We start from the raw sequence: 72089 nt of genomic DNA on the forward strand, positions 1-72089 counted from the left end.
AATACACAAAGACCCAAAGGAGGAATCCTGTTGTGGAGCGTTGGAGCAATGGGGAACCAAGTCAACATCACACCAATGGAGGCTTGGGGAAATATTTTCTTTCCTATTGCTTTTAAATTCAGTATGCTAGGCTAAATTTTTCTGTAGTTAGGGGTAGATGGAACCCAATTGAATCCTTATGTTTATGAATTAAATTGTCTCTGAATTCTTCTCTTTTTATATTTGAATAAATTTATCTGTCTTTAATGCTTTCTATAAGTTTGCTCCTTATAGAATGATTTAGGGGAATTGTATGACAATAGGGATGTTGGTGCATGAACCCTGACTTGGTAAATTTATCATAATCCTTGTGATCTAGGGATAGACATAAGGAAATTGTGCAATCTTTAAATTCTTGATCTTAATGCATGTTTTCTTAGGAAATAATCGGGGAACTAGAGTTCTTTCAAGATCGCATAGATTTAGGTTAACAAGGAATTGAGTCCTAATTAACTTAGAAAGAATTGATAGGCATTATATTAAGAGCAGATTCTTGACAGTTTAATTCATAGCATATAGAGGAGATTGAGGGAAGTCGAAACCCTAACTAAGCTTGTTTTAAATCTTTAATCAATCATCTTTTCAATTTCTTTCTAATTTTGAATTTTAATTTGCATTTATTAATTTTTTTTAATTTCACTTCTCTTCATCTCAATCTTTGTTGTCCAACTAAATCGTTGTTAGCGAACTAGTGCTTGAAAACCAATCCTCGTGGCAACGATCTCGTACTCAATACACTTTTATTACTTTCACGATCGGTGCACTTGCCCAAGTCGCAACACTCCCTACGGAGGCCTCTCCAATGGAAGTCCCCTACGACATACTTCAACTGTAACATCCCTTAATATTAACTCTTATAAGGAATATTACATGATTTCTTTAAATTTTAATATTAACGATAAGAAATTAAAAAGGAAACTTAAACAAACATCTACTAACGTCACTTTATACATATCATAGAGTCAAGTACATGCTGGAAATATTTTACACTGGTCCTACATCCTACTATATATTACATCACTTTATTTGTATCTTACATCCTTACATCACATAATTATACAATACATGAGTCTTATCCTAATCTAGTCTATAGGTGTAGGTCTCCACACTTTCAGTGTAGAATATTGCAGCAGCTCCTTGACTTCCTACTACAATATAGAATTCCATGCGATCATCGTAAGAGTAAAGATTGATACTCCATCCTTCACCTGACAAGCTTAGGCTAGGCATTATGATTTTCTGGAAAGGTTAGCAACATAAATAAAACATGAGAAAATTTCTCAGTAATATTGAGGTTCTTTTTCTTTTTTAACTATAACCATTTCCAGCTGTAGTAACAGAAAATATCATTCTCTCAATTAATAGAAAAATAAAATAGCAATAGAATAATAATAAACACTACACTGTATAATCTTTAACTGGAACTATTTAAATACCCAATTTATGTGGGTTTCCTGCATATGAAAAGTTCTCTATGGCGGAGCTCAAACCATGATAAGGCGTCCCTTACCCTTTAACTGTCTGATCCCAAAACTTTATGGGTCAGTTCACAGCAGTATATTACATTTAAAAATTACACATTCTTTTAATATTTATTTGGTACCAAATAACCCTTCAACCAAAAATTAACTATTAAAAAAATAAGATTCTAGGACTAATTAATAATAAAACTAAATATATGAATAAAATCAAGTAGAGAAGAAATTTAAGAAAGAAATTTGGAAGAATAACAGTACCGTTAAAATTTTCAAAAGAATAGTGAAAAGAAGAAAAACGAGAGAAAGTTTTTATCTCTAAATATTACCTTTCTTCCCTTTTTCTTTTTCTTTTTCTTCTCTTGGTCTCTCTCTTTCGCTACTGTCTCTTTCTTTCTGATACTCTATATTTTTTTTTCTTCTTTAGTTAACAACTTCACTTTCATATATATAGGCACTCAAATTGACTACTTTTTGACTTGGCCATCATTACATATATTTAGATTCTAATCAAATTAACTAAGTTTCTTTCAAATCTAACTATCCTTTAACAGAAGCAATCATTAAGAATCTTATTTCATCTACCTCATCTTTCACGTTGCCTCTTCTAGATTAGTCCTTATTGTTATTTTTATTATTATTATTATTATTATTTGGTGTATATAAGGATAACTATCATATTACTAATAAAATAATATTTGTATTATATACCACGTAATCTTTCACTGCATATAATATATAGCTTATATATACAATTTTATAATTTCTTTTGTTATTTACTTTTTAGTTAAATTACAAATAACAATATTAATTATTGAATACCTATAATATTTACTTATATATACATATTTTTAATATTTATTTTCTACTATGTTATTTTATTTTGTTTTTATTATATTGTTAATATTTAATTAATTATTTCTTTATTATTACTATTTATTTATTTATTATTATTACTATTATTATTACTATTATTATTATTATTATTATTATTATTATTTTATTTAAACATATATATATATATGTACGTATGCTAATCAGCGCTTTGCGCTTACTTTCATTTTTTTTATTATTAAAAGGTTCACGCTGCAAGCGCAGCCTTGTGCGCTGTAGGCGTGGACGTTATAATTTTTTTTTAATTTTAATTTTTTTTTTGAGTATTACAGCAACTATCTACTGGCCAGAGATATAGTACAACTCTATGTACCCAACCATAAACTCATGCATGATCATGTTATAATTATACTATTTCATCAAACAACTTCTAACCACTACCCCAATGGGCATGGTGGAGCACACACATGGATTAACCCCAGTACCAAGAAATTATCTATTTGAAGCTCCCGAGCTAACCTAGCTTCAAACACAAGTTACCCCGTAACTTTCTTCAACCAAGAAATGCCTACACAAAAGGTCATTTCCACAACATTTTTAGTACCAAATTGACAACCCAAATGGTCATCCAATCAATTATGCATAAAGTGATCCAATCACTTACCAGTATCCTTTTGGTCAAGGTCCAAAGACAATCCACAATGCTTCAAGCTTCAATCTTCAAGAATCATGTCCGTGGGAGGCAACTTATAATGATCACAACATAGGATCATCAATCCACTCGCCATACAAGTCATTTTTCAAGACAACACACCTCTCCCCAACATACATACATTTCAGCCATCAAGGCATTTTTTACATAATTTATGTTGTTAATTTCGTTTCATTATTCTTATGGCTTCCTTAGCTAATCCCAACACCATAACCATCCAAGACTTCCACCAAACCATTACTTAGCATAATTTTTCATTAAATGACCCTATATGGCTGAATTGGTGCACAAAGGGAACCAAGAGATTTTTCTCTCAATTCATATGCATCTATCACTTATACAACCTATTTAAACTTGATTCAAATACACACAAACTCAACTACCCAATTTTTGCATCATTTTTCCCTAAATACCTCTTTATGACCGAATTATACCTAGCCATGTACCAAAGGATTTCCAATTCATTTTCACACATCAAACACACCATACACCTTGTAATCAACTACTACAACTAATTCACAACTCAATTTCTCAACCATACCACAATCCAATTTCGCAAAATCTCAAGATCATCATCAAAAAGCCACTAAGTTATCAACTTTTTTCTCAATAATTTTTATGAGTTCAATCATCATAAATCATCATTCTAAGGCATATTTATCTAATGCATAAATTCAATTTGAGGTTCCCAACTACATCAATTCAACAACACATGCTTTACATCTTGAAATTCAATCTCACAAATTAACCAATAATAAGTGGTGAAACTTACCAAGAATCAAGGGCCAAGACTCCTAAGAATAATACCCAAGCAATGGCACAAGCAACAAGCTCTAATGGTGGCCAAGATTCCAAAATTATGTGGGAATGGGTAGGGTTTTTCTCCAAATTTAGGGGGTTTCAAGCGCAATGGAGATGTGGGTTGGATTCATTGGGTCATTTACTTAAAATTTCATGTAGTGGATGAGTGGTTTTGGTGAGGAATTGATGAAGAACCATTCAAGCCCCTTTGGAGGTGAGGAACTCGGCCTTGAAGAGAGAGAAGAGTGAAGATGATGAATAGTGGCTCATTGGTGGGTTGCTTAAGTCACTTAAGAAGATGGGTCCCACTTGACACTTCACTCAATTCAAATTATTTCAAATCATCCATTTAAACCACTAATCTCCAATTAATTCACAAACTATTTATAACATCAAAAATTTAACATTCATCAAAGTCTTTTAATTGTCTTTGAACAGATGAATCTGGAGTTTTTCGGTCATTCGGTGAAATCACTGTTTTAGCCTGATATGTGCAATGTTGGCATGTTTCCCCAAAAATCTAAATTTCATCAAATTTCATAAACAATTATATTTCTTAGTCCTAAGTACCTTTTCCAACTTATATTCAAACCTAGAGCTCAAATTTCACTCTGCACGTTTTTTGGTGCAACTGTACCGCTGTATTTTCATACGATAAAAATATATCAAATTTCCAGAAACCTGCCTAACCACTCAATTTTTCGTTTTGAATCCATTTCTAGGGTTAGTTTTTCCATTTAAGACCTTCTACTAACATTTTACTGTTTAATGTTACATGTTTGTCAATTTACCATTTTACCCCTTCTTACGTATTTTGACCCAGAACTCAGGATTTTCACTAATCCTATCCCTTAATTCTCTTTTTAAGTATAATTATAGTTTTAAATCTACGATTAGTTATATTACTAACATTTCAACAGTTCCTTTAGGTAGCACGTTCTCTCTAGAAAAACCAAGTAAATCTGTACAACCAGGGATTATGTGCTTCTCTAGAATATTCATTGCGCTAAAAGCTTCCCAGGAAATAATATTAGCAGAACTACCATTATCAATTAAAATTATTTTTATCGAGAGATAAGCCATGCGAGCGGAGATGACCAAAGGATCATCATGGCCTGGAATGATGTCTCCATAATCATCGTCGTTAAAATTAATTGACTCACGACCTTTAATGTACAAAGAATCTTGTGCATGGTTGCTGACTGTCATGACTGCTTTTAAGTGTCGCTTTCTCTGGGAACTCGTCTCACCTCCACCTGTAGTTCCACCAGCAATAGTGGCTAAAACTCCCGCAACATTATTAGGCAATTATGGGAATCTGTGGTCCCTTACCTGTTGATCATGCTGTCTTCGGCGTGGTGACTCTCCCTTTTCTCTATCATTGCGCTTATATTGCGCATTTGTTTCCCTATGAGATCTGGTCCAGTTGTAATCTTTCCTCTCCTGAACCCTTCATATGTCAGGATTTTTATCATTGTCAAGGCTTCTATCACACCTTCTTTGCGTCTTGTAATCTCTGCATGTGGCAATAAATTCCCTAAGTTTTCCTGCTCTAATTAGCGCCTCAATGGTGTTTTTCAGGTCATGGAACTTTTCAGTCGTATGGTCGACATCATCATAAAATTTGCAAAATTTGGATTCATCCCGCCTTCCATTTTTCTTCATTGGTGGAGGTTTAGGGATATTAACAAAACCAGCTTGAAAAACCTCCTTCAAAATGCGCCTTCCGGAAGCATTCAAAGGAGAATAATTTTCAAACTTTTCCCATAAGTTTGCCTTTGCAAATCTTTTTGAAAATCTTTTTCAAAATTAGATGTAAAGAAACTAGAGGATCTAAATACTTCACCAAAAGAGCTTCATCAAAGAATTTGTTGAGATAATCGTGCAAAGTTTCGTTCGCACTTTGCCTAACTATTTTCAAGGCATGAGTTGATTTATATTGCGCTTTGCTGGTAGCAAACCGTATAAGGAATTGGTTTGCGAGATCTTCCCAATTATGAATTGAATTTGACAGCAAGGCAAAATACCATCTAAGGGCTATCTCCTTCAACGTTGTTGGAAATAGCCGACAAGCAACTGAATCAGAAACATCTTGTGCCATCATATTGGTTTGAAACTGCTCCAAATGTTCCTTCATTTCCCATTGTATTTTTCTATAGTAATCTTAACATCTCTTGGAATTGGTAAGTTCATATTGGTTTGAAGGGATGCCAAGAAGACATTCATCGTTTAGTGAGAATGAAGAGTTGGGCCCAAGATAGGCTCAATATATGCAGAATATAGTCCATCACCAAACAAAATATTATCATTACAATACAATATTTCACACAATGTTACATAAAAAATTGTATAATCTTCAAATTTTTATCGGACCTTACAATAATAATTCTCATATTACCAGCCTTTATCCTTTCACGTGTATCACATGAACCCTAAATATACGAAAGATATTGTATTTTTCTTAATTATTGTGGACAAAGTCATTTCATATGTGTTGTTTATAGATCGTGTTTTGCAAAGTTGTGGTTTTAATATTAATCGTGTCTTTTGCTTTGTTTGATCAGTTCTATATATAAGTTATTTTTGAAATACAATATTTTTGAAGTTGAAATCAATTTAATTTTTTTCAAGAGAAAATTAAAATTTTTCTTAGTGTGAATTACAATAAATTGTGAGGATTAACTTTGTTAAAATTAGACTTAAGTATATAAATTTAGACAATAATGAAAAGCCCGACACATTTAATGATCCATTTATTGTGAACAGTGTGCAAACCTTAAGTTGGATTAATGTTGATAGGCTGCAACAATATAAGCTCATCAGAAGAGTTGGATTTTAATATCGTAACAGTAACTTGTGATAGTGGAACTGGAACAAGTTAAGGTATGTGCTATCTCTTCAACCGTGTGTATTGTTGACAACCACTTGTTACGAGAGAAAATAGAACCTAACCCAAGGTGTTCAGTTAATAAACATCTGGTTGCTATCTGCACGTCCACATTTATAATATTTTAAATCTTACGTCACGTAATTTATATAAACATTCATTTTATTTGTTTTTGGATACATATAACATTTATTATTATGTTCTGGATAGTTTTTAATTACAAGCACTAATTCCAAGTTTAATATATGAATGAGCATTGCCCACATATAAAATGGTAGGTAGTATATGATACTTGAGTGTTAAACTTTTCTTCCACTTAACTAAGAACATGATTGAACCAGAAAAGTAATAAAAATTGGTTATCTAATTTTATATAATTAACGACTTGGATATATTTAGTCTTTTATTTAAGGGAAAAATGTTTATCCTTTTAAAATATATATATAATTTTGTGTCATTTTAAATCCTAATAGTTGATTTTCGTCAATTAACAATTAGGATTTATTGGGTCAAAATTATTAATTAATTAGTAATTCGCATTAAAATCCAACAAATTTTAACCATTGATTGTTAGGATCTAAAATGGCACAAAATTATATCCTAAGAGTATAGGATCTTATGATTTTTCAACGGAAGTATATATATGATTTTCCTTTATTTACTTGGAGAATTAATCAGTCTCAAAAATACAATTAAAATATGGAAACCAGGGCTTCCATTTATTCAAGCTTAAAAACAAAAGAAAGAAAGAAATATAGTGATGAAAAATATCATATATATTGAAATTTCTTAAGATTTTTATCTCTTATTCATATTTCATACGATACCTAGATATCTCTTATTTTTTTAAAGGGGAGTTTCTATAAGTTTTGATAACCAACAAAGACATACTTTACTCAAAATTGTAGGCATTAATTTAAATTCAAATTCAAACCCTATCAAGGACAACGACTAGATAACCTAACATAAGCCACTTCAGATTTTGACTATTGTATAAACTAGATGTTTCTTAACCTCTTGGTGTAAATAATTGATTCGGTAGAAGGTCACATCCTTGCTTTCATTATCAATTAATTAGTAATAGATAGTGTTATGGACCAACTCAAGGCCCATATTCTAGAAGTCTAGGGCAAAATAAATAAGAGAAAAATAAGGTAAGAAATTTCATAAAGATATCAATCTTATCATATTTTTAGCGGATCAGGTATTAATTTGATCCTCAATATTTATAAAATGTCCATAATTTCACTATATACAGGTATAAACTCTTATAAATAGGAGGTTAAACCTATATGTGTGCATTTTTTGAATTCTCTTCCTCTTAGTTGTCACTCTACACGCATATTTTATGTCTTGATTACTCCGTTCCACCATAATGCAAGTGATCCACTAGTGTCTAAGATATCTCGCTCATGTATATCTGAAAAAGGGTGCAGAGATGTTGTATTGACATACCAATCATCTCAATAAACAAGATCGAATAGATAGTGATATATTATACTTTTTGTTGTTAAATTGATCCTATCCACCGATATTAACTAGCTAGTCACGATTGTACCTGGTTTTCTGTTCAAAAGGTGCCCATTAATTCACCAATCAGTAATCAATTATCAAGAGGCACATTATACATGCATATAGTAACCAGTCAAACTTAATAATTCAAAGGATCACGTATTAGTGACCACCTTTCTCGTAATTCAAAAAACAATGACTAATTTTTGTTTTTTTATTGGTAGAAGAGCAATTAAGAAGATCCCCTCCTCCACATCATAACATACACAAAAAAACACCTGCATTAGTTCAAACGACCCAACAGAAGCATATGCTTAAAGCTGTCTTATACAATCCAAAGACAAATTAAACTCAAAAGTCCTCTACTTACATGGATAAGGGCAAACAGTACTCAAGCCATGAATTTTTGTAACAGAGAGAGAATTAATAAAATAAAATTCAATTAACTTTGGCAAGGTAATATGGTAATGGGTCAATATATATGTAACAAAATTTAAAAAACTCAATAAATTTTTTTACATATATGAGAAAAATAAGAATGAAAGCTCGAAGACTGAAGTTGAAGGGGAATACACTTATTCCACATTACTTTTTATCCCAAGTTTGCATATGGCATAAAATAAAGATTTGCATAAACTTGAGCCTCTTATATATGCTTAAAATTGTCTTATACGATCGAAAGACAAATTAATTAAGTTGAAAGTCTTCTAATGAATGACATGTATAAGGGAAAACATTGGTACACAAAGACTCCTTGATTTGAGAGATAAGAGTGAGGGTCAATTATATGTAATTTTATGCTTGTAATTTTACAAAAAGACTGTCTCGGACTCAAGCCCTTCAACTTCTCATCACAAGAAACAATTTTACCTATTACAAGACTCACCCTAGCTAATTAATGACATGTATGTAACAACAAAAAGTGTGCCCTACTATTTTGATTCCTGATTGTAATTAATGACCAGAAAACTCATCTGAGAAAATGAGCACAGGTCATGGGGTTTCGAGAAATTAAAGGAGAAATTTTCAAAATTTCAACTGCTCAAAAGGCCAAGCCAACCACTCAAACATGTCTTGTATGGACAATATGGCTGCTTCTCTTAAATAGAGACAAACAGAGATGCATGAGCATAGGATCCTTTTTCTCTGAATCTTTGCAATATTGAATACTAACAAGAATGTAAATAAGTTAAAGCTGGTGCCGTAGCCGCTGGAACACTATCCTCTTTGTTTGGGATGGGGAGGTAATACCAAACACCCCCTCCCCCATTTTTGTACTTATTATCCTTGTGCCTGCAAGCAATATGTGTCATGGGAAAACCACCCACATAGGTGAAATAAAAAAAAAGATTTGGTCAATCATCAAAAGTTATGGGACAAAGGGTCATGTCCTTATTAACTTTATGGCGTATAGGGATTACCAAATTGAGGAAAAAAGTAAGTTTCAATTAGAAGGGAAGAAGTTGTTGATTTTGATTATGTTTACTTTCTATTTCTTATTAAGAAGAAATTATTTATTAATTGAAAGTTTGAACCAATTTTTCAACAAACTTGGGGTCTGTTATCTATTCCTGTAAGTCTTGAATTTTTTCAAAAGTTCTATTTTACTCTCGCTATCTAGTTGAGAGTGTATGTGTAGATCCTCCTCAAAAAAAGATAGCATTAAAGCGTTATTGGTAAAGAATCAAAGCTATAGACAGGGCAATTTTTTATGGGTTTGTTTGTGCCGATTTTCAAGTATCTGTGCAATTATTTAACTGTACATCCCTATCCCTATAATTATTTTGCCCTGCAGCAAAGAAAAATGGCTATGAGCATCGTTTTATTTATTTTTTTATTATTTTTAACTTTGACCATATATAGAAAGTCAGAAAACATCATCTTCTTTTATTTCAGGGAGGGTGAAGCTACTTTGCCTGATTATTTCTAGTTTTCTACGCTTGCATGCGCATGGAAACTATAAAACAACAAATCCTGGACCGAAACATCTGCTGTTTTTCTCAATTTTAGAAAACAAGCAAACTGTTATAGACATATTCTTAGAAATTTTGGACTTTATTCATTATAAGGTAAATTTTTCTATAAATAAAAAGTTAAATCTCACCAAAAAAAAATTCTTGAAACCTTAACTTCTCCTATGTCATTGTACCTACATGGATCTGGATCCTCTCATGTGAAAAAAAAATGACATGGTCAAATGAAAAATTATAACCATACAAAAATGGATCAATAGTAATAAAGAAAGAGAAAAAAATATATTAAAATAGGTAGTTATAAAATCATAACCGTTAATTCATCTTTATATGGTCGTAATCTTCCTACATGACTTTATCATTTTCCTATTTTCGTGCGTACACACACTTTCCTATTAGCTTTAAGCCTCCTCTTTGCATTAATTTAGTGATCTTATATTAATTAGGATTTTCTTGGATCGAACACAAGCATTATCATTAAAGTCAGACTCTTGCAACACCTCTAAATGAGATTGACTTTTTGAGAGCTACCTATTCAAATTCTCAATGCACATGGAGTGATAGAGCTGAATTAATTTGTTAAATTGTATTTTAATAACATTTGATTCAGCATTAACGGGGCAGATATAGGGGAGATCATTTTTTTTTCCAATACTTGTAATCAAAATTGGCTATTAAAATAGGTATGATGTGATACCTTGGATTGAAACTTGAAAGCAAGGAATTGACCATGCTCTATACTACAAATAATTATTATCTACCTATATGCGTGGGGCCCGTGGTTGTTAAAAAATTTAATTTATTTAATTTATTTTGTTTATCATCTAATAGATGGATACATTCATGTAAAAGTGAATGAAGGAGATCGAATCATTAATAATGTTTGGTTGGTGAACCGAAGCTAGGAAACCTAAGGAATTATTAAGTGAAAAGTTAAAAACTATTCCGAAATTATAACTATATAAATTAATTTATGATCATTAACTACCTTTTCTTCTGTTGCGGTGTGATTTGGCAAACAAATGTTAACCACTTTCCTTAATTAACAAGTTGGAAAATATGATATATGATATTGGTTGGTGGACTAATCCTTGGATGATCCTCCAAATTACCTTTAATTAATAATTGGCTTACACTAAGCTCAACTCTAAAATATAAAATTCTTCTTCTTTTCTTATGTAGTGATTTCATATATATATATATATATATATATATATATATATATATATATATTATGCATGTGCCAGTATTTACCACTTACTCCAATCAAGAAACTTACACGTGTACAAGAATGCCATTTCGTAAAGGGAAATAATTAATTAAGCCTTTTGTAGGGAATGGTATAATTAATTTTCCGTTTATATTGATGCAATTTAATTGGTTGTGTCTTTCACAAACGTAACTATTTCTTTGACTTTGCACCATTCATATTCATCAACCTCTTCGGTTTTTACTATGGCGATAAGGTCTAGCATTTCTTGTCCCTCATGTTTGGGGAACTCCTCCAACCCAATGTCTTATATGTCAAGGAATCAAAAAGGCTTTGCCCAATAAAGATCACAAGAAATGCAACCCCACTTCTCGCTGTGCTTCCTCCATATATATTAGGACCACAATTAAGAGGGGTATTAAAGTATATTGCAATATAGAAATTTATACAATATAACAACATATATAAGCTAGCTGGGGCTTAAGGAAGGCTGAAACTAAATATACCTAAACCTAGCTACACCATATAGCATACGAGCTAAGCTAGGTAGCTTAGTTAATTACATTTTCTGGAAATCCAATATTTTAATTTGTTTGATTGAAAAGCAAGTCAATATATGAAATTTAATATATGCATATGCATGCGCCGACCATTAGTTTGACCAAATAATGATAGATATTCAAGGATTATGTATGGATTATATAGTTTTTACGGTTTTTTTTATTATTTGAGTCAACTATAAGACCAGCCAGCTAAAGTTGATAGCTCTGACACATGCTTCCAAATTAATGATCGATCCTCTCCAAAGCAAAAAATAAAATAAAAATCTCAGCATATATAGTTATATACAACAAAAGATGTAGTGGGGCAGGGACACAACCTCAATTCTTCTTGAAATCAAATCTTTTAGTAATAAATCACTTCTCGTCAAATCCCGATTAATAGTCTTACCTTTACTTATTTATGAAGATATTATTTTTCAAATTTAAATATGTAACGTTTAAATTATAGAGTTAGCCTCTAGTAATATTATTATTATTATATATATATATATATATATATATATATATATATATATATATATATATATATATTCTAAATGTTGCATGAGAATTCAATTCTCATGTTGTGACCCTTCATTTTGTGTGTAAAGTGTTTCTTTTCTTTCTCTCTTTTTAATAAACGTGGGATCCACCACTAGTTGAGCCACAACATGAGAATTCAATTTTCATACAACATGAGAAAATCAAACCTGATATATATATATATATATATATATATATATATATATATATATATATATATATATATATATATATATATATATATATATATATATATATATATATATATATATATATATATATATATATATATATATATATATATATATATATATATATATATATATATATATATATATATATATATATATATATATATATATATATATATATATATATATATATATATATATATATATATATATATATATATATATATATATATATATATATATATATATATATATATATATATGAGGTAGGATCATTTGACACCGGTGTCAAATTTGAAGTTTGACACCTCATCTAAGAGTCGTTAGATCAAAAAAGATCAACGGTGTCACATGTTTACAAATCAGAGTCGTTGATCTTTTTTTATCTAACGGCTCTCAGATTCAGTGTCAAACTTCAAATTTGACACCGGTGTCAAATGATCCTACCTCATATATATATATATATATATATATATATATATATATATATATATATATAAGACTTTTAAATCTTACTCTGGAGTCAAAAGAACCCTCCCATATATATATATATATATATATATATATTATTGATTATTGAATTAGTCTAGCTCAACAACCATCGAATTCATTATAGGGGTGACTTTTCCAAAATCATTTTCTCCATTGTCAGGACTCGAATCAAAACATCTAGTTAAAAGGAACAAATTTCTAAACCAATGGTTGTTTACCAGTAATATTTTTTAAAAACACATAGATAACAACCGTTTTAAACTGGAATTGTGAGTGACTGAATTGAGAACGAGAGAAATAGAGAGAGGGACAAAAAGAGTAATGCATAGTATGGGTCCATGGGTGATGCATTTATGATGTTGCTTTCTGAGTTCTCAACGGCTATCTGATCAAGTTTCAATTAGCCTTGTAGGACCATCTCTCTCTCTCTCTATGACTCTATCTCAATCTCTCTTCATTACAATACAAACACATAACAAAGAGAGAGAGAGAGAGAGCGAGAAGATAGAAAGGTCCACACTCCACAGGGATGACCCAACTTGCAGACTGTTGGTGTGTATAGTAATATAACAATAGAGAAAGTCCAAGTACACACCCAACTAGTAACTTAAGAATTGAGACATTGAGATTCTCATCACTCAGTTCTTCTGTGTAGTTAATTAATATCTTTATTCAGAGATATATATATATATATATATATATATATATATATATATATATATATATAACCTTTCTTATATATAACTTCACCCTACCCAGTACCCACCACTCCCCACTTATTTCTCTCACAGACATCACATAGTAATAGAAAAGAAAGCTCTTGAGATCGCCTTTGTGTTATTTATGATCATATATATAAAGGGTGCAATGATGGCATTCCAAACCAAGTTGCATATATTATTATTGTGCTTTATAATCTTTTCATTTTCATGCATTGTTGCTGTGCCAAAGGAACAAGAGTTAGATCGAATCTCTTCTCTGCCGGGGCAGCCATCATCAGTGACATTTTCTCAATTCTCTGGTTATGTCACTGTCAACGAGCAACATGGCAGAGCACTCTTCTACTGGTTCACTGAAGCCACCACTTCCCCAGATAATAAACCTCTTGTTCTCTGGCTCAATGGAGGTTAGTTAATTTCATTTCTTATTTTTGCTTATATATATAGCTTTAATTCCTCACCTTCCCACCTTCATTTCTATTAGCTTTGTGTGTTTCATTTATTTTCCTCTCTCTTTTGGGTTATGTTTTTTTTTTTTTCCTTTAATTTGCCGAATGATTGAAGTATATATATGCAATCCATGAAAAAATTTAATTAGTTGTATTCAAGTGCTTTGAAAATTATGTTCCTTCCTCAAAACACTTAATTTGCAACTTTACAGGAATGAAATATCTAATTAATTCCATGCACACTAGTAGATGAAAAATTTGTCCAAAGAGCATGAGGGTAGGGTACTCCTCTTCTCACCACAAACGAGAGGAAAAGGAAGGAGATTGAATTCTATGTTAGATTCATGAAAAAAAATAGAAGAGATAGAACTAACAAATATTCATGACTATTTCTTTTTGCTCTCCCTTAGTTCATTAATTTTTTAATTAATTAGATTCGAGTACTGCAAGACTCGTATAAAGAACAACTTGCCACTTGAGACCTCTGATTAAGAGGTTCTAGCCACTTAAACCATGAATATTTGTATGAAATATAGAAAACAAAGGAACACTTTCTTCTAAAAATTGTTTCTTACTTGGATGAGATTAGAGGAAATATAATAAGCATTTTGAATTCTTAACTTTGGTATAAGACGGCTTACCAACTAGGAGCAACAATAGAAAAAAAAGAACATTTAATATATATATATATAGTTATAACTTTTATAGCGAATTATTAATTACTCATTAAAACGATAATTACTTCATTTGCTAAAATACCTTGTATTGTAGTATTAAAATAAAACTATATGTATCATACGAAAACAAAGCAACATTAGTAAATCTAACTATGAAGTGGCTAATCAGTGTCATTATTGAAACATTACGTACAAGCGAACAACTATATTTGATCTTCACAATATGACCAAAGAAAAATGATGCAATTTTGTTCCCCGTTCGTCCTTACATATCATGAAAAGTGATCACCACCACACATGCAAGTGAGGAACTACCATACGTATCCCATAAATGTGATGTAAATTTATTATCATTATTTTTTATTTTTTTGTGGGGTAAATAAATGTGAAGTAAAGTGGTTATAAATATCATTTCTGCTACTGACCAATAACTTTTATGGCTTCCCTCTGAAATCTCTTTATGCATTGCACGTGTTGACAACCCCCTAAATGGCCAACCTGTATCATTTCCTCTACGGTTTATTCTTTAACTTGCAGGAATCTCAACCCTTCAAATTTCATTTTTAAGTTTCGTAAAATATTGATAAATATATTAACTTATTTTGAATGGTGAGAGTGTCACACCGTATGGTATCCATACCCTGGCCAACCCTATCCACATTGGCCTGTTAATACCCCTGGTGCACTTGAGTTAATGTGTACTGTTTCCTGCTAAGATACGCTAGGTCACCATCACTGATTCTGATGAAGAAATTCAGAACAAGTGGTTGTTGTTAAACCATAGTAGATGGATGCAGTGAAGTTCCCCATAAGATGAGGACTTTGGGATAAAATTTTATATTTATTTTTTTTATACTTATTTTATTTATTTTACTCTAATATCTTTAGAATATAATCTCAACTGTAATCTAACAGGGTTGGACAAAAATAAATAACCTAAGCATGAAAAAAGAAAACAGACATATGAATAAAATTGATTAAAAGAAAAAAGAAGAAAAAAAGTATGGATAGATACCCACATCACATGGGTCCTCGTGATCTCACAATGTTTGTATTTGTTTTTTAATTTTTAGCTTTCTTCCTTCTATTCCCTGTTTGGAAGAAGTAAGAACCCTTTTGTGTAAGAAGCAAACAAAAGGAAACACTTGCTTACAACCTTTTTTTTTTGTTCACTTTCTTTATATTCTGTCTTTGGTATTTGTGGGGTGAAAAGAAACAAAGAACAAAGAGCACACTGCAAAGTGAACTAACTTTTCCACTTTGTCCCTCCCACAAAGATGCTCATTCCCCATTCTCATTCCTCAAATTCACTTTCTTTCTCTTTTTGTCTCTTTTGATTCACCCCAAGCACGCGCGTTCAGGACCAACAAAGGGAATAGTGATCTACATGCTGCATCATGGCTCTGTGGGGCTATTCATATTCCGTGAACCCTCAAACTTTGAGGTCTCCATCACTTACTCATCTCTATTAGAGCCATGAAAGAGGACCAACTAAAAAAGATAATATCGTGAGTGATAATTTAAGAAAATAAGTTGCAATGTGTTCACCGTTAATATTACATCATTATTAGTTCTCAAATCGAATCTCAAGCCATTATTAGGATGCCTCAATTTTAAGAAAAAAAGTTGGTGAAAACTGGAAGGGTAAGTTATTGCTTTAATTGCTAACCATTGATTGAGAATTTTTACATAATATGATTACGTAAATTTGGGAGAGTTTCACGTGGGATGATCAACTCCCAAATTTGGGAGCAAAAAAAAATATCTGGAAGTGAAAAACGAATCACTTTTCCTACAACATAACTCTTATAAAACCCATAAAATTTGGGAGTGAATTTGCTTATATCACGTTACTTTATGTGGCACAATGTTAACCGTCCAACAAATTCAATGGTTATTCGTTCCTTTTTTTATATTAATGCTTTTTTTTTTATATAAAGAAGTGATATTCTTACTATCAAAAAAACTCATTACTAATCCACTATCTATATAATCATAATTGGATGGGCATTTTCTCCCTTTTCAAAAAAAATTTAGCATTCTCTCTCCCTATGATCCAATAGTGATAGATAGGTAGTGAGTTGATAGTTGATTTTTTTTTATAGTAAGAATATCCTTCTCTTTTTTGTAATTATTGATTTATTTTTAAAAGATTAAAATTATCCCATATGAGTTCATGTGATATGAGAAAATTTATTTCCATTAAATTTATCACAAACATTTAAGTTGGATATATTAAGTTTAAATTTTTAATACATTACATATTACAATCGTTAATTGTTAATTAATGAGGTGTTAAATCTCTTGTACATATTAACATATAACTCAAAATTTAAACTAATCATCACCACAAGATAATGTATATATTTTGATGTTGGTGGTGTGATTGGTTCAGGACCAGGTTGCTCATCAGTGGCATACGGGGCATCAGAGGAAATTGGGCCATTCCGAGTAAACAAAACTGGCTCTTCTCTATACCTTAATAAATATGCATGGAATACAGGTAATCCTTCAAAGTAACAACAGTAATAATTTAATTTTCTATCTTTCACCATATCTTTTAGAAAAACAATATCTGATAATATATATAAAATTGGTCTTCAGAAGCAAATATACTTTTTCTTGAATCACCCGCTGGTGTTGGTTTCTCATACACAAATACCAGTTCTGACCTCAAAAATTCTGGGGACAAAAGGACAGGTACAATTTGATGCGCTCTTGAAGTTTGTTGAATTGTCACCATCCATTTTTATTACTATATTTGTAATTAATATGAAACTTCCAATTTTATTAAGCAGCTCAGGATGCTCTAGTTTTTCTAATTAGATGGATGGCGAGATTTCCACAATATAAATATAGAGAGTTTTACATTGCTGGGGAGAGCTATGCAGGTACCAACTTTAACAAATTTAAAATTTTTATCCAAATTTCAAACTTTTATAGAAGCTAACGTACCATTTGATTGCCTTTTTATAGGGCATTATGTCCCCCAGTTGGCTAAGAAAATCCATGATTATAATAAAGAAAATCCTCATATCCTTAATCTTAAAGGGTTCATTGTAAGTCAATTCTTATTGTGAAAAATGTGTTTCATTTTAAATGACACAAATTATGTCATTTCATAGACACGGAGATAAAATTCACCTTTATTTTATTTTTTTCAATAGGACTCACACCTCTTTATATCTATGAAATGACACAACTTGTGTTATTTAAAATTACACACTTTTTCCATTCTTATTACTTCAACAATGTTCACAATTATGTATTTTTCTTTTTTATTTTTAAAATATGAAAGATAATTGAATACTATAGGTGGGAAATGCTGTGACTGATAACTACTATGATGGGGTTGGAACTGTCACGTATTGGTGGAGCCACTCTATGATATCTGATCAATCATACAAATCTATCCTCAAATACTGTAATTTCACTGAAGAAAAAACATCTAAAAAATGTGATGATGCTGTGAGTTATGCAGTTAACCATGAATTTGGAAACATTGATCAGTACAATATCTATACCCCTAAGTGCATAACATCACACAACAATACCATAAGGTACATGAGGCACAAGAGTACAATTTTACATAGAATTTCTGGGTATGATCCGTGTACTGAAGACTATGCAGAGAAATATTATAATCGTCGTGATGTTCAGAAAGCAATGCATGCAAATGTTACAAACATTCCTTACAAATGGACTGCTTGCAGGTTTGCTTTCTGAGTCCATATGTTGTAACTATTAACACAAATAGACTTCGCTTTCAAAAATCAAAAAACAATATTCAATTTCTCTAACGGGAAAACATTTTTAACATGTACCTTTCTTTGGTTGAACAGTGACGTGCTCAATAATCATTGGAAGGATTCTGAAGTTTCTATATTGCCTATATACAAAGAATTAATTGCAGCGGGTTTGAGAATATGGGTTTTCAGGTATACTTTAATTTCTAAAGATCTACATAAACAGCAGCAATATTATTTCTACAGTTGAATTTATTAAATTTTCTTTTACACCAACCTACCTTTCATGGAATAAAAAAAAAAGGGAGTTATTAATCTTATGTTGCATAAGGTAGGTATCTCATGTGAGAGAAACAAAGTTGTGGGGCTCACAATTTTAAAAAAAATAAAAATTAAAAGAAAAAATGGGCACAAAATTTCATGGGTGTGTAACATAAAATAGTTGTCTTATGTGACATAAGATTACTATTTCCCATAAAAAAATAGAACAAGAGTAAAAGATCTGGTTTTTAAAAATAAAATAAAATAGAACATTACTTTTTGACATTAAAATTACGAGTTAGTATTTGTGCACAACTTGTACTAATAGGTCTCTCCTTTAAGGGAAAATTCAACAACAAAAATTAACGTATAAAACTAGAGAGAGATTATACTTACTACTGACAAATTTTACAACTTTCACTACTAAATTAATCACTATTGATTTCCGTCAATTTAACGGTTATAATTTATTTTATTTTCTTAAGAAGAAAATCATGCATTTCGGAACAGAAATGTAGAAAAAAACATTTGTCTTTTCTGAGGTGACTTTCCCTTATACTTACTGTAATAAAAGGATAAGCATGTCTTCTAGTCTCGTCTTCCCCATTCCTTCCCCATACTGATCTTGTTTTCCAAACATCAATATTAAAGGGTCTTATCACATACACATCACTACTACATCATCCACAACTCTTAATAGCTAAAGAGTTTAACTAGTCAGCATGACTAGATAAATTAAAAGCTATATACTGTAATAGTATTCTTCAATGTAAATTCTTATAAAGTTTAGATTTCTCATTTCCCACATTCCTTCTATCCAGTGTAAAACAACTAGTCCCTTTAATGTTGAGGTACGATTATTTTATTTTATTTTTGTCATGGAGAGGGTAAAGGGATGGACAAAAAGGTATGGGTGCCCCTTGAAAAACCTAACTCATCCCCAATAAATTAATTCTACCAAAAGTTCAAGTTGTTATGTGAAGAAACAAAAATGGTTTTATATTACATCTGTGGTGCTGTGTTGTTTCTATTTCACCTATAGCAAAGCACTTAGATAAGAGGCGTGCATGCTAGGGAACTATAATCCAAAACCTTATGTGGGAGTTCCATGGATGATTATGGAGATAATCTGGTCTCAGTATAATTAAAATGCAACACCATTGCTTTTGTTATAATGCAGCGGAGACACAGATTCAGTGGTTCCAGTAACTGCCACTAGGTTTTCTCTCAACCATCTCAACCTCCCCATTAAAACTCGTTGGTATCCATGGTACTCAGGTCAACAGGTACTTACAGAAACTGAAACCTATGTTAAACAGAAACTCAGGTTTCCAAAGCCCTCTTGATATCATCATCGCTCTTTGTTATGGTTTATATAGGTAGGTGGATGGACAGAGGTGTATAAGGGACTAACTTTTGCAACGGTGAGAGGAGCTGGGCATGAAGTACCACTGTTTCAGCCACAGCGAGCTTACATACTTTTCAGGGCATTTTTGGCAGGGAAAGAGCTACCAAAATCTTGACATGTCACTATTTAAATTTGATAAACAATCATTTCACCTAAAAGCTCAAGCTGTTAGGTGAAGGTCTGTTAACATTTTCATCGGTTTATCTTTTGTGCAATTCAATTTAATTGGTGTCCATAATCCCCCGGAATTGGTGGGTGGAGGCAGCAGCCTGGATAGAAAACAGGTATTATTTTTTTCATATTAGTGTTTGTGATTTGTAAACAATGTTTGTATTGCTCAATAGTGAATGAGCAAAAGAAACTAACAAAAATTGTTAGTTTATTAAAAATTTGTGTGTAAAATTTAGAAAGTATTCTTATCACGAGAATCTATCTTGGCACCATATGACCAACATAATCTCATAATACATGTTTTCCAAAGAACTCCAATGTTACTTTTGATTTACAAGAAGTTTGTCGTTTTTTTGTAAGTATGTCTGTAAGTAATCCTCCTTATATACAAAGCCTCTATAGAAGTCTTATTCTCTCTTCAACCATATATTGGATAATCCCCGAATATCAAGGGAAGTCTACAAAAACCACCGATATAAAAAGACTGTCTTCTACGGTTCTACCATCTATTGGATTCTAATGCCTCACATAAGGTTTCCCACTTTCTTCAGTATCAGCTAATGAATCAAGAACCACATAACGTGGCCCATATTTTTCTTTATTGACAAAGACTAGGATAACAGGACGCATAGAACTGAATTTTTACCATTCAAACATCAATAGGACAAGGATTAAATGTGGGAAAAAGAAAGGTCCACCACTATTTCAAATAACTCCAAGATTACATTTCTGAATTATCAAGATTGCAAATTCAGAATCATAGTAAATGAAAAAATAAGCCTATCTGCCATGTTTTTGTATGCAAAATTGAGGCCCATGTCATAGTCTAGAATAAAATATTCATCACTTCAATCCATCACTAAGCCCTGGCGGCATTCCTAAGCTCTGTGCAAGATCACTCATCCTTTCCTTCATGGCCTATAAATATAAGCAATAGCATGTTTTTTCAATTCAATAAGCACAAATGCAAATGAAATTTTATTCTTCCTCTTGAAGACAGAGATTTTTACCTGGACACTCTTCTGGTGTGCATCCTTGTATGCCTCAGTGATTAAAAGCGAAAGTTTCTGCAAAAACAGGTGTTTGATAATATATAGTAGTTTATCTCTTGCATTCAAGACCATAATTTGGTTTATAAAAGTTATCAGCTATTTGTTCTCAATACATGAAACCACATCTATTATTCTGATCGGCCCTTGACCTGTGTGTATAGGAGAAGGGGGAGAGGGAAGGAAGGGGAAAAGAAGAGATGGGCCCAATGAGCGCCTGCGTGTGTATGTAAGAAGGAAGAATGATGGTAGAAGACTAGAAGGGGTGATGAGGGAATTCCAACTAAGAGAGAATGAGGCAGTGGAGGATTTGGTTACTGGGACATAGGAGCATAACAAAACAGACAGCTGGCAGTACATTAATGGAGAGGATGATATGACATGATTGGAAAGAGAGAGAGCTGATTGATTATACGGAGGGTGTCGGCGGCCGTAGTCGTAGAGAGGCATAACAGAATTTTGGGTTAAGTTTGGTGGCCTAAGCGGATAAGGAACTGCTCACTGCAGCTTATGAGTATTTTCATTCTTGTTTTTCATCTATTTTCCTACTGTTTCCGGTGTTTTCCATAGGATGTCCTCTGTTGTATGGAGCTGAGCTCCCAATGTTGGATAAATAATATTCAGTGATTTCCAGATTTCTATCACGTTCATAGACATTATCATAATTTAGGGATCTAGGCAATCAATTGCTACTTGAGACAAATGGGAAAACTAACTTATGGTTTAGTATTGGTCCCTCCCATTACAATTTCAAATTTTAGTTTCTCAGCCTAGATATTTCTTTGAAATATTTTGAGATTTTAGTATATAGCTCCAACCCAACACATTTTTCTTGACATGCAAGGAAGAAAACATAAAATGGAAGTGTAGGAAATTAAGATTAAAATATTTCCATTTTTATTTTCTATTAATTAGTGGATACGCTTTTATTTTCTATTAATTAGTGGATAGGGCTAAATGACTCATTGCTGAGTCGTCCTTATCTATTTTTTCTCATTCTCTCTTGTATAAATCTCCCTATCAGTGTAAATCATTTGTATCAACTCAAAAAAAAACAATTCTTTTATATTTCAATATGATATCAAGAGTAGGTTCGTTCCTACCTTAGATCAGCCATATTCAAGGTTGAAACACCATCCAAACACCATCAAAACACCACCCAACTTCTGCCCAAACCCAGAAACCATATCTACAAACCTCCAATCGAGAAGGTGGAGTGACCATTCAACTCAGAAGGCTCCAAAGAGTCGTACGCCACCGGAGCCATCACCATCAGCCACTGAACGCGACTCTACACGCGCGGCCATTAACCGGCGCGTGTAGCTCACGCGCCACCTTCCCGGCACCTTTTTTCGCTGCGATCTGCTCAGAACCACTCGCCGTCTTCTCCTCTACCTGTTTCAAAGGTCAGATCTGCAAAAGGAACAACTTGATTTTTTGGGTCAAAGGTCAAATCCTCTCTCTTCTTTCATGGCATCCTCAGATCGTTCTTCTGTTACCTCATCTGCCCTTAATATTCAGTCCTCTGGAGACAACTTAGCCATGCAGATCACTAGTCACCGTTTGAACGCTAAAAATTTCCTACAATGGTTTCAATCTGTTAAGTTGGTCATTCAGGCAAAGGGTAAGACGGGTTATCTCGATAGGAAAATTAAAAAACTTGCCAAGGATGCTTCTGATTATGAAAATTGGGAGATTAATAACTCCTTGGTAATGGCATGGCTGACCAATTCCACGGAACCCCAGATCAGCCAAACCTATTTGTTCCTCGATACCGCCAAGGAGATTTGAGATGTTGTTCAATAAAATTATCCCGATCTAGAAAATACCTCTCAAGTCTTTGAAATGAAAAATAAGTTGAAAGACTTGCGTCAAGGGGGTATGACCATTAGTGAATATTTTACTACACTAACAAATTTATGGCAGGAACTAGATCTTCATTATGCATCCGACCTCAAAGGATTGGAAGCTAATTCCCAGTTTAAAAAAACTTTGGAGAAGGAACGGATTTATGACTTTCTTACTGGCCTCAACCGAGATCTTGATGAGGTTCGTGGTCGAATATTAGAACTGCAACCGTTACCCTCACTTGCTGATGCCTTTGCTGAGGTTCGGAAAGAAGCTAGTAGACAGAGAGTTATGCCGGGAGAAAAGGAATCAATTGATAAGTATGATGATATGCCTCCATTGACCGTTCCTCTGGAGAATCAAAATGGGATGGTCGTCCATGGTGCACCCACTGCAATAAAATTGGTTATACCCATAAGAAATGTTGGGAAATCCACCAGAAACCAGCAAATTGGAAGCCTAAAGGGCAGAATAAAGGTCGTGCATATCAGGTTTCTACTAATGACAAGGTTGATGAGCCTCTTGCATCCTCTAACTCTGATGGTGTGTTTCTCAGCAAGACTCAATTTGAACAACTTCAGAAACTTCTGACTCAACCTCCTAAGGCTACTAATAATGTGGCCCAACAAGGTACAGCTTTCCATGTTGATAGTCAAAATCGTTGGATCCTTGATTTTGGAGCCTCTGACCATATGACAGGTAATCCGACCTTGTTTTCTTCTTACACTCCATACTCTAAACCCTCTGGGTCAAGATCGCCGATGGCAATTTCTCCCAAATTGCAGGACATGGAACTGTTAAACTTTCTGAGCAGATTAATTTAACATCAGTTCTTCACGTTCCTTCTCTGGCTTGCAATCTTATTTCCATTAGCAAGCTAACTTTTGAGTTGCATTGTTTTGCTAAATTCTTTCCACATGGTTGTGTTTTTCAGGAACAAGCCTCGGAGAGAATGATCGGCAGTGCTAGAGAGGATGGTGGACTTTACTACTTTGAGGAGGATGTGACTCATGAAGCTGTTTTTGTGGGAAAAAACTCTATGTTTCCTTTTGATTCATGTAATGATGTTATGCTGTGGCACCGTAGGCTAGGCCATCCCATTTTTACCTATCCACAGAAGTTGTTACCAAACTAATTTATTAATAAAAGACCTAGTTTGTTTTCTTGTTACATTTGTCAACTTGCCAAGCATACTCGTGTTCATTATCCTTCTAAAGTTCACCATGACTCTTCTCCATTTTCTTTAATTCATAGTGTAGAATATTCTAGATTATCATTTATTACTTCCTTGCTATTTGTTCCCTTATTTATTAATGTCTCTTGTTATTGTAAATAAGCCTCTTAGTTTACTGTTGCTATTTATTAGCATTGTTTCTTTGTACTCAATATAAATAGGACCTATTGGGTCTCTCAATGTAATCAATCAATAGTTTTATACAGAAAAACACTCTTTCTTTTTCATCATGGTATCAAGAGCTGGTTAAAATCCAGTCTCTTCCCTGTTCTAACTTCTTTAAGTCTTCCTTCCATTCCTTTTTTTCGTTTTTTGCCTCTGTCAAGGTCAGAACCCTCACCTAGACACCTCCAACCACAAAACCAAGGCCACCATTAGGTCCAGAACAAAATTCCGAGCCAGCCAACAAAAGACCCGTCGCCGGAAACCCAGCCACGCGCCGCCACACGCCACCAACATCCTTCAGCTTCGCCGGCACGTATGGTCCACGCGCCGCCCTCCCATCATTTTTTTCCGGCGGGTCATACCCCGTTTTGATCGTCTGCCTTCCCTCTTCCTGTTTTGAGGGTCAAAATCATATTTGGAGCAATTTGTTTTTCTGGGTATTGTTGTTAGGAAGCCATGGACACTGAAAATGTTGAAAATTCATCTGGAGTTTCGACCGGAACCTCACCCCTTCCCATTTCTTCGTCTTCTGGAGACAACCCAGCAATGCAGATCACCAATCACCGTTTAAACGGTAGAAACTATGTGCAATGGTGTCAATCTGTTAAGTTGTTTATCCAGGCCAAAGGGAAGATGGGTTATCTGGATGGAAAAAAGGTTCAACCAGCAGAACATGAACCTGGCTATAATGCTTGGGTGACTGAAAATGCTTTGGTCATGACATGGCTGACTAATTCTATGGAACCGGATATCAGTCAAACTTATTTATTCCTTGATACGGCTCAAGAAATTTGGGAAGTTGTTAAAGAATACTACTCTGACCTGGGCAATGCCTCTCAGGCTTTTGAACTCAAAACCAAGGTGAAAGATTTACGCCAAGGAGGGATGACTGTTACTGAATACTTCCTTGCTCTAAAAACATTGTGGCAAGAGTTGGATCTTTATGATAAAGCAGACCTTCAAGGTTTAAACGCTAATGCAATATTCAAAAATTATATAGAGAAAAGGCGTCTCTATGATTTTCTTGCTGGCCTTAATTCTGATCTGGATGATGTTCGTGGAAGAATTTTGGGGCAAAACCCATTACCTTCCATTGCCATTGCCTTTTCTGAGGTACGAAGGAAGGAGCTTCGCCGAAAGGTAATGTTGGGTGATAAGGACTCTAAGTCCTCTGATGGGTCAGCCCTTATAACAAAGAATACAGCTCGTCCTTCTGGGGACTCAAAACGTTCTGACCGTTGGTGTTCTCATTGCAATAAAAGTGGTCACACCCGTGAAAAATGTTGGGAAATTCATGGCAAACCACCAAACTGGAAACCAAAAGGACAGAACAAGAATCGTGCTAATCAAGTATCTTCTAAAGATAAGGGGGAGGGGTCTCATGTCCCTTCAAACCCCGATGGTGTTCTCCTCTCTAAGGCCCAGTATGAGCAATTTCAGAAATTGATGTCTCAACCTGCTGAGGCAACTAGTCATGTTGCTCAAAAAGGTATGGCATTCCATGTTGAACGTAGTAATCGTTGGATCCTTGATTCAGGAGCCTCTGATCACATGACAGGTAATGCAACCTTATTTTCCTCCTATACCCCTTACTATCACCCGTCACGAATAAGAACAGCTGATGGAAATTTCTCCACTATTGCGGGCAAGGGATCCATTAAACTTTCTGAACATATTATTTTGAACTCAGTCCTTCATGTTCCCTCCCTTACTTGTAACCTCATCTCTATTAGCAAATTTACTGCTGAGTTGCATTGTGTTGCTAAGTTTTCTGCAAATGCTTGTATCTTTCAGGAGCAGGACTCGGGGATGATGATTGGCAGTGCTAGAGAGGAAGAAGGCTATACTATTTGGAGGAGGATCTTTGTGAAAGGAGGATTTTTTCAAACCACTCTCTATGTTTATCAGATGATTGTAATGATGTTTTGTTATGGCATCGTAGGTTAGGGCACCCAAATTTTGTTTATCTTCAGAAGTTATTCCCTAACTTATTTATCAATAAAAAGCCAAGTTCCTTTCTTTGTGATATTTGTCAGCTTGCAAAACATTCTCGTGTCACTTATTCTCCTAAGAAATATCATGAATCTTCTCCCTTTACATTGATTCATAGTGATATTTGGGGACCTGCTCGTGAAAAAAATGTCTCGGGTGCTCGTTGGTTTATTACTTTCATTGATGATCATTCTAGGGTATGTTGGGTATATCTCTTAAAAGACAAGTCTGATGCGGCATCCACTTTTAAAAATTTTCATGCTATGATTCAAACTCAATTCCAGACTCCTATCAAAATTCTGCGAACAGACAATGGCACTGAATATTTTAATTCTGTTCTTGGAGATTACCTAAACCAGCATGGAATTATTCATCAAAGTTCTTGTCCTAACACCCCTCAACAAAATGGGGTGGCTGAAAGGAAAAATAGACATCTAATTGAAGTTGCTCGAGCTCTCTTATTCACGATGCATGTCCCTAAATATCTGTGGGGGGAAGCCATCTTGACAGCTTCTTATCTCATTAATCGAATGCCTTCTCGGGTACTAAATTTTCATTCTCCTTTATCTTGTCTTACTAAATCTTTTTCTTCTTTCTGTGCTCTTTCTTCTCTTCTTCCAAAAATATTTGGCTGTGTGGTCTTTGTACATATTCCTCCACATCAAAGGTCCAAACTTGACCCTAAATCTATTAGATGTGTCTTCATAGGATATTCCCCTAATCAAAAAGGCTATAAGTGTTACTCACCTTCTCTCCGTAAGGTCTTTGTTTCCATGGATGTTACCTTTTATGAGACACAATCCTTTTTTTCCCCGACTTCTCTTCAGGGGGAGTCTACTGGTATGGATGAAGATAAGCCTGGGAAACCAAATGAAGCTGCTGTCTTACCTTGGCCTTTGGAAACAGGGGGAGTTATTGGGAAGGAAACATGGGGAGCAACTATACCTGGGTCTAATGATCCTCCCGGTCCTTGTGATCCTCCTGGTAAATGGGGAAAATTCTACAGCAGGCGCAAAACACATCAAGAGACTCTAGACTGCCAGGATCCTGACTCGAGTCCTTGCTCTAGCAACCCACTTGAATGCACTAGCACAGCCAACATTGATATGCCCATCGCCCTTCGGAAAGGTACTAGATCTTGCACTGCTCATCCTATTTCCCATTATATCTCATATGAGAAGTTATCTCCAGGTTTTCGTGCTTTCAACACTATGTTAGATAGTACCAGGATACCCAAAAATATCCAAGAAGCACTTGATGACCCAAAATGGAGGAACGCCGTATTAGAAGAAATGGATGCACTTATAAAAAATGGAACATGGGAGTTTGTGACATTACCTAAAGGAAAGAAAACTGTTGGTTTCAAGTGGGTGTTCACAATAAAATTTAATGCAGATAACAGCATCAACAGGTATAAGGCCAGATTAGTTGCTAAGGGATTTACTCAGACTCATGGGATTGATTATCAGGAGACATTTGCTCCTGATGCCAAGCTTAACACTATCCGCGTTCTGCTATCTCTTGCCGCCAACCTTGATTGGCCATTGCAACAGTTAGATGTCAAGAATGTCTTCTTGAATGGTGATCTACATGAGGAAGTTTACATGGATCCACCTCCTGGTTTTGAAAAAGGGGATGGTTCTGTGTGCAAGTTGCAGAAGTCTCTCTATGGACTTAAACAATCTCCCAGAGAATGGTTTGGGAAATTTACTCAAGCTGTTAAGCGAAGAGGGTTCACTCAAGCTCAGACTGATCACACTTTATTCTTTAAACACTCTGACAAAGGTAGAATTGCTATCCTCATTGTTTATGTTGATGACATAATTGTCGCTGGTAATGATACCGAGGAGATAGCCTCTTTAAAAAAATGTTTAGCTGATCAGTTTGAACTAAAAGATCTTGGATCTTTCAAATACTTCCTTGGCATGGAAGTTGCTCGAAGTAAGGAAGGAATTTCCTTAACTCAGATAAAATACATTCTAGACCTGATGCAAGAAACAGGTATGCTTGGGTGCAAGCCAGCAGAGACTCCAATTGAAGCTAATATCAAGATGGGAGTTAAGGACGGGGAAGATGTTGATAAGGAGCAGTACCAGAGACTAGTGGGGAAATTAATCTATTTGTCTCACACTCGTCCTGATATTGCTTTTGTTGTGAGCATGGTTAGCCAATTCATGCATTCTCCTAAGGAAAAACACCTTAGTGTTGTTTATAGAATTCTCAAGTACCTCAAAAACACCCCTGGTCGAGGAATTCTCTTTAAAAAGGGGAACAAAAGGATGATTGAAGTTTATACAGATGCAGACTGGGCTGGCTCTGCAATGGACCGAAGATCTACTTCAGGATATTGTACTTATGTCTGGGGAAACCTTGTGACCTGGAGAAGTAAGAAACAAACTGTTGTTGCAAGAAGCAGTGCAGAAGCAGAATTTCGGGCTTTAGCCCATGGTATTTGTGAAGGAATTTGGTTAAGAAGGCTTCTGGAAGAGTTGAAGATCTCTTATTCCCTACCTATCAGATTATATTGTGATAATAAAGCTGCTATCAGCATTGCTCAAAATCCTGTCCATCATGACACAACAAAACATGTGGAAGTCGATCGTCACTTTATCAAAGAAAAATTAGAAGACGGTAGTGTATGCTTGTCATATATACCTACCAAGGAACAAACGGCAGATATTCTCACCAAAGGTTTACTTAAGCCGACCTTTGAGGATTTGATCAGCAAGTTGGGAATGATCAATATATATCTCCCAACTTGAGGGGGAGTGTAGAATATTCTAGATTATCATTTATTACTTCCTTGCTATTTGTTCCCTTATTTATTAATGTCTCTTGTTATTGTAAATAAGCCTCTTAGTTTACTGTTGCTATTTATCAGCATTGTTCTTTGTACTCAATATAAATAGGACCTATTGGGTCTCTCAATGTAATCAATCAATAATGTTATACAGAAAAACACTCTTTCTTTTTCATCACATAGTGACATATGGGGTCCAGCCTGTGTAAAGAATATTTTACGTACTCGATGGTACATTACCTTCATTAATGACCACTCCAGAGTTTGCTGGGTATACCTTCTAAAGGACAAGTCAGATGCTGCATCCATTTTTAAAAAATTCCATGCCATAGTTCAAGCCCATTCCAAGTTGCTATACAAATTCTTCGTACAGATCATGGCAAAGAGTATTTTAACTCTATTCTTGGAGAATATCTCTCACAACATGGCATCCTTCACCAAAGCTCGTGTCCTGACACACCCCAACAAAACGGAGTTGCAGAAAGAAAAAACTGACATCTCCTTGAAGTTGCTTGGGCTCTTATGTTCACTGAGTGTTCCCAAATACCTTGGGGGGAAGCCGTTCTCACTGCCTCGTACCTTATCAATCGAATGTCATCTCTGACTCTCAACTTTCAGTCTCCTCTTTTTAGCCTTTTCCACACCTTCCCTTTCTTCCGAGGCATTTCCTCTCTACCTCCCAAGTTGTTTGGTTGTGTCGTATTTGTCCATATTCCCTCTCATCAACGGTCCAACCTTGATCCTAAGTGTCTCTGGTGTGTCTTCATTGGATATTCTCCTACTCAACGTGGCTATAAATGTTATTCACCCTCTCTTTGTAAGGTCTTTGTCTCTATGGACGCCATATTTTCTGAGACTCAACCTTTCTTTCCCTTGACTTCTCTTTGGGGGGAGCCTATAGAAGCAGATGAAGATCAGTCATGTGAACCTACTGATGCCACAATATTACCTCTACTATTGGAAACATGGGGAGCTACAGAATCCTCACCATCGAAAGCCTCCTCCTCAAAGTGGAGACAAGTTTATAGCAAGCGAAAACCTCCTCAAAGTGTGAATAACCCAGAGCCTCTACACTGCTAGGATTCTGAACCAAGTTCTAGTTCCAGCACCCCGACACTTGAGTTCCATGACGAAAATGATGTACACTTGCCCATTGCTCTCAGAAAAGGTACTCGACCTTGTACTACTTATCCTATTTCTAATCATATTTCATATGAAAAGTTGTCCCCAGGGTTTCGTGCTTTCAATACTATGTTGGACAGTTCAAAGATACCGAGAAATATACATGAGGCTCTTAATGATCCAAAATGGAGGGATATTGTCTTTGAAGAAATGAATGCTTTAGAAAGAAATGGAACTTGGGAGATAGTGACCCTACCAAAGGGAAAACAAACAGTAGGATACAAATGGGTGTTTACAATTTAATTCAATGCAGATAATAGCATCAACACATACAACATGCAAGGCAAGATTGGTTGCGAAGAGGTTCACCCAAACTCATGGAATAGATTATCATGAGACTTTTGCTCTAGTTGCTAAGGTTAATACCATCTGAGTTCTCTTATCATTTGCTGCCAACCTAGGTTGGCCTCTGCAACAGTTAGATGTGAAAAAAGTGTTCCTAAATGATGATTTACATGAAGAGGTATATATGGATCCTCCACCTGGCTTTAAAAAGGGAGATGGATCAGTGTGTAAACTCAAAAAGTCTCTCAATGGGTTGAAACAGTCTCCTAGAGAATGGTTTGAAAAATTCACACAAGTTGTCAAAGGAAGAGGCTTCATTCAAAAAAATATGTTCTAGATCTTTTGTTAGAGATAGGAATGTAAGGGTGTAAACTTGTCGAGACACCTGTGGAACCTAATAGGCTAATACCAAGTTAGGTATTGAAGATGCGAACGAGGTATATAAAGAGCAATATCAGAGATTGGTTGGCAAACTAATTTACTTATCCCACACGTGACCTAACATTGCCTTTGCGGTGAGTATGATTAGTCAATTCATGCACTCACCCAAGGAGAAACATCTAAGTGCAGTCTATAGAGTACTTAGATACCTCAAAAACACTTTAGGCAGAGGATTATGTTTTAGAAAGGAGTATAACAGGACATTTGAAATCTACACTGATGCAGATTGGGCAAGTTCATCAATGGACAGGAGATCTACCTCAGGCTATTGCACCTATGTGTGCGGAAATCTTATTACTTGGAGAAGCAAAAAGCAAGCCGTGGTTGCAAGAAGTAGTGCTGAAGCAGAATTTCGAGCTTTAGCTCATGGAGTTTGTGAAGGAATCTGATTGAGAAGACTTCTTGAAGAATTGAAAATTTCATATTCCCTACCAATAAAACAATATTGTGACAACAAGTCAGCTGTCAGCATTGCTCAAAATCTTGTACACCATGATCGAACAAAGCACGTGGAAGTTGATTGTCACTTCATCAAACAAAAATTAGATGATGGAAGTGTGTGTATAATGTATGTTCCTACCAAAGAGCAAATTGCAGATATCCTCACTAAGGGCCTACACCGTCCAGCCTTTGAAGACTTGATTGGCAAGTTGGGAATGATCAACATTTACCTCCCAACTTGAGGGGGAGTGTAGGAAACTAGGATTAAAATATTTCCGTTTTTATTTTCTATTATTTAGTGGATAAGTTTTTCTTTTCTATTAATTAGTGGATATAACTAATGACTCATTGCTGATTCATCCTTATCTATTTTTTCTCATTATCTCTTGTATAAATCTCCCTATCGGTGTAAATCATTTATATCAATTCAGAAAAAAACAATTCTTTGATATTTCAATAGGAAGGATCGGTGTTTATCCGTTCTCTTCTGATGGTAGAGCAGAAAGATAATTGAAGAAACTGTATTTGGTTGGTATCTCTGTATATTTGTTTATTTAAACATCCAATCCTGTGTCACCTAATAGTTGTGTCATGTGTGCTATTGATATATAATTTGACAGAAAAAGCATATATATAATCACAAGATCATTTGAAATTTTTACTCACTTCTGGTCCCAATTCCATAGCTGCCTCAGTAATTTCAGTTCGTATAGGTTGCTGGTTCCCAGACAGTGTTACCTAAAAATTATACTTCATTAAAAGTGAGTTTACAAACGAAATCAAACTCACCAATCAATATATAAATGTTCATAATTCAATTCAACATATCATGATGATGAATAAAGTTAAAAAAATAAAGGAGTTATAAAACATTTTTTATACATTAAGTACAACTGAACCGTGATATTGTTCCAAGAAAAACAACATCTAATCTAGATTATAAAATATTTATAAGATTGTATAAATAAAGTTCCCCCTTTCACTTTCAAAAGGAAAACTAAATAGAGAGAGAGCACAAAAATCATACCTTTATCAACTCACCCTCACAATAACCATCAAACTCTGCTCTGCATAATAGAACAAGACAAATAACTGATTCAGAACAACTTGTATGACTCAAGAAAACAAAAGCAAAAGCTATAATTGTACAATAAGAGAGCTATACACAGCAAGTTCTTTCTGCACCCGCACTGCTTCAACTTGGACAACCATTTGTGCCTTCTTTACAGTCTCATAAAGATTTTGCATATTTCCAAGAATTCCTGCCTAAATTGATTCCCCAAAAAAGTGAAATCCGTCAATTATGAATATCAAGCCCAGTCAACAAAATACACACAACGTACCAACAATCTATGGAATTGGGAGAATGAGAATGAGATAAGTACATCCTAACCATTGGCAAAAAAATAAAAAACCACTTAAAAACTCATGACTGCTCTAAATAGCCACTTACTTGGTTGGTGTTTTAATCTATGACCAAGATCATTACAACACATGGGGTGCATAGTTCGCCCATCTTTTGAATATTGGGCATGCCCTAGGTCCTCGGGCCAAATTTTTGGGACTAGCTGTAATGGTTTGGTAGAAGTAAAGAGAGTAAATTTGTTTTGCTAACGTGCAATATAAGTAATTTGGTGCTTTTGGTTGTGAGTGTAATACATTTTTAAAGGAGGTTTCTTCAGCTCTGCAGCTGATTTGCGGAAACATTGTGCGTTTTGTTTCTGTTTTGCACGAAGCTCATGATCTATTTAAGGGGGTTTCCCTAATACATAGGCTGAGGGATTGGGTAGCTTTAGTCTATTCATGTTTTCTCTTTTTCTTTCTTGTTTTTGTTTTCATTTTATGCTAAGGAGGATACCTTATCCTCTGTTAGAATATAATATAAACCATTAAAGAGGCCCTCACCCAAAAGCTTAAGTTGTTGGGTGAGGACCTCTTTAATGATTTATATTATATTCTAATGTTGGGTAAATGTCTCTTTAATGGTTTATATTATATTCTAACAGATGCTAAGCCTGAGAGTGCAAAATTACCTAGCCGAAGGAGTCCTTGAAACAAGACTGCTTGATATGTATGATTATGCTGATGGCCTATAGCTATATGCAAACCACTGTTTATGAGGTCCTTGGAGGAAACTAAGCGAGCTTAGATAGACATATGGAAATGTGGAAATCACTCCTAAAGATCATTCAAGATACTTTAAGATATCCTAAGATACAATAATTATATTATGAGATATTTTCTGGATATTTCAATAGCCTCCACCACTAATTTGCATGGAAATTCCTTATGGGTTGCACTGAGGTCTTTCCAGGTTAGGTTATATATTGGACCATGATGAAAAGAAAAAAAAAATCCACTTTATAACAGTATTATCGCACAAATTGTTAAATTTCACTTTCTAGAAGTGGTGTATGTGAGATAGGAGTAGATGGCTAATACGAACATTGTTTTCCTAATATATAAAGAATAAATTCATCAAAATAAAGAGAAGAAAATCACAACGAATTTGGAGGATGTTAAAATATAATATAAACCATTAAAGAGACCCTCACCCAACAGCTTAAGAAAGTTTCACAAGAGAAAGTGAGGGGCGGTGAGGATCAAACCCGCGACACTGAGACTCTGTTACCATGTAAAGAACCAATTCAACCTAAAAGCTTAAGCTGTTGGGTGAAGGCTTTTTTAATAGTTTATATTATATTCTAAAAGCATCAATGGATAACTGAGAAGTTTTCTGATTAATAAAAAAATATACTTCTTTCAGACTGCACTCCAACGCTTTACAGTCAGTGACTCCAGAATCTAGACTAGGGGCTCATTAACAGTGATTTCCATACAGCCACTGGCCATTAGTCTAATCCAATATACTCAAGTAATTATATTTCAATTCAAGGACATACTTGAAAACCGAAGGTGAATATCGTACTTTTTGGCAATTATTTCAAGGACACATTTGGAAGGTGACTTTATAATTATATATAAGGAAAAAATTTCAATTGAAAAATTGGCATCAAATGGAGGGAGGTACTGAAAGGTTTGATGTCAGTTTCTGCAGAGACCCTCATACTTCATAGAGTCTCAAAATATATTCTGTATATGTGTCTTTCTAATGAACTTTTACTTCGCACCGCACAAGAAGTCCACACAAAGAATAAGAGATAAGTTATCACTGAAACTCATGCTTTTTAGAAGAGTAACTCTGTTCTTGAGATATCATGTCATGAGAGTTCTGCTCATCTTATAACTCTTATATCAATGATGCATTTCTCTCTTCGACGAAATATAAGAATATGCATTATCCAGTTTAAACTAACAGGAGAAGATCAAACACAGTAGCAAAACGAAACCTAAATGCTTTGGTCAAATAAACATTTCAAAAAGCAAAATAATGTTCAGTAACCATTACCTTGTATGTGAATGACATAAGTAATCAGATGAGAAAAATGGATACAAAAGAAAATATGCTCCTGCAAGAGAAAGCTAACTTGGCTAACCTTGGAAGGTGCATCATCACTTTTCTCATTATTATCCTTTTTCCCTCCAAATAAGCCATATAATTGGAAATATCTTTGGCCATGTCCAACTTTTTGACTACCACGCTGAGATAATATCTTCATATCAGCAATATTCGAACTGGAGTTTAGTTTACCTATATAATAATAGAAAATGATTAGAAAATTGTGGATAACAAATCACCTTACATAACCTGGTTCTCAATCTTACCTCTTATTATGTTCAAATTCATAGCTATATTTTTTAATAGAAAAGCTCAATTTTAGCATCACTGTGTTCCCGTGTTCTTATTTAGAAAACAACTCTTTGAATAAAAAGCATCATCAAGCTCTCAATTACTCACCATAAGAATAAACTTATTATTAACTTCCATAACTTCAAGTTAATTCCATTCTTCAACAGAATTAATATAAAAAAAAAGGACTTATAGGAAGCAAGAAACTACATATATAGGGAAGAGACTGCACTGCCCCATTATCCATCACGCCCACATCTCAAAAAATAAAATAAAATTAAAAAAAAAAAAAGACTCATTAAGCATAAGTAAGCAAAGAAAAAAGCACAATTCATTCAAACTTATTCATAACCCCATAAGCTAATTCAAACACAAAAACAAAAGCAAAAAGTGCCCAACTTTATATACTTTTTCAGCACCCAAATGAAAAAATGAAGGGAGAGAGAGAGCGTTACAGAGAGAAGTTGATAGAGGGGTATGCTTTTTCCGGTCACTGAGTCTGACCGTGTTTGATAACTGACTAGTTAGAGAGAACGTGGACGCCATTAGCTTCCACGCGCAGGGAACAAGAAGAAGAAGTTTGCAACTTTGGGTTTTGAGGGGGATGGAAACGGTGACACAATACATGTATTATTGTTATTGGATAATATATGAATTTTTTTTTTCTCGTTAAATTTGGGGATTAACGTATCATGTTATAAAAATATATAATTTTATCTCCTACGTATATAAAATTATATGATCCCTGTATTTTCTTTTTGTTTCTCTTCTCACATGACATCATAAGAGTTCATACACTTTTATATATATGTAAGTGATTAAAATTATCTCTTATAAATAAGAGTGGAGATATTCTAACTACCAAAATTTCTCACTACTAACTTATTACCCATCACATCACCATTTGATCAAAGAGAGAGAATGTTAAAAAGTTTTTGGAAAGAGAGAAAATGTTAATCTAATGGTGATTAGATAGGTAGTAAGTTGGTAGTGGAAAATTTTGATAGTGAGAATATCCCTCCTCTATAAATAAATCCAAAATCCTAAATTTATTGACTTTAGAGGCAGCCATTCTGTTGAAGTCATTAGGTTTGATTTAGTGGTCATGGATTTTCGTAGTTTGTATTAGGTTGTATTCAACAGGGATGTTTATAGTGTGAATTAGATCGATTTTGAACTAAAAAAATATTCAATCAATCCCTTTGGTTTGATCATTTAATCATCCATTTGTTTGAATTTTTTTTGTAATCCCATACAATTCGATTTTTTTCAATTTGGATTGAATCGGTTCTCGATTTTTTGAAAAGTCTAAAATTTCAGCCATAAAAATACTAGCTATATCAAAATAAAGTCATACAAAGTTACAAAACACTGAAAAATTCAAGTATTCAAATTCATAAAGAGTTAAAATATATTAGCAGACAATAAAAAAAATTAAAATAAAATAGTTTGCTATCAATAACATCCAAGATGCTAAGTTTACAAAATAACAAGATTTCAGATCACCAGATCTCGCTCGTGTAACCTATGTTGCACTGACAATGACACGGGACTCGACACAACATTCTGACATGTTAATTCTAAAAAATATTAGATTTTGACACATTAGGACACGTTTTCATACTGAATAATATTTTTAATTTATGTAGTGTATATTATATTTAATATTTAATAATTTAACAAAAAAATGATACTAAACTTATAATACTCATCAATTTTACAAATAAATAAATATTTATTGTTATATTTTCAGGGCTTTATCTATATAATGTTACAGGATAAAAAAACAAGTTTCTTGCTGACATAATAAACTGGTGGGGTCCACGAGTTTATTTTTCTATCTCCTCATTATTGTCTTTGCTGAAAACTTTTGTCTTGTCCTCTAACATTATTGTTGTATTTCCCATATTTTCAAATTAAAAATCTCTTATACACTCTCTTTTATTTTTTTGAAAATCTCTCTCTTATACACTCTAATAAGATATATTCGGTACTATTTTTAATTTTTATTATATCAGCTTGGTAAAACATTATTCATTTTTTAATGATATGTAATGAAATTTCAAAATTATAGATGTCGGAGCGTGTTGGAGTGTCGAGGAGTCTTGGTGTAACACCCTTTGTACACTCGTTTGTTATCATTACATATGATATTAAGCGTAGTTACAATCACAACAATTGAATTAAAATACGGCTTAAATTTTTCCTTTTTAAAACATAACATTTACTGCTTAAAACTTTTTCCTATTTATAATCAATTTGAATTGTAATTATAACTTAACTACAATGTGAAATATTTAAAACTAGCTTAACACATCATACAGCTATTATAAGACACTACCATGAGGTTCCCCCCATGGCTTCAATAACTGAATGTTGGTGATTAATCACACCATGGTGGTAACCTCCCACCAACATCGTCAAAACAAAACGGACAGCACTCCGTCTATTTTTCAGACAACTAGTGACAAATTCCACTACAGTAATCTCAACATGTTAGGCAGTTCATTACAATATACATACAGTCCCAAATTATCAAATAGGCATATAAGCCCTTCCATCATATAAGTCCATAGTGTCCATATGCAATACATCAGTGTCCCAAAATATACATTGTTTACAAAATACATACATTGGAGTTAACTAATACAAAACACATTATCAAAGTCCTTGCATGATACATCGACATTAAAATAACATGGATAGTGATCATGGGCTAAGTCCTCAAATGCTAATATATCAACATATGCCAAATATGACTACAAAATGTCAACATGTAATCCTCCACAAAAATGCATCTCCAAAACATATGATGTTCCACAATCCTACTTGGGCCTCTTGCCCTGGGATGATCCAGCACCATCAGTAGTACCTGAAATGTGATCTCCCAAACACGGGATGAGATAACAATCTCAATACATTAAGGGTCTTTGGAGGTCACTCCATCTTATGATTCACTCAATATGAAAATACAATATCAACAGAATAGTACAACATACATCATCCATCACACACAATTGGATGGAATTTCTGAGAAACATCCATCATGGATTTATTGTTCCAAGGCAATCTATCCCGGATCCACAGGGACTTTCAAGAGACATCGATCATAGAATAAATCTCTTAAGCATCATACCATCTAAGACTCTGTAACACCCCGTGTATACCCGGTTTGTTAACATGTCATCGTATTAAGCCACACTTAATTAAAAATGTGAAATATCTTTTTCTTTTCAATTATGACGTCATTAAGCTTAGCCAAGTTGATTACTTCATCATTTTTGTAAAAACATCGCATGTATGTAAATTGCAAAAGACAGCTAACTGAAATACCTCAATAGATAAATAAGAGAGTATCTAAGTCACGGATCTACAACACGTAGTCCGGACAATATCCTGATACATTAATACAACTTGAATCTAAAACATAAAGTCAAGTCAATGTGGCATGGACAATCCCCATGCTCACCAAATAAACAACATAGCCAACAGAGTCTCAACATAGTGTCACTGTCTATTACCCGCACTAGTGCAAGACGCCACTTGCACCCACCCATAGTGTCACCGTCTTGTATGACGCCACATACTCAGACTTACCGTCTAAGTGGAACAACACATACATATTATAAGCAATTGCACATAAAGCTCATCAGCATTTTCAATTATCAAAGCATGTAAACACATCATGCATATAAACCATTCCCCCATGGGGAATGGTGGAACCACACAATGGCTAAACCGAGGACACGAAAGCTTACCTTGCAAGCTAGCTATCCAAGCCAAGTGTCCAACCAAGCTCAAAACCCAAACACAGCAGAATCACAATCTGTTTTGGACCAACAATCATATCAATATTCAAACATACAAGCATATGACATAAAGACAATGTCTTTCCTTTACGTTTCACGTCTTTAGGCTTCTCACAAAGCCATAAGCCTTTAATCACTTTGATTCTGACTTAGATTAATTATTACAGAAGTTTCACTTCATCAATCTAGGGTCCACAAACCCCAAACACAGTTCTGTATGAACAGTACAGACACTGTCTCAAAATTCCCAAAATATCCGGATATTTGTCGGGGACATATCCGGATAACATATTTGGATATCCATATTCGGATATCACAAGACCCCATATTTGGATAGCAATATTCGGATATCAATATCCGGATATTTCGCGACAGAATGCAGTTCTGTATTTTGCGAGATATCCTTCCCAAAGGTGGTTCTTTTCACGATTACATAGGCTTAAACATGCATTTCTAAGTGTGTTTAACCTTACCCAACCTTAAGTTATTAACTTTAGTTTATTACATGCATCAAGGCTTCATTTTTAACTAAAGAAACTCAAGAACAAAGGTGATCATCATACCACAAGCTCAAAACAGCTCCACAAGTTCTGACTTGCAAGGAAAACGAAAATGACAACAAAGCTTAGTGCTTTCACAACAAAGATGGCTCCTTGAAGCCCACAAGCTAAGAACAATGGATTTCTCCTCACAAAACAGTGGATTCAGCCTTCAAGCACTCCAAGACAGACCTCAAACTCAGAAAATGGCTGACCATTTATCTCACAATGCCAACCCTCACCCCAACCAAGTGTTTAGATGAAGTAAAATGAGAAGAAAGGTAAAAGCTTGGAAGATTTTCAAGCGAGGATGGTCAAGAAATGAAGGTGGCAACAGCTGGACCCAAAACTCACGTAGAGTGGCTGAAGAATCAGCCTAGAGTTGTATGCAACCCACTATTTATAGTCATTTAAATCTTAACCACGCAGTAATAGCACTAATTTCTACGCTCAGCATTTTAATCCCAAACTTAGGATTCTGAACCTAATCATTTTTCTAAGATTTGTCATATTTTTATTTTATTTTTTGCAGCACCTTTCCGGTACGCGCTTTTACATAGCCAGTATCAGTTCTGGCACCAGTTCTCATTATTTTAACTTGAAACTTGTTTTACCAGTCCTATATATTATTTTCGAAATATTCCCACTCTTATTATAATTTTTCGGCTAACTTCATCAGTACGCATTTATACTAAGTAGCAGAACCGGTATCTGCACTTTTCGTCAGAAAAGCGTCAGCATTATAACTCACTTACCAATATTATTTAAGCCTTATCATAATTATTAGAGTCAATTTTAGAATTATTTCCTAATTTCTCATAATTAATTAACTTCCTTAATTAAAGGTGCGGATTCTTACATTCACCCCACCTTTTTAAGATTTTGTCCTCAAAATCAGAATATACCTGTCTCGAAAGTCGGGATACTGCCGGAGAAGCTTGTCCTCTCGCTCCCAAGTACACTCCTCAGGAGTTCTTCCAGTCCATTGCACTTTGACCATCAGAATGATCTTGCTCCTCAGCTTCTTCTCGCCACGATCGAGAATCTTGAGTGGTCCGACGGGAGTTTTCAAGTTCTCACGAACTTCCACATCATCCGGTTACACCACGTGCGAAGGATCTGCTATTTACTTCCGAAGCTGATACACGTGAAACACGTCATGGATGTTGGTCAAGTTCGGAGGCAAGGCAAGCTTGTAGGCAACTGGTCCTATTCTACCAAGGATTTGGTATGGCCCAATGAATCTCGGGCTCAACTTCCTCACTCCGAGTACCCGACCAACACAGGTGACAGGTGAAAGTCTCACAAACACGTGCTCACCCTCACTGAACTCCAGTGGATGATGCTTGACATCGTAGTAGCTCTTCTGGCGATTCTGCGCCTGCTTCAGTTTCTTTCTGATCATCTGGATCTGCTGGGTGGTATCTTGGACAAAGTCCAAGCCAAACAACTCCTTGTCTCCAACCTCAGACCAGCAGGTAGGAGTCTGACACCTCCTACCATACAACGCCTCGTAAGGTGCCATGCCCAGGCTAGCATGGAAACTGTTGTTATACGAAAACTCCACCAATGGCAGGTACCTATCCCATGTTGAACCTGCTCCAAAGCGCAAGCCCTCAACATGTCCTCAAAGGTCTGAATGGTCCACTCAGTCTGTCCGTCAGTCTGAGGGTGATAGGCGATACTCAATCTCAACTGTGTACCGAAAGCTTCCTACAACGCTTCCCAGAACCGAGATGTGAACTTCGGGTCCCTATCACCGATGATACTCTCGGGCACCCCGTGAAGCCTCACAATCTCGCAAACATAAAGTCTGACCAACTGCTCAGTAGTGAAGCTCACCTTCACTAGAAGAAAATGGGCAGAATTCGTCAGTCTGTCCACAATGACCCAGATAGAGTCGCAACCAACCTGAGTCTTCGTCAAACCCATCACGAAGTCCATGGAAATGCTCTCCCATTTCCATTCCGGAATCCCTAGAGGTTGAAGCTTACCAGACGGCTTCTGGGGTTCTACCTTCTCTTTCTGGCAAATCAAACACTTGGACACATACACAACTATGTCCTTCTTCATACCCGGTCACCAGAAATTTCGCTTCAAGTCCTGATACATCTTTGTAGCACTAGGGTGAACCATGAACTGGCCCTTATGGGCCTCTGCCATAACCTCTTCGGTCAAAGGACCTCGAGGAACCACAATCCACTTTTGGAACAACAAAAGTCCATCCTCATTCCAAGACACACCGTCTTGGTTCTTCACGTAGTCCAGGCACTCTCTCTGCACTTGCACATCTCAGATCTTCTCCATAAGCTCATTCCTGACTCTCACAGTCTCCTTCTCGAGAAGTGCACCACCAAACAAGAAAGTCACCGACAGGTCTCGAACATCTCAATGACATCAAAGTCATCCATCGACAAACTAGATAGACTCACGGATTTTCGACTCAAAGTATCAGCTACCACATTGGCCTTGCCAGGATGGTACTTCAACTCAAAGTCGTAGTCCTTCAGAAACTCCATCCATCTCCTTTGCCTCATGTTCAGCTCTTTCTTATCAAACAAGTACCTCTTTCTTATCAAACAAGTACTTCAAGCTCATGTGGTCACTGAACACAGCGAACTGCATACCAAACAGATAATGCCTCAAAATCTTGAAAGCAAACACAATCGCAGCCAACTCCAAATCATGAGTCAGGTAGTTCTCCTCATGAGGCTTCAACTGCCTCGAAGCATAAGCAACAACTCTACCGGTCTGCAACAAAACACAGCCCAGCCCCTTTCCAAAAGCATCACAGTAAAGCTCAAACTGCGCATCAGGATCAGGAAGGATCAACACAAGTGTGGTAGTCAATCTCTCCTTCAACTCCTGAAAGCATTCCTCACACTCGTGAGTCTACACAAATGGAGTCTCCTTCCGGGTAAGGCGAGTCAATGGTAGAACCATCGTGGAAAATCCCTTAATGAACCTCCGGTAGTAACCTGTCAAACCCAAGAAACTCCTCACTTCGGTAATCGTCTTGGGCCTTTCCCAGTCCAACACAGCTTCAATCTTGTTGGGATCCACTGCAACTCCCTCAGCGGAAATCACATGCCCAAGAAACTTCACAGACTTGAGCCAAAACTCACTTTTCGAAGGCTTAGCGTACAACTTTTTCTCCTTCAGCACTTGTAACACAATCTTCAGGTGCTCAGCATGCTCCTCCTCCGTCCTGGAGTAAATCAAGATATCGTCAATGAAGATGATCACAAACTTATCCAGGTACGGCTGGAAAATCCTATTCATGTAATCCATGAACACCGCAGGTGCATTGGTGAGTCCAAACGGAATCACCAAATACTCAAAGTGACCATATCTCGAGCGAAACGCGGTCTTAGGGACATCCTCCGGCTTCACCCGAATCTGATGGTATCCGGACCGGAGATCAATCTTTGAATACACACAAGCATCCGGAGCTGATCCAACAGATCATCAATACGCGGAAGGGGATACTTGTTCTTGATTGTCACCTTGTTCAGCTGCCTGTAGTCGGTGCACAATCGCATTGTCCCATCTTTCTTCTTCACAAAGATGACCGGTGCTCCCCAAGGAGACACACTAAGTCGAATGAAGTCTTTCGTCGAAAGATCCTCAATGTGCTTCTTCAGCTCAGCCAACTCTAGTGGCGACATCCGATATGGAGCTAATGAAATAGGCCCCGCACCAGGCAACAGATCTATGGAGAACTCTATCTCCCTCTGTTGCGGAAACTCAAGAATCACCTCAGGAAATACTTCGAGGAATTCCCTCACCACAAGAATGCAAGTGATATCCTCATGTGCCCCACTCACAAAACCTCACAACATGACATATCCAAATGCCCCTGCTCTCAAGGCTCTCCTAGCCTGCAACAATGAAATATAAGGCGAGAAACTGGCTGTGGAGTCACACGGAGACATCACCACACGCTTGGCACAACAATCGATCATCACACAATTCTTGGACAACCAAACCATGCCCAGAATGATTTCCAGATTAGCCATCGGCAATCCAATCAGATCTACCGAGTAGTCATGGTCATCCCACTGAAACACGACATCTCGATGTACAGTGGTAGAATCACACTTTTCTCCGGTGGCAGTGGTCACCCGCAACGGTGGAGAAAACACAGACATGGGCAACTCAAGCCCCACAGCAATCGGGGTTGCAATAAAGGAATGCGTAGCCCCGGAGTCAAACAATACATCAACAAAAGATCCACAATGGAAACAGTACCTCTGATAAGGTTCGGAGCTTGGTCCGACTGCTGGCGATCCAACGTATAAACACGTCCAGAAGCAGGTGGAACTGCAGGTGCCAAAGTAGATGGAAGGGAAACCATATGAAGTGGAACTGCATGAATTGCTGCAGCCCTCACCGTCGACGACTGACAATCTCTAGAGTAGTGGCTCTCCTTACCACATCGGAAACATACCAGCTGCCCCGTAGCACAACGTCCTGCATGCTCCTTTCCGCACCCCGAACACCTAGGAGTGGAAGGAGGCCTAGCAAAACCTCCCTGCTGCGAAGAAGTCCTCTTGAACTGGCCAGGCACCTGCCTAGCCGCAAATTGCTTCCCTTTGCCCTTTTCAGCAAACTTCCTGTCTTTCTAAGAAGTGGTACTACTCGTTCCCTTCAACTCAGCAATCTTGGCCCTCTTGGCCTTACTCGTAATGCAGACATCCTCGATGTCCCGACACTGTTGCACCAGTGTCCCAAAATCTCTCGAAGCCGCTCCAGCAAGGCGATCAACTATCTCCTCGTTAAGTCCCCTATGGAATTTAGCAGCCAAAAAGGTCGGAGTAGGTATAGTCATCCGAAAGTGTGCAAACTTCACCAGCTCATTAAACTTTGTCAGGTACTCATCAACAGACAACGAGCCCTGCACTAACCTGTCGAATTCCCCCTGCTTCCTCTCCTAAGCATCATAAGGGAAGTACCGACCCAGAAAGCAATCCTCGAAGAATGGCCATGTCATAACATGACCCTGCATCTCATACGCATGAGAGGTGTTCATCCATCACTCATGTGCATCTCCCTCCAGCAAATATATGGCGAACATCAGCTTCTGCGGATCAGTACACTGCATGACCCGGAAGATCTTGTCCAACGCCTGAAGCCATCTCGCCGCAACAATTGGATCATAAGACCCATCAAAGGAAGGTGGCTTATGCTTGCCGAAAGCATTAAGCCGGTGGTCTAACACATCGCGATCCTCAACAGGCTCCACATAGGGTTCCATCACCCCAGTAGTGTGACCAGTGCCCTCAACTTGGCTCTGGCTTTCGTCCTGCAGACTAGGTGGAGGTAGAGGCGGTGGAGGTGGTGGCAGAGGGAACTGACCAACAGCAGGACCAGCCCTCATCTCCTCCAACATGACCCTCATCATAGTCATGTTCGCCAGGTGGTTCGCCTCCAATACATCCTCAGTGGCTTTCCTGTTCGCCTCCCTAACTGCGTCCAACATAGCCTGGTTTGCCATTCTCATGGCCTCCTGGTCGGCTAGTCGAGCCACCTGCATATCAGCCAATGCAGCCAGGACAGGATCAGGTTGATCCCCGCTAGTGTCTCGGTTCCTCCGAGGTAGTACCATGACTCGGCACAAGTTACACAAAGAAATGATTTGATGAGACCCACGCAATGTGGTCACATATGTATCATCATAGCAAAAGCCAATAGAGAGAACACACAGACAAGACTCACAACAAAACATCCTAAGTTATTGCAATACATACAAGCTTTTCCCTAGAAAGTGCTCTGATACCATAAAATGTAACACCCCGTGTATACCCGGTTTGTTAACATGTCATCGTATTAAGCCACGCTTAATTAAAAATGTGGAATATCTTTTTGTTTTCAATTATGACGTCATTAAGCTTAGCCAAGTTGATTACTTAATCATTTTCATAAAAACATCGCCTGTATGTAAATTGCAAAAGACAGCTAACTAAAATACCTCAATAGATAAATAAGTGAGTATCTAAGTCACGGATCTAAGTCCGGACAATATCCTGATACATTAATACAACTTGAATCTAAAACATAAAGTCAAGTCAATGTGGCAAGGACAATCCCCATGCACACCAAATAAACGACATAGCCAACATAGTATCAACATTAACATCAAATGAAGCTAAAAGCATGATATCAACAGACATTAACCAGCATCCAAGTATAGTCAGCATAAGCAGATAAACATCAATCAACTAAGCTTCGGCCTCCTGCCGCTAGAGATCTCAACCCCTGGATTACCTGAACCTGAAATAAGCGCCCCAAACGTGGGGTGAGATCTTTAAACAAAAATCTCAGTAAGGCAAAGGGTCCTCAAGGATCTTCCACCCTAAGCTCACTTACATGTGCAATATAAGTTCCAAAAGCAGTTAAACAGTATAAGTTCTAAAACAGTGCAATGCAGCAGATAATCATGTCATGAGTGTTATAACTAATCTACTGGCCAGAGAAATGCAGGAATACGTCTATTACCCTCACTAGTGCAAGACGCAACTTGCACCCACCCACAGTGTCACTGTCTTGTATGACGCCACATACTCAGGCTTACCGTCTAAGTGAAACAACACATACATATTATAAGCAATTGCACATAAAGCTCATCAGCATTTTCAATTATCAAAGCATGTAAACACATCATGCATATAAACTATTCCCCCATGGGGTATGGTGGAACCACACAATGGCTAAATCGAGGACACGAAAGCTTACCTTGCAAGCTAGCTATCCAAGCCAAGTCTCCAACCAAGCTCAAAGCCCAAACACAGCAGAATCACAATCTGTTTTGGACCAGCAATCATATCAATATTCAAACATACAAGTATATGAGATAAAGACAACGCCTTTCCTTTACGTTTCATGTCTTTAGGCTTCTCACAAAGCCATAAGCCCTTAATCACTTTGATTATGACTTAGATTAATTATTACAGAAGTTCCACTTCATCAATCTAGGGTTCACAAACCCTAAACACAGTTATGTATGAACAGTACAGACACTGTCTCGAAATTCCCAGAATATCCAGATATTTGTCGGGGACATATCCGGATATCATATCCGGATATGCATATCCGGATATCCATATTCGGATATCACAAGACCCCATATTCGGATAGCAATATCCGGATATCCATATCCGGATATTTCGCGACAGAATGCAGTTCTGCATTTCGCGAGATATCCTTCCCAAAGGTGGTTCTTCTCATGATTACAGAGGCTTAAACATGCATTTCTAGATGTGTTTAACCTTACCCAACCTCAAGTTATAAACTTTAGTTTATTACATGCATCAAGGCTTCGTTTTTAACTAAAGAAACTCAAGAACAAAGGTGATGATCATACCACAAGCTCAAAACAGAACAAGGATGGCTCTTGGAGCTCTCATAACAGCTCCTCAAGTTCTGACTTGCAAGGAAAACGAAAATGACAACAAAGCTTGGTCATTTCACAACAAAGATGGCTCATTGAAGCCCACAAGCTAAGAACAATGGCTTTCTCCTCACAAAATAGTGGAATCAGCCTTCAAGCACTCCAATACAGACCGCAAACTCAGAAAATGGCTGACCTTTTCTCTCACAATGCCAACCCTCACCCAACCAAGTGTTTAGATGAAGTAAAATGAGAAGAAAGGTGAAAGCTTGGAAGATTTTCAAGCAAGGATGGTCAAGAAATGAAGGTGGCAGCAGCTGGATCCAAAACTCACGTAGAGTGGTTGAAGAATCAGCTTAGGGTTGTGTGCAACCCACTATTTATAGCCATTTAAATCTTAACCACGCAGTATTAGCACTAATTGCTAAGCTTAACATTTTAATCTCAAACTTAGAATTCTGAACCTACTCATTTTTCTAATATTTGTCATATTTTTATTTTATTTTTCTCAGCACCTTTCCGGTACGCGCTTTTACATAGCCAGTATCAGTTCTGGCACCATTTCTCATTATTTTAACTTGAAACTTGTTTTACCAGTCCTACATATTATTCTAGGAATATTCTCACTCTTATTATAATTTTCCGGGTTACTTCATTGGTACACATTTATACCGAGTAGCAGAACCGATATCTACACTTTTCGTCAGAAAAGCGACTTTCAGCATTATAACTCACTTACCAATATTATTTAATCCTTATCATAATTATTAGGGTCAATTATGGAATTATTTTCTAATTTTTCATAATTAATTAATTAACTTCTTTAATTAACGATGGGGGTCTTACAGACTCCATCATAGAGCTACCCTAGATAAAGTCCCAATTCTATTGGCCAGAGAACCATATATATATACATAGCACATCATACATATAAATATCATATCCAATCAATGCATAAGCATACTATTACAATCACTATCATACATCACCCCATCCATCCATTCCTTCCAATGAAGTATGGTGGAACACACAAGGGGATTAACCCTAAGATCATAAATTTACCTGAAGTAGATTCCTTCCTTGCCTAGCTTCCTTGTTCCACAACTAAGCCAACCGATATATTTTTTTGCACCAAAAATTACCGATCAAAGGTTATACTCATAATCAACAATATGTATTCCACAATAACCATTATCAATATGGCTACAATAACATACGTAATAGCATACGCTCAAAACTCTCCTTATTCTTTATTTCTCATGAACCAAGGTCTCCAACACCTAGTCCAATACTTGGTCCTCCAGGAAGCAATCAACTTGCTTTAATCTATACAATTACACAACCAATAACCAATATCAAATAACTATTTAAAGTCCCATAATTACATGAATTTCAACAATTTTAATTCATTTTGTGTTTTAGGCCCAGACACCAAAATGCCACAAATGGTATTTAATCACATTTTCACCAATTATATCAATTCATTATCAATTTTTTCAACATTTTCAAACACATTCCCATATGTCTTTTTCCTAGGATGGCCGAAACATGATATAATTAGTTTAGGGACTTATTAAGCTTCTTCCTTAGCCATTAAGTAATCCATTCCACATTGCAATACAAAACACTAATCACCATACAAATCAAATTATACCAACTTTCAATCTACATTTTCCATACATGGCCGAAATATACATGTAGAGAGTCTAAGGAGTTCTCATGCTTTTTAATGCTTGTAATTGTATTCATTATACATTTTATCAATCAATATACACCAAATATTACAAAAGCAAAGTTATCAAATCTTCCACACTCACTTTCTACACATGTGGCCTAAATGGGGACTTAGGCCATTTACTACATTTTTATGCCTTCCTCACTTAACCACTTAGTCCATTTTACATTACACATTTAGGGAGTCCTCAACCTCATTAAAAACATTTAAACACATTACCACCTAATTTTCTCCATGATGGCCGAAACATGGACTAAGTAAACACATCCAATTTTCATGTTTTTTTAATAGCTCTTGTTTACTCCAAGACATATTACCTCCATCATGGAACATGTAACACCTCCACAAATGGTTTTTTAAGGAGTTCTCATTGCCAAAATTCACAATAATTTTTATTATTTAAGATCTTATAAATATTGCGGAAGCTTATCTAAACTAATTTGGGGAAATGTTACCGCCGCATATGTACAGGGACAAGTGCAAGGCTAACTTTATTACATTCATGAATATTAAAATAAAACCAGTGACTATGTCTTATACATAAAATTTAGGACTAGCTAGAAATATTTGAGTCGTTAGTCTTACTATTCACTGCTAGCCCCATCCTTTGTAACCTATTTCACTGAAAATCTGCTCCCCCTAAGGATCATTGCAGCACACAAACACAATGATACACAATCAGCAAGAGCTGGTAATCCCAATCTAGAACACAACGAAGATAGTCATAAGTTAATCAATAATTATAATCAAATCAAAATCAATCAAGGCATTTTATTTAGAGTAATTATATCTCAATAAATCAACATAATCAACTCAATGATATTTTAATAAGGATAATCATCAACTAATATATTCAGCACAACATTAATCACAATATTACATAGATGATAATAATCATAACTCAAATATTCATCATACTCAAATCAAGTATCAAATTCCATTATTAATCATGTTTAAGTTCATTTAGTGGGAAGAAAACCATGGTAGACCCGGGAAACCCTGTTGCCAGTCTACCCCGTGACCTGGGAAACCTTGTTGCCAGCCACATATAATCAAAATTGGCCATCATCAAAATATCAAATCCTAGTGCGCACACCTCTTCCTAAAGTTGCTACTAGTATCTCGGGAAATCCTATTGCCAGATATCACTTTGGGAAGAACGAAAAATATCATTGTCATATCATGTAATATCGAAGGCATAAAGCCCAAATGTTGTGTTCGTCACTTTCAGGAGGTACCATCTCAAAAGCTTTTTTCTCACTATTATTTAATACAATCACACATAAGCAATAAAATTCAATCTTGTCATAATCCTTATAATTGGAAAATTTCCTCAAATATTTTTCATAATTTCCACATCAATTTAATTAAGAGTATAATTTCCAAATTCAATTTTTCAAGACTATCATAATTTCCAAATCCATCATAATTTTCAAATCCATTATCCAAGAATATCATAATTTTCATATTCAACATCTACCAGAGTAAAACCCAAATCCAATCATCATATCATAATTTTTCAAATCATAATTCAAATATTCACATCTATTAGAATAAAACCAAAATCCAATAATTAATCCAATTAATTTCTAGAGGTTAAAATAGTTTAATTTAAATACCCTAATAGTTACATATAATGTATGAAAACATCCTAAAATTCCCCAAGGATTAAGATTACATTTAACAAATTTAATATAACCTACGATCACCTAGAGGATTAGGTATTCCAAATTTCATCTAAAACTAATTCAAGATGTCCTAAGGATCATGATTACACTATCAAATTATCTCTAGGAATTAGGATTACATATAATACATTTCATATAAGACAACCCTATGATATATTTAGGATCATGATTATATTATCAAAATTCATATAAAATTAACTTAAGACTTTTAGGGACTAAGATTACATGTAATAAAATTCAAATTAATAAAACTAATTTATTACTCCCTACATATCAGGATCATAACGAGTTTCTTTAAAGCTAATTTATTGTTACCTAAAGATTTGGATTAGGTCAATCAACATTTATATAAAACTAATATATTATTCCCTAAATGTCAAGAATACACTAATCTATTATTTCTAGAGGATTAAGACACACCCAGTAAAATTTCATACACAACAAATGTACAACCACCTAGGGATTAGGATTACAGATAATAAATTTTAAATAAAGCTACCTACAGATTACCTAAGGATAAGATAGGGATTATATCAAATATGAATTCACATAAAATTAATATATTACTCCCTAAAGGTCAATATTATATCAAACAAAATTCATAATTAATCTATTACTTCTAAAGGAATAGGATACACCCAACAAATTTCATATAAAACAAATCTAAGAACACCTAGGGATTAAGATTACTTATACCAAATTAAATATAATCTCTTAGCACCTAGGGATTAGGATTACCTTGTCTCCGTGTTTGCTACCTTCTAGAAGAAAAGCGATTTGGGGAAGAAAAGCGATTGGTAACCAAAGGAAAATAAGAATAAAATAAAATAAATAAATATTTGAAGTAATAAGAGATAAAGTAGAGGAGGAGAGGAGAAAAGAAATGGAGAAATATACCAAATGGTGGTAGCTCAGTTGGCGCATGAGAGCTAAGCAGGTGGGGGTGAGAGCATGTGTTCGAATCTCTCCAGTACCACCTTTGGGAGGGGTTTAAAGCCTTAATCCTGACCCGTCCCGAATCGGATTAGTTGTAAAGCAATGAACCGATTGAAATATTTCCAAAAAAAAAATGGAGAAATATTGAGGATGAGAAGTGATTTGGTCTGGTTAGGTTAAGTTCCTATTTATAACTGTAGTTTTGAAACCAAGACATTAAATACAGGTAATATCAACGGTCATCACATTTATTTTAGTTATAAAAACTGTAGGTAAAATCAAATGTCATTATAATTATTTTAATTAATAAATAATTGTTGGCATTTACTAATTACATGATAACCAACCATAACTACTGAACGTTACAACTAAAACCACCACTAATTAAGGTTACAGTTTCAAAGTCAAATTATGACACACTATTAGCCATTAATGCCTATAACACTATACATAAGGGTACACACTACTATTATTTATTATTATTATTAATTTTATTGTTACTTTTTTTTGGGGCTATTACAGAATAACAACCATTATCCAACTCAAGTTAAACTTCATTCCAACCTAATTTTGCCTTTACTTGGCCAAAATGGTCATATAATGCATCAATGCATTTTCATGCTTTCCAATAACTAATCATCCATTCTACTCACATCAACACAACTAGGAATTCATCCATATCATGAAAAACAACATGTAAATATAATCCCACCTATTTTCCCTAGCTTAGCCAAAGTGTACAAGAACAAGAATCGTAGGATTTACCAAACTTTCATGCTTTTAACAACTAGTTTATGATTCATTCCACACTTAACCAACTAAGAATCATATCTAACAACAAATCCCAACATATATACATGTTCTATCATCATGAAAAATCCACCATAATATTCAAGAGCACCCTAGATTCAAACTCAAAATATAAACCATTCAAGTTAAGGTTTCTTACCTTAAACTAACTCCAAGTTACTTCACAACCATTCTCCAAGCTTTAAATCCATGAAAACCATCATTTTTCCCTTCTTGGTGAACAATGGTAGCGCCCTAAAAAAAGAAGAGAGCTCACTCACCAAAGCTTCCCAGGATGAGCTAGCTTAGGGGTTTTGCTAGTGGGGTCGTAGGCTTTAATTATTGTGAAGACTTCTAGGCTTGAAAGTAGCTAAATCAAGGAGTAGAAATTTTTGAACCCTCCAAGCTTCCCTCTCGATTTTTCAGTGTACATGAAGGAGAAGAAGATGAGGAGAATAGGTTTTGCTTAAGTTAAAAACTTAATGAAGTCATTTTTGTTGACTTTTTGATCATTGGTGGTGAAATTATCACATTATTCTTCTACTTTCTTAACCAAATAACAAGTTTCTAATCTTAATTAATATTTACTAATATCCTTTCCATGTCATAAAATTCTCCAAAGAATCTTAATATACCATCATAATTAAGTTTAGGCCAAGTTTTGTAAAATTGCAATTTGATCCCTAAACTTTACCAAAATTAGGTTTTAACCTTAAATCTTTTCTAATAATTACTTTTTGGTCCTATATGACTTGTTTGGCATGCATTGGATTTTTATTCATAATAATCTCATTTTTAAGTTTCTGTTTATATGGTAGCATTTTTACATGTTAAATTCCACTATTTACTCTTTTTCCCAACAAGTGTCTAAAATCTCCAAATTATTATTTTAATATAATTTCACCACTATTATCACCAAAATAATTCCCAATTAGTCATTTCATAGATTAGAGTTATTATAGTCAGGGTGTCGGGGAGTGTCGGATACGACACTTCAAGTTTTTTGAAGTGTCGGTGCAACATAGCCTATAATAAGTTCATTTGCTATAAAAGGTAATAGATTGATTCAAAAATCACCTCAGCTTGATACTCAAACTTGTCACCAGTAGCTTCACCCTCTTTCTTTGCAACAGCGACTTCATGCGAGGGTTTTTTTTCTTCAGATAGCGAGACAAAGAGATTGTGCATTTTGATTTGGGAGGAACGAGAATCGGTTTTTTTAAAATAAATAAATGGGTCATTGGTTAAAAGTTGACGCGATTCAATTTCTTTTTTTTGGCATAAAACCCAGTTCAATTTTTTGTTTAAGTAAAAACGAAACTTGCGTTTCTACTGACTTTACATTTTTACACGATATTTTTACCATTTTTACTGAGGAGAGGTTTTACTTGGGTTTTAACACGTATCACTTCAGTAAAAACGTAAGATTTTAAATTTTTACACTAGTTTTTGACAACAATGGTTACCACTCTTGTCCCTTCCTCATTCGCCAAATTTTGTTATTTTCTACCCTTTTCTCAACTTTTGTTTCCTTCCAAACCATCTATCGCTTACCATCGACTCTTATGACTTTCGCAGCTGATAGCAAGTCCCTATTCTTTGTACTTTTTGCTCTTTTTTTGTCTCATTGACAAAATTATTTCTTTCCAAAAATTCTATTAAAAAAAACATATTATTTGACTTACGGGTGTTGTATGCATCTATATATCTTGTAAGCATTCTACTTCCTTGCCATTTGTTTGTTTTTGATTTTTACCGACGTAGTTAAATCGCTAATATTTTGGATTGTTGTGAGCATAGAAAAGAAATATATTTCACCAAGTTAAACATACAAAAGAAACAAAATAAGTATAACATATATTTTACGGAATGTAACATGCCATTTTAGAAGGCTTGGTAAGCCAAGGCAAGCCTCGTAATTTTGTAAAACAAGTTAGGCCAAGCTTGTAATTTGGCGTTTATAAAGCTAACAAGCCAAGCCAAGTTTGAAATAATTTACATAAGCTTAGCCCATTTACACTAAAGCCTGGTTTGCCTGACTCATTTAGTGCCACTAGGAAAAAACTATAATCTTTATCTATTAACCCCCTTAATAGTCCAAGTGCCATGGAGACCCACACTAGGTCTTGTCAAGGCTGAATGTTGGTCTCACCAACAATCTCTAATACCTTCCTTCCACAAAGTGTCATCCTAGAAATTAAACTTGAATTCTGATATCAAATGTTGGATCGATCACTTATGTCATCACACAACTCTTCCACTAACCTATATTGGTGCAAGCACTATAGTTCAGTTGTAAGAACTCGCACCGTTAATTAAGGAAGTTAATTAATTAAATATGTGAAATTAGGAAATAATTTCATAATTGACCCTAATAATTATTATGAGGCTTAAATAATTATAGTAAGTGAGTAATAATGCTGAAAGTCGCTTTTCTGACGAAAAGTGCAGATACCGGTTCTGCTAGTCAGTATAAATGCGTACCGAAAAAGTATCTCAGAAAATTATAATAAGTGCATGAATATTCCTAGAATATTATATAGGACTTGTAAAACAAGTTTCAGGTCAAAATAATGAGAACTGGTGCCAGAACTGATACTGGCTACGGAAAAGCGCGTACTGGAAGGGTGCTGCGAAAAATAAAATAAAAAATATGGTAAATCTTAGAAAAATGAGTAGGATCAGATTCCAAAGTTTGGGATTGAAATGCTAAGCGTAACATTTAGCGCTAATACTGTGCGTTTAAGACTTAAGTGACTATATATACTCAAGTGTGGCCCAAAACCCTAGGCACCTTGCATTCCTACGTGAGAAAGAAGGCTGACCAGCTTCTATAGGCACTGTTCCATTGGTTCTCCTCACCATTTCTTGAGCCAAGGGCCATTTTCTTCCACTTTTCTTCACCAAAATACCTTGGATGAGTAAGAGTGTTCATTGGGGGTGAGTGTGAGGTTTGGTTTCAGAGTTGTGGCCACTGTCTTGGTGAGATTTTGGTGCTGACTTAGTGGTAATGTTGTGAGAGACCTTGGTGATGGCACTTTGAGCTCCATGGAGCAATCTTTGTTGTGAAAGGGCCAATCTTTGTTGGCATTTTCGTGCTCCCTCTTGGTCAGAACCATAACAGCTATTTGGTGAGCTCCAAGAGCAACCTTTGCTCTATTTTGAACCTTGGGTAAGTGTCACCAACTTTGATAATGAGTTTTAATGCTTAAAGGAGGTGTCTTGGCATGTTTAATGAGTTAAACAAGTAACCAACACGTAAATGAACCTGTATATGCCTAAAAATGGATGCTTGGACGTTGGAATGGGTTAAAAACCTGACCTTTAGATTGATATCTCGTGAAAATACAGAATTGCATTCTGTCGCGAAATATCGGGATATGATATCCGGATATTGGCAGAGAGATATTCGGACATTGATATCCGGATATGCCCCAGGCAAATACCCGGATATTCTGGAAATTTCGGAATAGTGACGGTACTATTCATACCGAATGTCATTTTGGGTTGGTGGACCCATGATCGATTTATGTGGATTTCTGTAATAATTAATCTAAGTCAGAATCAAGTGATTAAGGGCTTATGACTTTGAGAGAAGTCTAAAGATGTAAAACATAAAGGAAGGGCGTTGTTTTTAAATCTTATGCTGGTTGTGCATAAATATTGATAATATTGTTGGTCCAAACAGATTGTGATCTTGCTGTTTGTGGACTCTGAGGTATTGTGGACTCTTGCCTTGGATAACTAGCTTGCAAGGTAAGCTTTCGTGTCCTCGGTTTAGCTAATTTCTGTTCCACCATACTCCATGGGGGGATGGTTTATATGCATGATGTGTTTTCATGTATTGTTTTGCTGAAATGCCATTGAACTGTTAAGTGCAAATGCTATATGATATGTATGTGGTGTTCCGTCTAAACAGGATGCCATGGGGTATTCCTGTGGGCGGGTACAACATGGGCTGGTATTTATGTGGGTAATAGGCGTATTACTGCATTTCTCTGATCAATAGAATTGTTATAACACACATGACATGAATATCTGTTGCATTGCACTGATTTTGGAACTGATAGTGAATTACTCATTTTAGAACTTATATTGCACATGTAAGTGAGCTTGGGGTAGAAGATCCTTGAGGACCCCTTGTCTTACTGAGATTTCTTGTTTAGAGATCTCACCCCACTTTGGGGGAATGCTTATTTCAGGTTCATGTAGTATAGGGACTGATGCCTCTGGCGGCAGGAGGCCAGAGCTTAGTTGTTGATTATTGCTGTTATATTTATGCTGGCATGACTGGATTGGATGCTATTTATGTTTTATGTCATTTATGGTTATTGAGTTGAGACTTATGTTGGGCTTTGTTGCCTTATTTGGGTGAGCATGAGAGTTGTCCATGCCACTATATTGTTAGTACTTTTAGCTTTAGTTGTATAAACTGCTAGTTGGTCCGGGCTACGTGTTGTAGTTCCGTGACTAGAGACATATATCTGTTATTATAATTAATGAGGTATTTCAGTTAGCTGTCTTTTGCAATTTACATACAGGCACGGTTTCATTTAATTGATTAATTAAGCAAGTTGGTAATGATAAAGACGTCATAATTGAAAAGAAAAAGATATTCCGCATTTTTAATTAAGCGCAGCTTAATACGATGATCTGATAACATTACCGGATATATACGGGGTGTTACATCAGTCATACTCCAACCTAGACCATGCATTCCAAGATAGGATATTGGCCTTGGTAACAACATTAATTGCAAAATGTTGATATACTTTTTGATTTAATAATTATAAAAAATTTAATGTCTACACCTATGTTGCACCGACACCGACATAGAACACACGACACGACACGACACTCTGATACGTTAATTCTAAAATATGCTAGATTTTGACACGTTAGTTGATATTAAATAATAATTTTAATTTAAGTAGTGTATATTATATTTAATATTCAATAATTTAACAAAAAAATTAAGCTAAACTTATGATATCCATCAATTTTGCAAAAAAACATAAGATATCTCAAATATTTATATTAAACTCAATAAAATGATAATCGTAATCCAACGAATTTAAAAGTTGGAACTAAAAAAGCAATGCAATGCAACCTTCGAATCCTTTTTGAGTCTCTACAACGCGTGTTGGAGTGTCAGAAACTATTGGACACGACACGTTAGGTATTTTGAAGTGTCACTGCATTATAGGTCTACGCACACATAAAAATATGTGGAGCACATGTTTTTTTTTTTTCTCTTCACATGATCACTTATATGGGCCCGCCATAATTTTTTGTATGTGAAGGAAGGGGACAAATATACTTACTACCAAAAAAGTTTACTACTCTTTCAACCAATTTAATCACCATTGATTTCGGTCAATCTAACGGTTATAATTTAATGAGAATTAATAATTAATTAATAAGTGTGATCCAATAAATATTATTAATTCCCAATTAATTATAACCGTTAGGTTGATGGAAATCAACGATAATTAAATTCGTTGTAAGAGTGATAAAATTTTCTGATGACAAGTGTATCCGTTCCCGTGTAAGAAATAACTAAAATATGAAAAACATTACACCGTATAAAAAATGCGGAAAACGTTTGTGCTTTTAAAGAATATAACTTTGTGTTATTTTAGATCCTAACCGTTGATTTCCGTCAATCATTGGTCAAACTTATTAATTAATTAGTAATTCATAATAAAATCTAGTAAATCTTAACTGTTAATTGACGGAAATCAACGGTTATGATCTAAAATAACATACAATTATATCATTTAAAAGAACCAATATTTTTCTCATAAAAAATGGGTAAGAAACACCACAAACAAAACGTGTTCAAGATATAACTAGTATTTAAACCAAGTACAATGCAAAGGGAAAGGAAAACGGCAATACAGGGGTTGGCCATGACCTCTTTCTCACTGATGCACGCTGTATAAGGAGTGGATAAATAAAGTGATATGACAAAATATTATCACAGATGCAGTGATGCACAAACCAAACTCCAATAGCAACAGCAACAGCCACCACCAACCTGTCTTCTGTCTTAATTGCTATTTTTCTGTTCACAAATCAAAATCCTCACTTTAGGAGACTTCTGCAATTTCTCTATTTGTTTTGAATTTATATTACTTACCATGGTTGTGGGCACGTGGGTGGGTTCACGTTTTGTACTACTGTTACTAATCACATGATGTGGGATACATTAACCATATTCCCCCTACCACATATTTGTAGGAAAATGTCAAATTGAATCTTAAAATATGAACTTTTTAGATAAACACTGCTTATGAGAACATTTTTTTACACGTTTGGCTAGGAATTTCTTCAAAATCCGAGGCTCTAGGACTACGCTCTACAATAAATAAATGAAGGGTATTGGAGCTTTCAATCAATCAATAGTAGTAGTGATTATTAGGCACAAGGTAGGCTGTTGTTTGTCACCCACAAAGTCCTGAAAGTAGTGGTGACGGTGGTTTTTTCTTTTTCTTATTCCATCCAATAAATGGAGGAAACATTAAATATAGGAAAAATTTCAAAAATTTCCTATAACCTTTATCATAATTATTTATTTTCTTTTCAAAATTTTGAATCATTTATCTCCTGATTTAAAATTTTTTTTATCATTTATCTCCTAAGTGAAGAAGCTAAATGATAAAAAAACTTTAAATCAGGAAGATAAATGATAAAATATTTTAAATAAGAGTATAAATGATTCAAAAAATTTATAAATGAGATAAGTGATATTTGAGAAAATTGATAGGAAGTTTTTTGAAATATTCCCTTAAATATAAAGATAGTGAATCATCATTTGATTGTTTTTGACAAAATTCCAAATCCAGACCCAAAAATAGTAGAAAGAGAAGAGTGGGAGAAATATTAGGCAACAACTACATATAGTATATCCTCTTTTTCCGGATCATGCACTCAAAATAAAGGAGCAATTGGCACAAATGGGTTTCTCTCTGGCTTGAAGCCAATCTTTATTCATCATGAAAAAGCCATATTGGGTTTTCTCCGCCCAGGACAAAAGGTTTGAAAAAAAGCATCTTCCTTAGCATCAAAGAAAACTGAGAAAAAGGGTATCCATGTAATTGCATACCAATTGACCTAAAATGTTAAATAAAATGAAAGACACCTGTGTCGTTTTTAAGCCTAAAATTAAGGTGCCACCAACAGGAACGGCTACAACAGAATAGCAGAGACAAAAAAAAAAAACAGCATCATATCATTTCATTTATCTCCCAAACCCCATATCTTCAATTCCCTTTCCCTTTCTGTCTCTCTTTGACCCATTCACTCTTTCTCTCTCTACACAGAGGCCAACGCCAAAATCCAATGAAAGAAGAAACATGGAAACTCCACGCATCCTCACATCAAAAACCAAGTAGTCCACACACCACACCATACCCTTCTTTCTCTCTCATCAATGTCCCAGCTAGACCAAAAATTATGTAGAAGAAAAGCCCAAAAAAGAAAAAAAGAATTGGAAACCCAAAAGAAAAAAAGAAAGAGAAGTTAGCTAGATGGCTTCAAACTTCCTCCAACTATCCCCACCTTACAACCCCTTTCTCTTTCTCAATCATAAAATTATGTTCCCTGAATTACCCTTCTGCAAGACCCCAAAAAATCCAATCTTCTTCAATTCTCTCTTTAAAAAGAACAAATTTTTTTCCCACCGAGTTATTTGGGGCTTCTTTTTGGGCTTCTTTGTCTTGGTCAGATTTTCACAGAGAAAACAGCAAAGCCAGAACCTTCTATTACCTTCCCTATTTGCTCATCTCTCTCTCTCTCTCTTATTTTATTCATCCCTCGTTCTCTTGCCTCTTTTCCTCTCTGCCTTCTCTTACATCTTCTTGTTCCATCATCTTACCCACCTTCTTCTTTATCTGTTTTCACCTTTAGTTGTTGTTCTTCTTGGTTCTTTGTTTGTGGGTTGTTCTGTTATTTGGTGATCTGATGAAGAAGATGAAAGGGGTTGTTTCTATGGAGTCTCTGCCTTTTCCTGTGTATGAGGATCAGAGAACCAGGTTGAGGCATCAGAGTCTCTTGCAGGACTATGAAGACTTGCAGAAGGTGAACCTTTTCCCAGTGTTTGATAAAGTTTGAAAATTTATATTGTAGGGTTCAATAGATCTGGTGTTTTCTTTTGTTCCTTTGCGGTTGTTGTTGTTTGGTTTTGGCTTTATGATTGTTTGTTGTTTGGGAAGATGATACAGCGATCTTATGTTGTATTATGGTTGTTTGATATTTTGTTGAATAAAACCTAATGTTATGTTCGGATCACGTGAGTTGTTGTTCATTCATGTGGGTATTTCCTATATTTTTTTTTTTTTTTTATGTTAGAATTTCTCAGTTTCGGTTACTTTCCCCTAACCAACACCAAAAACAAATTCTTGGACTCCAAGATGCTTCCTTTGAATGCTGTAATTAAGGGGAAACAATAGCCACATAGCAGTGTGCTCATGTTTTAGGCTTCTTTTCCCTTTTCCCCTTTTTTTTTTGGGAGTATCTGATTCACATAGTGAAGTCTTTTGAGTCTTGAAGAATTATAAAGCTTTATAATCTTTTCGAGGGCTTTAAGAATTATACAGATGTTTAATTGTCAAGTGTTCATTTTTTGGACTCACTTTGCTTAGGAACTAAGCTTTCTTGACAGAATTTTGTTTGCTTGTTTGTTTGTTTCTCTCTTCCTAGTCTTGTTTTGGTTGTTGTAAAACTTTTACCCTTAAATTTTTTGTCAAATTCTTTCTATCCTAGACTTGGAAATTTTGTAATAATATTTTAGTATGTCCAGGAAACAAATGCAATGAGAATGAGATTGCAGGCTGCAAAGCAGAAAAAGTTGTTGCTGTCAGCAGAAGTTCGGTAAAGTATCTTGCCTTTGGTTTTTAGTGTTTTTTCATAATTTGCAGTTTTGTTTATTTTATGGGGAGTTTATGCTTAGAATTATCACTCTTGCAACTGCAGATTTTTGAGGCAACGTTATAGATACTTGATAAAAAATCCTTCTCCAAAGCCTCAGCCAAAGCAAGACATTTCACAGCCGCGAAAGCTTAACATCCAAGCCGCCATTATCTCAAAGGGCCGTAAACACAACAGAAAGGAATCTACTTTGCGGCCCCCCATTGCTTATCATTTGAATTCAAATGAAAGGATTTCCAATGGGGTTGAGATCGCATTGCAGAAAACAGCTCATATGTTTGATTTGAATCAGAATGCTAGGAGTGGTGTTGGTAAAAAAGATCCTTCTTTTCTCAGTCCTGCTCCAGGACATGACTTGAATCACAAAGATAGGATTCACAGTGGGAAAGAAGCGACAATGAAGAAGATAACTCCATTTTTTGACTTGAACCAGATTTCGGTAAATAATCGCACATCCTATGTTTACATGATGAGTCCTTGTTTGTGTTTCATTCTATTAGGCTTATTTATGGTTTATAATTTCTATCTATTTTGGTGCCATCATATGCAGAGAGAAGAGGAGGAATTACTGGGTGATATTGAGCCCATGAGGATTGAAGAGCCAAAGAGAATAATTACTCAAAGAGTTGTGAATGAAGAGCAACACAACGACATTAAGTTGTCAGTTTGTAGAAACGTTGGGAATGGATCAAATAGGACAGTGAAGAGGAAGATCTCATGGCAAGACCAGGTGGCATTGAGGGTTTGAACGTTGAACTAGTACAGTAGGACAAATTCCTGCTCTTTTGGAACGTGTATTTTCCCTTGATAATATGTAGCAGATTTTTTACATCCACTAAACCATTCTGCTTTTGTTTTCTTTTGTAAAGATATAGCAGTATATGCTCAATATATGGAGTTGGATGAAATGGGGAAATTTTTACCAGAAATCATCTTCATTTGTGAGTTGTTTTAATTTGTCTTCTGCATTGCAAAAAGTAGAGCAAGTTGTTTTAATCCCTAGGTGTGTGCTCTTGAAGTCCTCTCTCTCTCTCTCTCTCAGACCGTATTTGAAGGTTTGAGATTAGGGGAGGTTGGTTTGTCTACAATGTCTATCAACTGGTTTCATAGCAACTAAGTATTTTTTTGAACGTTTGTTAAATAAACTAACTAAAATAACATTATTCGTTAATAAACTAATTAAAGTAACATTATTTGTTTTGGCCTCATATATATATATGTTTCCCCATCTGCACCCGAGCCTTGAATTTGAGATAACTTATTAAGTTGGAAAATCCTTGACATGGTTAGAAAATATTATTTTCTATTTTTTGTCACTGCTTCTTTACCTAGGCGGGGTGAAAATCAAGATGAGTTTGTAATATTCTTTGAAGAAGTTGCTTAGAAATCAGAATAACCTGACCAGTTCCTTTGAAATCATGGTTGCATTTCTCAAATTGAAGAAGTCTTGCTGCTGAAGCAAGCAAGCAAGCACCCCTTTCAACATAGGAGCATTTGGAATATTTTCTTTGAGCTCATTTTGACGTGTATATTTTATTTTAGCTTTAGTAGTTTTGGATGTTTCCGTGCAAATACTAAACAGAAGAGAAAAAGTTGCCTTTGTTGACATTCATGGAGGTAAATTGCTCAATGGCTACCACGTCTCGGAGTTCCACCTTAATTTTGCAAGAACGTGCGCATGAGTTGCTTTTTCTGGTTTTGGCTAAAAGATTTTTTTAATTGCTCCAAATCCAAAGACTATTTTTCTTTATCAGAACTCCAAAATACCACACAAGGAATGTCATGAGACAGAAGTTGACACTAAAAACTTCTCTAATGCAAGCTGTTTTGGGGAATTACATAGCATATTAAAACTCACCTTTCACCTTTTTTTATATCCAAAAATAAAATAAAATAAAACCTCACCTTTGTAAACTGAAAAGATCCAGGGTTGATGTAACATAATTAGTTTTGTTTACTCCATAATTTGCAGCCCTTTTCTTGTGATAATAATACTTCACCCGCTCTTTCTTCACCCTTTTTTTTCTAGATAAACCATATGTATTCTTTACAAGAGATAATTATGTTCGGGTCAAGAATATCCACATCATGGTGGAGCTAGCTCTCTCAAAAGGAATTTTTTGCATTCACAAGAACTTAAACCCAAGACCTTATTTAAGCAGATTCAAACATGTAACATTTGAACCAACCCCTTTGGTCATTTTGTCTCCACTTGATTCAACCACAGGAGACACAACTTATTCATCTGAATTTGCAAAATCCTTTGCCATCCTTACGATTGTTCTTTGCTCTGAACACGTCAATATCTTGGTCTGTTAGGGATAATAATATTTATATCTCTAATCAACCTTGTACTTTAACCTAGCTTCTATCTTTTTGACGAGAAAAGTTATTGTGGTCCAGGTGCATGTGCACCTTTTCTAAAAGTAGAAAAAAATCAGGACATAAAAGTAAATAAACAAAATGGTATGGATAAGTATGTCATAAGAAATTTCTATTTTGAGAAAATGGAACACCCAACAAAGATACACCAGGTCCACTTTAAAAATTCTCCCTTTTGACTAAGTTTCTTCATTTGAGTGTTTTCTCCCTTTTTTTTTTTTTTTTTATGGTTTTCCATCACAATTTGCGAGCATGTTCTAACTTGACAAATTGATCTTCCTCATTTTCAATGCATTTATTCTCTTACGATCTTCTTAATTCTAAGTGCTACTTCTTTGGCCTTGTGCTTCCTGTCCCGAAAGTGCTCATTCAAGGCTCTCACTCACATTAAGCTGACAAAGTGCAAAATTCCACTCCTTGGACTTTTTCTTTTTACATCAAAACAGCAAGGGCTTTTTTCAGAAGTCATATTAGTGCATGTTTGGATTGGCTTTTTCCCTCCCAAAAGTTCTTTTTTTTTTTATAAAAAAAAGCACTTCTGTAATTTTTTTGGTGTTTGGAGACTAACTTCTTAAAAAAGGAGAAGTTAAAGAAAAAGTTAAAATCCTATTTTTTGTAAAAGTTAAAATTTCTGACTTTTGGAAAAAGGAGAAGTTAGAAGCAACTTATCATCCTGTACTTTCATTCGTTCTTCATTTCCATCTTCTTTCATGGTTTTTGTCAACGTGGGGTTAAGGGTCACCTTGGTGATGACATGGTAGCCACCATTGAATAGTTGCACCAGCGCCATTGTTACCCCCGCTAATCCTAAAGCTACATTCCAGTATCTTGCTCTCTGGAACTCCCACACAAAAGTCACAGGTAGAGATAGAGAGAGAGAAGAAGAGAGAGAGAGGATGGGGTGGTCGGTGATGGTTGATGTGATGGAACCAGTGACTGGAGAATGAAAGAAATACCAAACCCAATGTTTGGTTTGAAAGATACAAACAGAATGACAAAGGGAAAAAAAGTGTTGAGCTTTTGAATCACAGGTGCTTGAATCAAAGATTAGGTGCTTGGATGCTGAGGAGAAGAAGGAACAAAGCCATGCCTTGTGTGAGTGGCTGAGGCAGATTCAACGGCGTATCATGGGTGTTTGATAAAATGACCCAAAGAATTAAGTGCTTTTTTATTTTAACATCCAAATATTTTTTTTTTGCTTAAAAGCATTTTTCAAATATTACATCCAAACACAAAATAACTTTGACTTTTTAAAAAAATACTTTCTAACAAAGCAACACATAAAAAGTCCTTTTTTTCAAAAGCTTGTCTAAACGGGCCCTAAACTCTTGCTTGAGAGTCTCCTAGTAAGCAGAAGTCTTAATTTGCTAGCACAAGTATGTTTTATGGCATTGGAGAACCGCAACCCAACAATTAGGAAGTCACCATAAAGCACTTGAAGACAACTATATTACAATGTTTATAATTTTCATGTTCACCCACATTTGCCTTTCTCTTTCAGGACTTTCCTCCTCCATTTCTTTCCTTTGTTGTTTTTGTTGCTGTTAAACTTATTCCACAAGATACAAGTTGATGCACAATGGCATATTCTGCCTCAAATAAAACAAACACTTTTCTTGTTTTAATGGTTACTAACACTTTTCTTAAATTGAGGTTTAGAAGATATAAAACTAGAACTCTTTGATTTATTCTTAGCAATATTAGCCTTAGCATGTAACTCATTCGCATTTTGCTCACTAGCAATAATTTTGTTCTTGTCCATAATTTTAACGTGCACAATTGTCTTTCTAAGAATTAAGGAATTTATTAGTCAGAGTGAGTATCAAGCCTCTTTGGGAGAATATTAGCTTCCTTTGCAAGATCATCTAAAAGCTTAGTAAATTAATTAAACCAGATTAAACCGGTTTGGATAAAAAAAACTAATTAACTTGATAAGGAACACTTTTATCTCTAACTATTTGAAAAGCATTAAAGTGATGAACCAAAAAATTTTAACTGTATTCTTCCCCATAAATATACTTATAAACTAATATATCCCAAATTTCGTCGGTATAAGCATGATAATACTATACATCATAAAAGTCATTTACCTATGCTATAGACATCATAAAACATATATAGTTAAGTTAAAGTTAAATTAAAAACTGGTTAAGTTTGTCTTTTACCTATGCTGTAGACAACATGCGTATTTCTTTTATATCAAAGTTAACAGTCAAAATAGATGAAAGGGAGGAAGTTGCAACAAGATGTGTTAAATTAGAGGATAATACAAGGAGATTGCCTACTGGTTAAGGAAGTACGTTCCCTGCCTCAACAACTTAAGTAAAATCCACTTAAGCGAGCACATAGAAAAATTAATAATAAATGTGGCAAGTTGTATAATAATAAATCCAGAGGGTAAATTTCCCTTTGATAAAATTAAAAGTATGAAGTGCTTCATTAAATATTGACAAAAAAGGAAACTTCTTAAACGATGAAGCATGAAATGCACGACTCTAAAATAAAGTAACTTGTAAAGTTGCTCTCGACGATACATACTTTTTTTCCTTAATAAATAAATAAAAATTAAAAACTTCAAAAAATAAAATGAAGGACCGCATCTTTAAAAGAAGGGTTCGCTTTGCAGATAAGTTATCTGTAGTAAGTCCAATACGACGTCATTTTGGGACGAAAATCATGATATTTTTGTAATTTTAATTTATTTTACGGTTATTATATGTTGGGTCAAGTCAGATCCTCAAGTCAATTGCGGAAGCGAAACAGTAAAATGCAAGAGGAGAGAGATAGAGAAGAACACGGTCAATTTGTTTAACGTGAAAAAATCTTCTCCAATGTGAAGAAGTAAAAACCCACGTGACACTAGTCCAGAATCAAACTTTCATTATAAGAATAATGGGTTACAATAGTCAAACTTCCCTAGTGTTTCACTAGAGGTATAATCAAGCTTCACCAAGTATGGTGGTAACATCAAACGTCCCTAAAGAGGTTTAGCACTCAAACATCTCTCTAGAGGTATTTTCAAATAATCAAGCATCACCTATAATGGTGGTATTCAAACTTTCTTAGAAAGGTTCCACTCAAACTTCTCCATAGAGGTATTCAATCGGCTCTCATGGAGGATTTATTCACCTCACTTTGTTGTGTTGGGAAAACTCGGTTCTCTCAAGCTCGGCTAAGTAGCCTTTGTGCGGAAGTCAATCAACAAGATCCTGATCTCGGATCTCGGCAATACCTCGGCCTAAACTTCACCAGGTCAGGCAGCGCAGCGAAAAAATCAAAACGAAAAACACAAAACAGGAGAGAGAGAGAAGAAGAACACAACTAGATTTAACGTGGGAAAACCTTCTTCAATGAAGAAGTAAAAACCCACGGGACCTAGTCCAGATCAAAAATCCACTATGAAAATAATGGTTACAAAGAATCAAACACACCAATGTGGTGGTTAACTCAACCTCTCCAACAATGGTGATAATCAAACTACCCTAGAGATGTTTCACTCAAACTCTCTCTAGAGATCTCTCAAATGCAAAGCATAAAGCTTTGCTCAAACAATCAAATAATTCTCTCAAATTTTCTCTCTAATCTCTTAACCTAGCCTCCACCCACAACTAATGAATATATAGAGGAGGTGAGATCTAGGGTTAGGGTTTTTAGGAAAACCCCTCAATGGGCTTGAGCTTAGCATTGAAGGAGGAAGCCCAACAAATCGCTCCCTCCGACTTCAATGCGTCGGCTTCAGCATCAACCCGGCTCCTTCACAGTAGTCTTCAAATTTTCTTGTTGGAACCAGCTTCGTCATCATGTCGGACCCATTTTGGTCAGTGTGCACTTTGACGAGTTCGAGCTCTCCACCTAGCTTCCACCATATCCCGGATCCAGTGATACCTCACATCAATATGCTTAGTGCGGGAGTGATAGGTTGAATTCTTCGCAAGATGGATTGCACTTTGATTGTCACAACCCAGCTCGTACTTGTCTTGATCATGGCCGAGTTCCATGAGGAACTTCTTCATCCACAGCATCTCTTTGCTTGCCTCAGTAGCGGCAATGTACTCAGCCTCAGTTGTCGATAGTGCAACACATTTCTGAAGTCTTGATTGCCAAGAGACAGCTCCTCCGGCAAATCTCATTAAATATCCTGTAGTCGACTTCCTCGAGTCGGCGTCTCTCCCTAAATCAGAATTCGAGTAGCCTTGCAACTCGGCTTTACCTTCTCCAAATCAGAGACTTAAGTCGGTCGTACCTCGGAGGTACTTAAAGATCCACTTCACTGCTTCCCAGTTCTCTTTGCCGGGGTTTGACAAATACCGGCTTACCATTCCAACAGCATACGCCAAGTCGGGTCTAGTGCAAACCATTGCATACATCAAGCTTCCGACGACGGATTGGTAAGGGACCTTCATCATCTCTTCTTTATCTTCATCAGATCTCGGACATTGCTTCTGGTTCAGTTTTATGTGTTCGACAAGGGGGGTGCTCACTGTTTTGGCTTTGTCCATGCTGAATCTCTTCAGTATCTTCTCAATATATTTCTCTTGACTCAGCCACAGTAGCTTCTTCTGTCTATCTCGGATGATCTTGATTCCGAGAATCTGCTTTGCAGGGCCGAGATCCTTCATTGCGAAGGACGAGCTCAACGCCTTTTTCAGGGCGGCTATCCTCGATTTGTCTTTCCCTACAATAAGCATGTCGTCAACATATAACAACAATATCAGAAAATCTTCGGCCTCATACCTCTTCACAAATACGCTGTGGTCGACTTCTGTCTTCTCAAACTTATGATCCATCATGAATGATTCAAACTTCTTGTACCACTGCCGAGGTGCTTGCTTCAAGCCATAGAGACTCTTCTTCAACCGACATACCAAGTCTTCTTGGTCTGGAGCTTGGAATCCTTCAGGTTGCTCCATATATATTTCTTCTTCTAAATCACCGTGAAGAAATGTCGTCTTCACGTCCATTTGTTCTACCTCGAGGTCCATCGAAGCCGCCATGGCTAACACGGTTCGGACCGAGGTCATTTTCACCACAGGAGAAAAAATCTCCTCAAAATCTACTCATTTCTTCTGATTACAGCCTTTCACTACAATCCGGGCTTTGTATCTCGGCTTTTGCCCATTCTCTTCATTCTTAATCTTGTAGACCCATTTATTTTTCAAAGCTCGTCTTCCTTCTGGAAACTCGATCAGCTCATAAGTCTGATTCTCGTGCAGAGACTTCATCTCGTCTTGAATTGCCTTTTCCCATTCTTCTTTCTCTGAGCTCATCACAGCTTCATCATGACTCTGAGGCTCACCGTCTTCAGCAACAACGGTGTATTCATCAAATGGGTATCTCGTAGAGGGTATTCTTTCTCGAGTTGGATATCTCGGCTGTTCTTCAGCTTGAGAACCCGGTTCATCATTCTCATCCTGGATCTCAACATCAACTCGGACCTCAGTGTCTTGGTCATCTTCAGCTTGTTGCTGATCATCATTTTCTTCGTTTTCTTGGTTTTCTCCCCCTGCTTCAGCTCGGGCAGGAGGATTGGGTTCTTTACATCTGACAGTAACCCGGACTTTGGGCTTCGAGATGTCATGAATGTTCTCATCTTCATGAAAGATCACATCTCGGCTTCTCACAATCTTCTTATTGATTGGATCCCAAAGTCGGAACCCGAACTCACATCTCGGCGAACCAAGATAGATGCATTCTTTTGTCTTTGCATCAAGTTTAGCCCTTTCATCTTTAGGGATATGCACGAAAGCTCGGCATCCAAACACCTTCAATTGATTATAGGCCGCTTTCCGACCTGTCCAGACTTCTTCTGGAATTTCTCCTTCAAGTGACCGAGATGGTGAGAGGTTGATCAAGTCAACAGTTGTTTTGACGGCTTCTCCCCAGAATGATTTTGGCAATCCGGCATTGGATAACATGCTTCACACCTTCTCTTCAATAGTTCTGTTCATCCGCTCAGCCAGTCCATTAAGCTGAGGTGTCTTGGGGGGGCGTCTTCTCAAGTCGAATCTCGGCCGCTCTGCAGTATGCATCAAATGGGCCGCAATACTCACCATCATTATCAGATCGGACCACCTTCAATTTCTTGCCAGTCTCCCTTTCAACCATTGCATGGAATTGTTTAAAGGATTGGAGTACCTGGTCTTTAGACTTCAACAAATATACCCAAACTTTGCGGGAATGGTCATCAATGAATGAAACAAAGTACTGAGCTCCTCCAAGGGATCTTTTCGACATGGAGCAGACATCAATATGGACGAGGTCAAGAATATTCCTTCGTCTTCTTGGTTGATCCGGTCTCACAAAAGAAACCCAGTGCTGCTTTCCAGCTAGGCAATGTGTGCAACTATCCAACGCTTGACCTTTCAACCCGGTCAATAATCCTTTCTTGTTCAGGATCTGGAGCCCTTTCTCGCTCATGTGGCCGAGGCGCTTGTGCCATAGCTCCAAGCTAGGTTCATCTCGGACAGAATTGGCTTCTCCGCCATTGATCTTTCCTTGCATCACGTACAAGGAGCCTTCCTTCTTACCTCGGGCCACGACCAAGTTTCCCTTGGCCAGCTTCCATCTAACACTACCGAAGTAGTTCACTAACCCGACATCATCAAGTTTGCCTACCGAGGTTAGGTTCAAACGCATGTCAGGAATATGCCTTACATCTTTCAACACAAGTCGGCATCCGACATCCGTGGTCAGAGTTACATCTCTGACACCAATAATCTTGCTGGTCACTTGATTTCCCATCTTCACGACTCCAAAATCACCACCTCGGTAAGAGGATAAAAGACCTTTATGTGGAGTAACGTGGAAGGAGGCACCGGAGTCAACAATCCAGGTGCAGTCATCATATGAAACATTCAAATAATTATCCTCACCAAGGAGGAATATCTCGTCATCCGAGTTGGCAGCCACCACAGTGGTGCTCTTGTCTTCCCTCTTCTTGGGAATAATCTGATCCGACTTCACAGAGCCGTTCTTCTCGTCATTCTGTAGGGTCCAGCAGTCTGGCTTCTTATGGCTTGTCTTTCCACAGTAAAAGCACTTCAACTCATATTTCGGCTTTCACCGACCTCTGGACTTTTCTCGTCTGTCACGACCTCTACCTCGGCTTTTTCTTCTACCTCGAGAGTCAGATTTCCCTTTTTTTTCAGCAACGTTGGCCTCAGACGTGCTCGAAACACCTCGTTCTCTTCTCCTGACTTCTTCGCTCAGGAGGCTGTCTGTCACGACATCCATCTTCAACTTTCCTGGGAGTCTTCTTTTGAATCATGGACTCCAGCTTCGTCCACAACTCATACGCGTTCGTGAACTCGGACATGTGCTCAAAGAGGCTTTTATCAATATATTTCCTGATCGTGGCTACCGCCTTCCAACTCAGGATCTCCCACTCCTTATCAGTTTTGCCTGCCGGTCTCTCATCAAGGGTAATGGGCTCATGTAGATCTTTGCAGTAGAGATGATCTTCCATCATCGGTCTCCAATAGGTGAAATTATCTGCGGTCAACTTGAACATGTCTTCATCATTGGTTATGCCACTGGTCTCCATCTCGTCTCGCTCAGAACCCGTCGAACTCGGGCTCTGATACCACTGTTGGGAAAACTCGGTTCCCTCAAGCTCGGCTAAGCAGCCTTTGTGCGGAAGTCAATCAACAAGATCCTGATCTCGGATCTCGACAATACCTCGGCCTGAACTTCACCAGGTCAGGGAGCACAGCGGAAAAATCAAAACGAAAAAAACAAAACAGGAGAGAGAGAAGAAGAACACAACCAGATTTAATGTGGGAAAATCTTCTTCAATGAAGAAGTAAAAACCCACGGGACCTAGTCCAGATCAAAAATCCACTATGAAAATAATGGTTACAAAGAATCAATCACACCAATGTGGTGGTTAACTCAACCTCTCCAACAATGGTGATAATCAAACTACCCTAGAGATATTTCACTCAAACTCTCTCTAGAGATCACTCAAATGCAAAGCATAAAGCTTTGCTCAAACAATCAAATAATTCTCTCAAATTTTCTCTCTAATCTCTTAACCTAGCCTCCACCCATAACTAATGAAT

At 35.9% G+C, this 72089-nt stretch overlaps 3 protein-coding genes across 5 annotated transcripts; 2 read left to right on the forward strand and 1 right to left on the reverse strand.

The window, feature by feature from the left end:
- The first annotated feature begins 13995 nt into the window (after nt 1-13995).
- Nucleotides 13996-20751, forward strand: LOC133297967 (serine carboxypeptidase 24). 3 transcript variants are annotated; one of them, XM_061497204.1, is made up of 9 exons: nt 13996-14337; nt 17452-17559; nt 17661-17756; nt 17852-17947; nt 18033-18115; nt 18372-18769; nt 18899-18994; nt 20244-20349; nt 20443-20751. In XM_061497204.1, the coding sequence occupies exons 1-9, from the start codon at nt 14055-14057 to the stop codon at nt 20584-20586; spliced, it is 1410 nt and encodes a 469-aa protein (XP_061353188.1). In that variant the 5' UTR covers nt 13996-14054; the 3' UTR covers nt 20587-20751. The 3 variants fall into 3 exon arrangements, with proteins under 3 accessions (XP_061353188.1, XP_061353189.1, XP_061353190.1); XM_061497205.1 differs by having other exon boundaries at nt 17855-17947; XM_061497206.1 differs by lacking the exons at nt 17661-17756; nt 17852-17947.
- Nucleotides 20752-21242: 491 nt separating this feature from the next.
- Nucleotides 21243-36447, reverse strand: LOC133297965 (nucleoid-associated protein At4g30620, chloroplastic-like). Its single transcript, XM_061497201.1, has 7 exons — nt 36286-36447; nt 35577-35731; nt 33245-33345; nt 33107-33146; nt 32746-32817; nt 21653-21709; nt 21243-21560 (listed from the first exon to the last, which is right to left on the reverse strand). The coding sequence occupies exons 1-7, from the start codon at nt 36374-36376 to the stop codon at nt 21486-21488; spliced, it is 591 nt and encodes a 196-aa protein (XP_061353185.1). The 5' UTR covers nt 36377-36447; the 3' UTR covers nt 21243-21485.
- A 23558-nt stretch (nt 36448-60005) lies between these two features.
- On the forward strand, nt 60006-62567 carry LOC133297961 (uncharacterized). Its single transcript, XM_061497199.1, has 4 exons — nt 60006-60798; nt 61520-61590; nt 61693-62086; nt 62198-62567. Exons 1-4 carry the CDS (start codon nt 60682-60684, stop codon nt 62393-62395), a joined length of 780 nt encoding a protein of 259 aa, XP_061353183.1. The 5' UTR covers nt 60006-60681; the 3' UTR covers nt 62396-62567.
- The last annotated feature ends 9522 nt before the right edge of the window (nt 62568-72089 follow it).

The sequence above is a fragment of the Gastrolobium bilobum genome, unplaced genomic scaffold (genome assembly GCF_033153095.1).
Source record: "Gastrolobium bilobum isolate Gb01-03AN ecotype WA unplaced genomic scaffold, APGP_CSIRO_Gbil_v1 utg15686, whole genome shotgun sequence".
Classification (NCBI taxonomy): Eukaryota; Viridiplantae; Streptophyta; class Magnoliopsida; order Fabales; family Fabaceae; genus Gastrolobium; species Gastrolobium bilobum.

Excerpts from the sequence above, each read along its gene's own strand:
- LOC133297965 (XM_061497201.1), bottom strand. The coding sequence starts at position 36,376 with ATGGCGTCCACGTTCTCTCTAACTAGTCAGTTATCAAACACGGTCAGA. Across the intron at positions 32,818-33,106 it reads GTGAGGGTGAGTTGATAAAG|GTAACACTGTCTGGGAACCA; the intron begins GTATGATTTTTG and ends TATAATTTTTAG. Across the intron at positions 21,710-32,745 it reads CTATGGAATTGGGACCAGAA|AAACTTTCGCTTTTAATCAC; the intron begins GTGAGTAAAAAT and ends CTGTTTTTGCAG.
- LOC133297961 (XM_061497199.1), top strand. The coding sequence starts at position 60,682 with ATGAAGAAGATGAAAGGGGTTGTTTCTATGGAGTCTCTGCCTTTTCCT. Across the intron at positions 61,591-61,692 it reads TTGCTGTCAGCAGAAGTTCG|ATTTTTGAGGCAACGTTATA; the intron begins GTAAAGTATCTT and ends TTGCAACTGCAG. Across the intron at positions 62,087-62,197 it reads TTGACTTGAACCAGATTTCG|AGAGAAGAGGAGGAATTACT; the intron begins GTAAATAATCGC and ends CATCATATGCAG.
- LOC133297967 (XM_061497204.1), top strand. The coding sequence starts at position 14,055 with ATGATCATATATATAAAGGGTGCAATGATGGCATTCCAAACCAAGTTG. Across the intron at positions 18,116-18,371 it reads TTAATCTTAAAGGGTTCATT|GTGGGAAATGCTGTGACTGA; the intron begins GTAAGTCAATTC and ends TGAATACTATAG. Across the intron at positions 20,350-20,442 it reads CATGGTACTCAGGTCAACAG|GTAGGTGGATGGACAGAGGT; the intron begins GTACTTACAGAA and ends TGGTTTATATAG.